This window comes from Hordeum vulgare, chromosome 5H (genome assembly GCF_904849725.1).
Source record: "Hordeum vulgare subsp. vulgare chromosome 5H, MorexV3_pseudomolecules_assembly, whole genome shotgun sequence".
NCBI lineage: Eukaryota > Viridiplantae > Streptophyta > Magnoliopsida > Poales > Poaceae > Hordeum > Hordeum vulgare.
Genome location: NC_058522.1, coordinates 408,239,705 through 408,311,793, shown reverse-complemented (window position 1 = coordinate 408,311,793; position 72,089 = coordinate 408,239,705).

The following is a 72,089-nucleotide window of genomic DNA, read 5'->3' as shown; positions in this document are numbered from 1 at the left end:
GATTGTCCTATAAGTAACTACTTGAATTCCCACCTAAGAACTCCCGAAATTTCTGGTCATGCAATCTGGTCCACGGATACAAGGAGTAATATATCACTCAACTCCTATACTGATCCGTCCAGTGTATCACATCCGTCAACACATAACCATAATCTCGGAAACTCATCTATCTCAGACACTCGCAATCACAATGATACTAAGTATGGCGATACATCCGTAACTCTCTGCACCAGTACTGGGGAAGCCGGACTCCTCTCGCCACTACTAGTATTGAAGCAATTTCGAACATCCTTCATCCTGAGATACTAAGAAATCTGAATGATAACGTTGTGCTCAAGAATCCCCTAGAGCTCAACTCCCCGGAAGAAATCAAGTCAGACAGGAGGCACCAAGTCAGAACTCCATCACATCGACATCATATAGATTCCAAAAATATCCGTGTGATCCTAAATTTTTTTGAGTGAGAAGAGGAGTAGAATTAAATTATTACGTCAAGATTCCTCACGAGAGCATAGAAGAGGAGAAACAGAATCCTACTCTCCAATTTATAACTAGACTCAAAACAATTTTTCACTAGACTCGACTCGGCCCAGTTCGATCAATCAAGGGGGCTCCTAGGTCGATACTGCTCTGATACCAACTTGTAATGCCCAAGATGCGATCCTATCCTTATTTTGGCGCGAGGGCCTCGACAGGGATGGAAGCGCATCTCGTTGTTTTGCAAGAATGGATATCATTACAAGTACATGTACTGAAAAGATGAGATATATGGAATTGTCTTACACTCGCCACAAGCTACATCAGAGTCACCTCGGTACAATACATAAACATCACGAAGAATAGCAGGGTCCGACTACGGACGAAAATAAACGAGAAAAGAACGACGTCCATCCTTGCTATCCCATGCTGCAGGATTGGAACCCATCCTAGATCGAAGAAGAAGAAGAAGAAACTCCAAATGAACAATCAACGCGCTCGCGTCTTAATATCCTTTACCTGTACGTGCAACTGGTGTTGTAGTAATCTGTGAGCCACAGGGGACTCAACAATCTCATTTCCAAAGATATCAAGACTAGCAAAGCTTAATAGGTGAGGTATGGTTAAGTGGTGAGGCTACAACAAGCGACTAAGCAATATATGAGGTGGCTAACTTACGAGTACAAGAGTAAAGAGGGGGATGATCTACGCATAGCGGACGTGAACTATTGATGATCAAAAGAATGATCCTGAACACCTACTTACGTCATATATAACCCCACGGTGTCCTCGATCGGAGAAGGAACTCACGAAAGAGACAGTCACGGTTACGCACTCAGTTGGCATATTTTAATTAAATTAACTTCAAGTTATCTAGAACCAGTGTTAAACAAAGTTTCCACGTTGCCACATAACCACGGGCATGACTTTCCGAAAGATTTAACCCTGCAGGGGTGCTCCAACTAGTCCATCACAAATTACCACAAGTCGCATGGAAATCCTCGATCACGAAACTCGCGATCTCGTCGGATTCCTTAGTGGAAAACCTCAACTCTAAGATTACCCAAAGCTTCACCGGAATCCCGATGCATAAGATATTTCGTAAAAGGTAAAACTAATCCAACAAGGCCGCCCACGTGTCGACGAACCCGATAGGAGCCGCTTATCTCGTTCTCAGGACACGACAAACGGGTCACACTAGGAGAAACCAAACCTCAGGTTGCCCCGCGGTGGCCCCGTAGTCTTCCTGTTTGGACCAACACTCATACAGAGCACTGGCCCGGGGGTTGATTCGATATCCTCGGGGTCCGGAAAGTCCCTATGCAATTTTATTAGGTTGTTAGGCAAATGTAAAACCAAAGTTGGGCCTTGCCAGACCAGTTTTAATCTAAGACGAATTATCAAGGGGGTCCCGACAACAAACCCGATAACACCGGTAGCCGAAACTAAGGTGGCAAAGGTGGAACAAAACACCAGGCTAGAAAGGCCGATCCTTCCACCTTTTTCCAAGTATATAGGTGCATTAAATTAAATAGCAATTAATATGGTGATATAACAAGGAACCCATGTTATCACATGGAAGCAACTGCACCTGCAACTAGCAAGGCTAACACATGGTTAAGCAAGCGGTAACACAGCCAATCAGTGGTTTTCTAGGTTGTGAACATGTTGAAGGTTTTCATGGCAATGTTGAGAGGCTGATATTTAACAGGTGGTAGGCAGCGAGACATAGCGACAGAAACGATAATACTAGCATGGCAATGATAGTAATGGTATCTGGGGAAATGGTCATCTTGCCTGAGATCCCGCTGGGAAGAAGAACGACTCCGTGAAGCAGACGAACCGATGTAGTCGAACAGGTCCTCACTTTCCGACACGCTTGCGAAACTCTATCGAGACGAAGGAAACCGGAGACAAGCATCAACACCGATATTCAACACGGCACATGCACGACAAGATGCAACACATATGATGCATGATCAGTTTCAAATATGCACGGCATGGCATGTCAATTCACAACACTCAAACACTACACATTAAGTGAAGTTCAATATGCAACGAGTTGCATATTGACGAAACTCCACATACGAATTATTTAGTTCTATCCCGATTAGCTACACGGCAATATTAATTGTGGTTAAACATGGCAAGAGGTGAAGCATGATTAATCTACCTATCTAGGCATTTTAAATGAGGTCGGAAACGACTTATAGCATCTCCGAACCGACCTCATACATTAATTTATAATTCTGTCCAGATCTGAATTAACACGTTTAAATGTTTTTAAAAATAAAAATAAATAGGTTCACGTGATTCTACGCGTTGTTCCAATCAATTTACAGATAGAGAACATCTCCAACGGAGCTAGGGTTCAAAAGATACGAACACCGCAAGATGTGATGGCATGAATGCAAAATGTGTGCAACGACAGTGACAAGCATTTCAAAACATATAACCAGCAAGATAATATGAAACTACACGAGATTCCAAGCAAGTTTCATATAGGACATGAACAAAACGGAGCAACGGTTCAACAACTACAAGCTACACAAGAAATAGTCATAATCTACCAAAATCAGCCACATAGCATTTTCTACACCCTCGAACAACAAGCTACACAAATCCAAAATGCTCAAACAAGGCATGAGACAGTATAGGGCAAGATGCACTACAACATACTACTAATAACATCTAGCATGGAAGTATGGATCACTAGGAAAACAACTCACAAAATGGCATCTCACGCACAGTTTCAGACTTAGTGAAAATATCAGTTTATGACACTGCATTTTTCGATCTGAAGGAATATTGACACCAGCAAAACTATATGCTACAGGGAACCAAATGGCATGAAAATTCACAGCATGCTAGAGAATCTTAAGGTCTACAACCAACTCCATTGCACCACCCTCAAAAGAGTTATAGATCACCAGATAAACTCATGGCAAGACAGCAACAAAATATAACAGATTTTAGACTTAGAAATATTTCAACATCTCCAAATCAGCACTATTTTCTAGCATGTTGAGAGCAAGCAAACAACACCTACATATGGATTTCTATTGCAACCTAAATTGCTAGAGGTTAGCCTACACATCCAAGGACATATATCTAGTTGATAACTCATTCATATCATGCATGGATTAACTCCCACAAAATAAACAAAAGGGCAACATGGTAAAATAGCACGCACACTAACTTGCTCAAAAACTAAAAATAAATGCAAAGTTAAACTCTATGGTTTTTTCTACCCCGAAAACATATATCACATGAGGGGTTGCAAAATAAAAATAACGCCACACATATATGCGAGAATATGTCCTAAACATGACATGGCAAACTAGCAATGAAACCTACATGCAAAAATACAAGCCACTACTCTAAAATACATGGCAAAAGGTCCCTAAAATCATGAGCATTTCATCTACGGGGTTTGAGCAATCCGGACACGCATGAAAATAGCTACGAAATAATTAACATATTAGGACAGCACGCAACTCTAGATAAACAACGGGTCAAACCACTCCAAACATGCATGCAAGTTGCAAAATATTAATCTACGCGGAAAACTACACAAGTTACATATTTAAATCATTCCGATCCAACGCACGGAATAAAAGTTAAGGGCGTTTTATTATTTAGCAAATTTCCTGAAATAATAAATCCGGATAAATCTGATATAATACTACCGGGCCGGAATCCCTAACTGGGCCGAAACAGCAGCGAGCGTTGGGTCACCTGATGGGCCAAGGCCCGGCATGGGGCGTGCTTGTTGGGCCTACGCGCCCGCGGCCCACGACGACGCGGTCAACGCGGCGCGGCCGCCAGATCGGATCGGGGCATGCGGGGCCTGGAGGAGGCCTTGGGGCCGGGACGCCTGGTGGTCCACGCACACGACGGCGCGGTCAACGGGGTCGCTCCTCGATGTGGATCCCGACCTGGACCGGATTGGGCGAGACGGCGGCGCCCCTGCAGCGATGGCGGGCAGCGGCCGGGTCCGGGGCTGCGAGGGAGGCCGAGGGGCGGCGATCGGCGGAGCTGGCGGCGACGGGGAACTGGGAGCACGCAGGCGAGGTGGCGGCGCGGGGAGAGGCAGCGGCGAGCTACAGGCGGTGGGGCGCCGACGCCAGAGAGGCGGCAGGGCAGCCGACAGGCTGGGAGGCACTGGATCCGGCCGGACCTTGCCGATTCCGGGCCGGACGGCGGCGGCGCGACGAAGGGCAGCTCGGGCTGCTCGGGAGGCGTGGCAGGCTGCCATGGGATGGGAGCTCGAGGCTCTCCCGCGAGCACAGCCTAGCGGCGACTGGATCTAGGCCCGACGGGCCTCGGATGCACTCGGGCGAGCCCGCGGCAGCTGGGGAAGAGAGAGGAGGGAGGTTGGCTGCGCTAGGGTTTGAGGGGCAGCGCGGAAAACGAGGGAGAGAGGGGGTTTGTGTCCAGATTAGGAAGGGGGAGCTGTTTAAATAGGGAAGGGGGCTAGGTTTACCTGTTTTTCGCCCCGGTTTCAGCCGTGTGATCCGAATCGAACGGTCTCGCACGCGGGGACGACTAAGTGGTTGTGTAGAGTGGCTAGGCGGAGGTGAGAGGGAAAAAGGGCGACCCAGCAACGAGATTTAAAACACCGAAACACATCCGACGAATAACCGAAGATGGTGCCGCTACGGTCGACCGTTCGGGTACCAGACGGACTCCGATTGTGACTAAAATTGGCAGGCGGCCTACCTACAACTAAATAAGACCGCACGCCAAGTTTCAACCCAATCAGAGAAAGTCTTAAACACACTTTTAAAAACAAGGATTTGACGATGCCGCGGGCGCGTGCGTGTGTGGTCGGGCTCAAGACGGTCATCGATGAACACGGGAAGAACCGACAACTAAATAACGGATGCAGGTTTGAAAACTGGCGACAATGGGATGCCGATGCAATGCAGATTATGCAAATGATGCGATGATGATGCGACAAATAAAATAAACACACGGCAACCACGGAGTAAAGGGGAATCTTCTGGAACGTTGGTCTTGGGCTGTCACATTCCAGCAGTGTACGACCACTGGCCAGACGCTCAGGCCCAGGTGGACAGGTTCCGGGGCGCTAGCCACAAAGTGTTCGACAGCAGAGCTGAAGCGGAAATGAGTTACTTGAGGTGGATGCTACGGCAAGAGACAGAGCGAAACCGGTGCCTCAAGAAGTACTACATAGTCGCGCTCTTGCTCATGCGGATCGCCCTTCTCTTCTACATGATGGTTTAGATAGGGATGATAAAACTTGTGGGTGTGCCAAGACTTGTGTGTATCGCTATTTTCGAGATTTGATGATATTTGTGTTGGATAATGATGATGATGATGATGGTATAAATGAAGAGACTACTTTATGTGTATGATGTGATGAAAATTATGCATGTTTATTATGATATGATGAAACCACTCTATAGAGCATGCACAAATATGTAGGGGGGACATAAATACGACATGAATTAAATATTGAAGCAGGAATATTAGCAGTAGGGCTGGAATATTAGCAGTAGCGCTGGCTTAGCAGTAGCGCTTTATTTATTCCAGCGCTACTGCTAACGTGTATACCAGTAGCGCTTTTATTTTTGGCGCTACTGCTAATAGATTAGTTGTAGCGCGATTGCAGTAGTACCGACATAAGCGCTACTGGTAAGGGAAAAACCAGCGCTACTACTAGCATTTCTCCTACTAGTGATAAAATGTAATTTTTCTGGGTGTATGACCTATATTTTTGTTTTCTTAAGTCAAATTTTATGTAGTAAATCAACATGAATGTAACTATTTGTATTTCAAGTGTAATTTATTTATATAATGATTGTAAGATTACCTCGAATGAAGAATAACTTATTCTACATCCTCAATGATGAGTAGACTTAAAAATATCATATTTTGGAAATATAAACGAAAATAATAAGTTTAAAACATAAACAAACTAAAATGAAGAAGGAAAGAAGCGAACGAAGCGACAACTCCTCCCCGGGCTGCTCATTATAGTGTACCCTTGAGCCGACATATCAATACGTGTCACTAGGATTGGGACAAAGCCGTGCCTTCAAATTTCATCACGCTTTTGCCAGGACTTGATACTCGAGCTAGTCAGAAAATGTGCTCCTATTTTTAACAGGTTTAACTTGTGTCACAAAATAAACTAAATGGTTTATACCTCCTCACCAAAATCAACTCTAGCTTAGTTAATTCTCAATCCCTAATGCGTTTTTAACGAAGAGCGGAAGGAAAGTATTATGAGAGTCTCTCAGTCAGATACAAGGTGTCACAAGTCTTGTTGAATTAAATATTCTGGTATTTGTAAGAATTATGGTGATAGAGGTGGACATGTAGTTGTGTGGCGAATTAAAAGGTCCAAAACTAAAGTTGTAAATAAATGACATAAAAGTAAAGAACATAAAATGAACCATGATTTTTTTCCTTTAATAGAGAATTTTGGCACAAAATAGATTTACTTTTTGGTCAATCATAAATATGCTAGTGAAAAGACAACATGTAGTTACCTATTCATGTGATTCTTCTCATTGTATTCTATGTTTGGTAGCCAAGTTACTCTTGAATATTGCTACCCCTCTATGAGTTGTTGGATTTTTGTGCAGAGAAAGGTGATGTAGCACAGTAGCATAAGTACTTCCCTTAGTTAAGAACCAAGGTCTATCAAATTAGTAGGAGGCAACACACGTACAACGTTAGCAGCACCTACACAATTGCTTGTAGCCCACAATGGTAAAGGGACCATCACCTCCCTTGTTCTTTCGAGCTCCTCTGAATTTTTGTCCAAATTCGTTAGGGCTGCACAATCTCTGATATTCCGTGAGACTCGTAGATCGGATCACACTGGTTATTTATTGGGTTCTTATTGACTTAATTCTGTATAATCCCTCTGAAGGAATAGTCAAAATGATGCCCGAGAAGGTGGAAAAAACGAAAACACATTTGTTGTCTGCAAAATTCTACAGGTCGCGCAGAGGTTATGTTGATGTTGAGCCCTCGCCCTTCATGGTTAATCCTCCATGGACCTGGTTGAAATTGAAGGTTATGTTGATGAAGCATTCCATCTTAACATAGTAGATATGCACACCATCCCCTACCACGCCAACCGATGGAGCTGAAATCTGTCAAGTCTCTGCATAGGGTTCCTCATGGGGTGCAACATGCATGTAGGATGAGATTGAGGTACACGTGAGACAAGGGTCTACCAGGTTCAACACTCGTGGTAAAGTAATATCCTACATGCTCCTTGCATTGTGTTGTATCGGTATGGCCTGTATGAGGTGTACATGTGGTGGATTTGTTTCAGAGATATTGGAGAGATTCAATCCCCGTTGGTTACTGAGCTAGGAGGACCCTACCTACCGCGGCTTCCGAAGCATGTTCACATGATGCACGCTTTGGGCCTACTGCACCGAGTGTATGTTCATGGTGGGACGTGATGGCATTCCCCGTTGTCAAGTTTGTAGGTGTGGGTGATGGTTTTAGGTTGTTTTATGTATCTTCTTGTCACACCTTTGTGGAATAATAATTTAATAAAGATGAATGTGTGGATCTTGTAGATGCTCATATCGTACGCACATACACTCATCCATATGAAGGCACACACACACCCTATCCTTATGAGAACCTCCAATAGACTGGGCTGACACATCATCTTGAGATTAACGAAGTCACCACAAACGCATTCATAGTTGACGGAAATGTTTTCACTCACTGAAGGCACATCACGAGAAGGCAAGAAATAAATCTAGGAAGACACGAGCAACAATGAGTATATGACTTCAACTATGTTGGGGTGTGGATACTGCTATTCTACTAACCACTAAATGTAGGATTCAAAGTATGTCTAGAGGGGGTGGTTAGATTACTTGACCAAACAAAGTTGGGCCTTTTCCCAATTTTAGTTGTGTGCAGGTTTTAGCAATAATAGAAAATCAAGCACACCCTACACATGCAATTCCAAGAGTATAGCAACAGAAAGTAAATACATGCACATGTAAGTAGAGGGTAGGGATAGGAAGATCAAACGCAAAGATGACAAAGTGATTTTTGGCGTGGTTTCGATAGGTGGTGCTATCATACGTCCTCGTTGAGGGAGACTTGAACCCACGGAGGGTAATGGCCGTGAGAGTCCACGGAGGGCCCCACCCACAAAGGGTCCACGAAGAAGCAACCTTTTCTATGCCATCATGGCTTACGTCCATGAAGGACTAGCCTCACTCGGGGTAGATCTTCATGAAGTAGGCAATCTCCTTGCTCTTACAAACTTCTTGGTTCAACTCCACACGAAGTCGGAGGCTGCCAAGCAACACTTAACCAATCTAGGGGACACCACTCTCCAAAAGGTAATAGATGTGGTAGTATGACGAACTCCTTGCTCATGCACTTCAAAAGATAGTCTCCTCAACGCTCAATCACTCTCTCACAGATTTGGCTTGCGTAGAAGAGATTGATGGGGTGGAAAACAACTTGGGGAGGCTAGAAATCAAGATTCATATGGTAGGAGTGGAATATGCTGATCTCAATACATGAGTAGGTAGCTCTCACTTAGAAAATGTATGTGCAAGTGTTGGTTCGTTCTGAGTGCTTCCTTTACGAATGAGAGGTAGGTGGAGGAGTATATATAGGCATCTCCAAAAATCCAACCGTTACAACATTATTGCCCTACTTGGTGGAACCAAAGTAAAAAATCGGTTGCACCGACTAGTGCAAAATGTGGCAACTTTTGGCGTTCCGTGAGACCGATATATAAATCTCGGTGGGTCCAATTTTGGCTGGACTAGGGAGTTACCCAAACTCAATGGCACCAATTTGCAAAACTCGTAGATTCCGATTTTAGCAACTGGCTAACCAAGGAGTTGGTCACTGTTTTTTGTTCACGCCGAAATCAAACTTGGTGGTACCAAGAAGGTTTGGGTTGGCTCTGGATTATGTCTAGGGTAAAACTTGGTAGAGCAGATATGGATTATTTCATGAGTATTTTTGGTGGCTAACTCTAAGCACTTGAGCAATGAGATCATCGTAGATACCTCATCTCCTTTTAATAGTATTGGCTTTCCTATGGACCCAATTGTGATTTCTCAGATAAAAGAAAAATCTAGAGTCTTGAAGCTTGTTTCCAATAGATGTTCCTTGCATTTAGGGGATCTCCTCACAATCCTTAGCCAATCCATTCATTGAACTTTTCCTGAAATATACTTGGTATAATCATTTGTCCAATGAAATATATGTTGTTATTAATCACCAAAACCACACTGGGAGAAGTTGTGCTTTCAATCTCCCCCTTTTTGGTAATTGACGAAAACATATAGATCAAAACTTCGACATAAAATATAATCAATGAATAACATTGTCGCTTTGAGAAGTATCTGATAAGCAAGATCTCACCCTAAATTTGTGCATTATTTTAAATTTGCGTTTGAATGCAAATGCACAATCGATTAGAATCATGGGTCACTCTTCCATGTCACATACATCTTGGTGGTGTGCATAAATGATAGGAATGGATTACAATGCACATAACACCAATAATGAGTGAATGATCATCACATAGATATCTCAAAGATAGGAAATAGTAGCATCAAACATAAAGCGTATTATCAATCATAACAATGTTAAGCCATCCATACGGTAAAGAAGATGTTTTCAAAAATGAGAAGAGCAACAAAAAGAAACACACACTCTCTCAAATCCCTATGATCTATAACACTTCTCCCCCTTTGGCAACAAGTTACCAAAAAGCTCGAAGGTATAGATCTAAGCGTCACTCTGGGCATGGTCTCTTCATGTAGTTGTGGAAGGAGTCGAAAGAACAACGTCTGCGAATGCTTCAACTAATGTCCTTTGAGGTGGTGGTGTAGACACTAGAGGTGTAGGAGCTAATGGAGATGATGAAGATGGTCTCGTCTCTTCAACTGGCATAATAGAACATCTAGCATGTATCGTGAACTGAGTTTGATTCTGGAGAGGAGGACTGTCATCATCATCACTGGAGATGGGTAGGGGCACTACATCCACTTCTTGCTTCAACTGGTTGATCGTGGTGGTCAGCTAAGTTACCTTGATATCCAGGTCATGAAATTTTGTTTCCACTATCCTCTCAAGGCTCTTATGGTTCTGAAGGATGTCACTGATGTTCTTCTCCATCCCTTGGATGGTGCTTATGAGATATGCCATCTGATTACTCTTCTTCTTGGGAACTGGAGCACTAGTGGCTCTGGCTGCCTATGAGTGGGCCTGAGCCTCAGTCTCATCCTATGTTGTAGCTGAAGTGGGATGACTTGGTTCCATCACCACAAAATTATCCTTAGATTCTGGCTTGAGTGGCAGGTGTTGATGATCCAATATGTAAATGCTCTTTCCGACCTTGGAGTTGATGAACACCTGAATATATGGAGCATATCCACATGACCTCTTTTGGTCAGTAGCAGTCCTCTTGATTGTCTCTACAATCACATCAATCACCCTGACCGTGGTGTGGGTGTCTACATGATGCAACATGTTGATGGAATACCCCCTGATCATCTTGCCATCACCTGATTTGGGTATCAAGGTGTACCTCATAATGGTGTTGGTGGTGGGTAGCTCAGCTTGCAAGAAGTAGAAAAATCCAAGCTTGTGGGACTTCAGATATTCCTTGGGAACTGGGTTATACATGTTGGGGCATGGAGTTGTGGTTCATCTTGGCATCAGCATAAACATCCAGATCTCCATCCTACACATCTCGGACTCCTAAGATGGTAGGCCACTCATCAACAGAAGATTGGTACCTGGTGCCCTCAGTCATCCATACAAATTTCCCATCTGGATAGAAATGAGCTATAGAGTAAAACTACATGATCATCTCATTATTCCAAGCTGTCATCTCTCTGCCAACAAAGTTCTCAAGTTCTATGGCCCTGAAGTTCTCTTTCACATGAGTAAAGTAATTTTCATTCTTCTTGATGTAGTTTGAGTCAAAAAATTACATGTCACTAACTGGTGGACTCTTGTCTAAGAAGACAGTCTCATAGAAATCTTGTTGCTTCTTAGTGTGGAAGCGAGCATCAACAACAGTTCTTCTTCTGATAGCAAACGGATCAGTAGCTCTCCACTTTCTGATCCCTTTATCCTTTCTCTTCTTCTTGTTCTCAGCTATAGGATGATCATCATTGTGCTCTAGCAAATGAGGTCTTAGCTTCCTCAAAACAGGAATCTCATCTTCTTCTGTAGCAGCTTCCCTAGAGGTTGTTCCTTTGTTCTTCTCAGCTACTGCGATATATCTGGTGGTCTTCTTGGGCTTGGTGGTAGCTGGCTTCTTGACCTTGGGAGCTGAAGGTTTAGCCATAGATGCAGGCTTGCTTGGCATAACATCTTTCATAAATTTCCATTATTTGGAAGGAGGTGGATTTGCAGCAGGGACCTCCTCTTCCTCTTCCTCCTCATCAAGATATTCTAGAGAGGAGGGGTGCACAATAGCTTTTACAAACCTTAATCTCTACCTCTTCTTCCCGGAATTCTTAGCGAAAGGTTGCTTGGAATAAGTGGGTTCTCAATACTCTTGGCTATCTATGGAGCTCTCATTGCATATGAACTAGCATACTCCTTTCTGACAGTCTTCCTCTTGGAAGAAGCATCATTTCGGATGAAATCTTCATCCTCTTCATCAAAGTTCAACTTCCTCCTGGTCCTGGTGGTTGCCTTGGGCAGGCCATGTGAACTGGGGGTGCCTGGGTCTGAAAAACTAGCCTTTGGACTAGTTCCAGCATCAAGATCAACACTTGGTTCTCTTAAAGCATTCTCACTCTCATCTGATCGTGCCATTGCTGAAAACAGACCTTGTGAATAGATATAGAAGAGTGAAAAAGATAAGCATCACAAAACACATCTATTTTGCAAAAAAAATGAACTCAAAATCTTAGTTTTAGATTTCTGTTGTATGGGTTCCGGTTCCAGTGAGTTTTAGTCTTCGGAGGCTCCGAGACTGACATTCTCCTTAATAGAGACTTGGTCACCATTTTCGGTTTCATCGAGAGTGTTCTTAGAAACCCTAAACCTGTGTTGGTGACACCGATTCGTTTCCACTCGGTGACTTCGAGACGCAAAGGCGGAACCCTAAACCTAAAGTTTATCACTCGCCTATTCTAATGGAATTTTATTGTGGATAGATGCATTGCAATGAGTGTCATGAAAATGAACATGATCTAATGCGCAAGAATCGGAGCTTGGAGCGCAAGAGGGACCGAGTTCTTACCCTAATGCGGTGAAGAACTCGCTATGGCGATGATGACGGGGCAGATTTTCATCGATGATGACAGACTCTGTCGGCAAGTGATGGGGTTGCCTACAAAGGGTAGGGCCTTGGACCTGCTATCGAGGGCTCACCTAGGGCCCCACATAGTCATTAAAGTCCCACGGCTACCTATGTAGTTGAAGTCTCACTCGGATGTACAAAGTCACTCAAACAACCTTCGGTTAGTTGGATACGTACCAGCACTCGGACTAAGGCGAGGCATGGACGAGGAAGGACTGCAAGATCGAAGGGACTTAACCTCTCACATAAAGCGTTGTGAAGTCTTACGTTACCAGTAAAGCCGCTTTTAGATATGCAATTTTAGGTACTTCCGTAGTTATTATCATTTACAACCCTTCAATTGGATGCCGCGGGTGGAGGCACACTCTATATAAGCCTGCCTCGAGCACCCACACAGGGGTTAAGCATCATGTGTATTCACCCCCCATAAGCAACACTAAGCTTCTAGGCCCGAGATGTAGGATCTTTACCACTTTAGAGTGGGGCCTGAACATGTCCATCCGAGTGTTACAACTACACTACAGCCAGGCTCTGCCCCTCCATTCGTACCCGTGTACTATTGTTAGGCTTGTCCCTTTGAGAGTTGGCCCCCACCTTGGGTCTGCACGTCTAGCAAATTCCAACGCAGTTGGAGTTTCAATCCTTCTTGTCATCATGATGACACTCGGTGGCGAGATTCTTTTCGGTTCCCTCATCTACACCGTCACTGATTAAACATGGTTGTAGGATGCGCCATTGGATACTGGTGCGTTGCCCACCCACGGTGCAGCGCACTTCAGCATGGTGACGCACGGAGTCCTTATCCAGCAACCATTGATGTCGTACCTCTTGGCACACCCTCATCCTGCTACGGTTCCTCGCAAGCGCTGTGGGAGCTCACGGCTGCAGTGCTGGATCAAGCATGTTGTGCTCTTCAAGCCACTACGGGATAGGTGGCCATGGTCGACTCAGACGAGCCCACCCTTAGCATGTTCCTTTCCTCATGCGATGAAACTTTTGATGAATCAAATTGCAATAGCAGCCAAGATGCTGCAGAGAACCTGATGACCGATAAGATCAGGGGAGGAGCTCCTGGTTTATCTGTGGGTAACTCCCACAGGCATGACGGGGGCGGACGCCCCAACGTCGACTCCGACCTGTGTGTCCTCCAAGTGCTCACTAAAGAGCAACAGGAGGAGCTCATACAGAGGAATGATACGTCCCAAACGTTTCTATATTTTTTGCTTGTTCCATGATCTTTTGGGTGATATTGTTATATGTTTTGCTACACTTTTATATCTTTTCACACATATTTAGACTAACCTACTAACTTAGTGCACCCAGTGCCAGTTTCTGTCTGCTAATGTCTTTTTGCAGGGGCTTTTAAACAATTTTCCGGAGCCCCAAAAATCCCATGAAAAATATATAAAAATCAGCGTGACGGAAGCTTCCAGATCACCGAAGATGGGCCAGAGGGGTGCCAGGGGGTGCCCAGGCGGCCACCCTGCGCGGCCTGGCCCCTAGCCACGCCCACAGGCCGCCTAGGTGGGCCCCACCTCTTCTAACGCCCTCCTTTGGCATATATTTACTCCTCCGCAAGGAAACCCTTCCATCACATCCAGAATCGCGAATTTGTCCATCGCTCGGCCGCTGCAGCGGTTCCGAGATCGGGAGCTTCAGGAGACCTATTCCCGGCACCCTTTCGGAGGGAGGATTGAACTCCGGGAGCTTCTCCACTGCCATGGACGCTTCCCGGTTGTTCCATGAGTAGTCCTCCTTGGACCATGAGATCATGACCAATAGCTATGTGATGTCTTCTCTCCAATCTTGTGCTTCAATGATTAGCCCTTGTGAGCTGCCCTACATGATCAAGGCATCTATGTAATTTTCCTGCTATTGCTATGCTCGATTTGTTGGAATCCGATGGATTATGAGATTATGTTCATATTGTTATGAGTTATATTTTTGATTATCCTTTTATATTATGTTCTTTAGTGATTCATGCATGTTCTCTGTTGCTTTCTATTGCTTTGGCGAGTAGTAGATTGTAACCCCAAGAGGGAGCGTTATGCATGATTGTGGGTTCATGCCCCCTGATGTCTAGCTTGAGTGACAGAAACATGAGACTAGGGGATGTGCTATTGCCACCAGGGAGAAAACAATGTTGCTTGTGACCACGGTTGGAAGGATTGTTTACCTTACGCATAGTTCGTTAATGCAGTTGTCCGTTGCTTTGAGTTTACACTTTGGGTGGGTCTTGCAACTTAATACCAGCAAGATGTTCTAGATAGATATCTCAAGGTGGATGATTAGTAAGTAGATGCTGATGAATAAACGGTTTACTTGCCTTGGTGTACTGCCCATTACTATTGAGCCTCTAACTTTCAAGTAGCATAATTAGCATTGCGGTGCGTTTATAATTCTGTCAATTGCCCAGCTGTAATTTGTTACCCAAGCATAGTTGTTTATCGTCTTTTGGGAGAGAGACATCACTAGTGAACATCACCTGACTCCGGTCCATATCACCACCATTGCATAAAACTCCACCATTTACTGCTTTCATTTACTTTTCCGTTGCAATCACTATCACTATTCTCGCTTGTGTTTTGATCCTTTGCAAACTACAAGGCCGGAGAGATTGACAACCTCTCTGTACTCGTTGAGAGAAAAGTTATTTGTGTGTGTGCAGGTCCATGTCTTCTGCTTGCGCCAGGGCAGGGGAAACCTACTTGTTGATCCTTGGAGTCCTCCTGGTTTGATAACCTTACAATCTCCGTGTAAGAGAAAACTTGCTGTTGACTACATCTCAACCTTCCACTTGGGGTAACCAATGAGCAGCGAGAAGAATATTCATCATCTCGTCATCAAGCAAGTTTTCTGGCGCCGTTGCCGGGGACTCCAGTCTTCAATATAGGGGAGCTGCACGCTATCTTTTACCTTTGTTTTTAGTCTTGTTAGTTTGCTTTCTAGTTTTCTCTTTAGAGTCTTATACCAAAAACCACAAAAAAATTAGTTGCTTTGTTATTGCTTGTTTCTGCTGCTATGGGTTCCATTGAAAACACCAAGTTGTGTGACTTCACTAGTCACGACAACAATGACTTTATCTGCACTCCTATTGCTGCTCCCGCCATTGGGGCTACCTCCTATGAGATTAAACCTGCTTTATTGAACCTTGTTATGAAAGATCAATTCTCCAGTGCTGGAGATGATGCTGCTTTGCACTTGAACAATTTTGTTGAGCTGTGTGATATGCAAAAATATAAATAAGTACATGGTGATATTGTTAAACTTAAGCTTTTTTCCTTTCTCCTTGAGAGGAGGGGCTAAAGTGTGGCTTCAATCTTTGCCTAGGAATAACATAGATTCTTAGAACAAGTGCAAAGATTCTTTTATTGGGAAGTATTACCCGCCTGCTAAGATTATCCAGTTAATAAGTAACAATATGAATTTTAGGCAATTGTATAATGAACACGTTGCTCAAGCTTGGGAACGAATGAAATCTCTTGTTAAGAATTGCCCTTCACATGGTTTGACTACTTGGATGGTTATCCAAACTTCCTATGCAGAATTGAACTTCACCTCGCAGAATCTGTTAGACTCGGCCCTGGGAGGAAACTTTATGTCAACTACACTTGGTGCTGCCACAAAGCTATTGGATGATATGATGATAAATTATTCTCAGTGGCACACCAAGAGAGCTCCAACAGGTAGGAAGGTAAACTCTATTGAGGAGATCTCCTCCCTTAAGGATAAGGTTGACATGATCATGACTTTATTTACGAAGCAAGCTCCTATTGATCCTCATGATATTCCTTTATATTCCTTGGTTCCTCAAGAAAGAGAGCAAATTGATGTTAATTTGATTTCTAGGAACAACTTTAATAACAATGTTTATAGGAGTAATTTTCGTAGCAATCCTATACCGTTCCCATCCAACAACTATGGGAGCAACAACAAGTATCCTAGAACCAAAATTCCACTTCTGAATTAGAGAGCATGCTTAAAGACTTTATCACTTCTCAAAAAGCCTTCAACAAGAGTGTAGAAGAGAAATTAGAAAAATTAGATAGTCTCTCTTTGAAGGTAGACGACATAGCTCATGATGTAGAGATGCTTAAAATTAGAACTTCCCCCTTGAGGAAAGGAACACCACACCCATGAATGCTATCCAAGTTCAAATTAATGAGAACATAAGAATGCTAGCCAAACTTAAAGAGAGATGGGCTAGAGAAAAAGAACAGGAAGATAGGATTAAAAGCCTCCCTACACACTACCATTGCTACTATACAAGTTGTTCAGGATCTCAAAACTTTTAGCACCCATCACACTCCTAGTTCAAATGGACCTATTAAAGGTGATGCTAATACCTCAACTATAGGACAAGAAGGTCCTTTGAATTTAGAGACTACCAAAAGAATGAGCTTAGATGACATTACTACCACTTTAATTAATGGAAGTAACCTTGATTTTGACAATTGTAGTCTTTCCGAAGTTATCACCTTTTTGCAAGGAATGACTAAAGACCCCCACACTAGTACACTCAATATTTCCTTCACCGAGCATATTACCAATGCTCTTATCAAAGCTAGGGAGGAGAAGCTCTAGCTAGAGACTTCTATTCCTAGAAAACTAGAAGATGGTTGGGATCCTATGGTCAAGATTAAATTGAATAATATCTCTTGTTTTGCTCTATGTGATGTTGGAGCTAGTGCCTCCGTTATGCCCAAAAGAATGTATATTCATCATCTCATCATCAAGGAACGAGCACACCCTTCTCACCCCCATCACGGGGAATACCCCCAGCGGAGATGGCACTGGAGAACGCACATGAAGCCACTCTCGATGAACGTGAACTTCTCGAGTGACTCCAGAAGACACTCGACGATCGTGTGGAGAGAGATCAGCCAAGCTCCACTCGTAACCACACGCAGTTGTTCCCTAATGACCATTAGCGTAACATCCAGGTGATGCGTACACCGCTGTAGAACCTGGCCGCAACCACTTGATACGTTCCAAACGTATCTATAATTTCTGTTTGTTCCATGATCTTTTGGGTGACATTGTTATATGTTTTGCTACACTTTCATACCTTTTTACGCATATTTGGACTAACCTACTGACTCCATAAGAGAAGACCTTCCCTTGCAATGGCACCAGAAGAATGCTGCTAGCACTCTCCGGCAATCGAAACTAGAAGAATGTTGTTGACGGCCCACCAGCGCGTGGGATTGTAGCAGTTTTCGAGGGTAGAGTATTCAACCCAAATTTGTTGGTACGCCTATAGGAGGTGAGAGGATACTCTCAAGTATTAGCAGCTGAATATGTCAGATTCAACCACACCTGAAAGATTAGTATCTGCAAGCAAAGTAGTATGATAACAATGGTGTCAGAAACGATCTGTTGACACGGCACACTATTTCTAACGATTGTATCAATGGCGCCAAGTTGCCGCGTTGACAGAAATTGTCAGTTCCCGTCAACGTCCAGCGAATCAAAATTTTAGCAGGTAGCAGCAGTTTAACGAGCAATAGCAGCGGCAAGGAACATCAGTAGTGACAGCAGTAGCAAGTAGCAACAGTAGCAAACGATAGTAGTAGCAACAGTAGCAGCAGAGCAAGACAAGTAACAGCAGCAGATTAAGACAAGTAACAACATCAGTAGGACAAACTCGTAGGCAATGGGTTGGTGATTTGTTTGGATGATATTCATCATGCAACAGTTATAACACGGAGAGATATGTGGCTAGCTCCCGTTCGTCAATGTGATGTAGGCATGCATTCCGTGTGTCGTCATACGTGCTTAGGGAAAAGAACTTGCATGACATCTATTGTCCATCCCTCCCATGGCAGCGGGGTCCAAAAGGAAACTACATGATATTAAGGTTCTCCTTTTAATAAAGAACCGGACCAATGCATTAGCACTTGGTGAACACATGAACTCCTCAAACTATGGTCGTCACCGGGAGTGGTTCCGGTTATTTTCACTCCGGGGTTGTCGGATCATAACACATAGTAGGTAACTACAACTTGCAAGATCGGATCTAAAACACACATGTATTGGTGACAACATAATAATTTCAGATCTGAAATCATGGCACTCGGGCCCTAGTGACAAGCATTAAGCATGGCAAAGTAGTAGCAACATCAATCTCAGAACATAGTGGATACTAGGGATCAATCCCCATCAAAACTAACTCGATTACATGATAGATCTCATCCCACTCATCACCGCCCAGCGAGCCTATGAATAGATTACTCACGAACGACGAAGAGCTTCATGGAATTGGAGAGGGAAGAAGGTTGATGATGACGATGGCGACGATTTCCCCTCTCCGGAGCCCAAAACGGACTCCAGATCTGCCCTCCAGATGAAGAACAGGTTGTGGCGGCGCCTCCGTATCACAAACGCGACGAAATCTTATCTTTTTATTTTTTCTGGGATGAAAGTGAACTTATAGAGCTGAGGTTGGGGGCGGCAGAGCTACATGGGCCCCACAAGCTTGCCCACCGCCACCAGGGGGGTGGCGGTGGCAGGGCTTGTGGCCCACTGGCCCACCCCATCACGAGGATCTTTGCGCAGGTATTTTTCATATTTTCCAAAAATGTTCCCCGTATTTTTTCAAGACGTTCTGAGAACTTTGATTTCTACACAAAAATAACACCAAGGCAATTCTGTTGAAAACAGCGTCAGTCCAGGTTAGTTCCATTCAAACCATGCAAATTAGAGTCCAAAACAAGGGCAAAAGAGTTTGGAAAAGTAGATACGATGGAGACGTATCACCTACTAACTCAGTGCACCCAGTGCAAGTTTCTGTCTACTGATGCCTTCTTTGCACAGACTTTTACCCCAATTTACCGAGTCCCAAAATCCCGGGAACGATATATAAAAATCAGCATGACGGAAGCTTCGAGAGCACCAAAGGTGGGCCAAAGGGGATCCAGGCGTCGCCCAGGCGGCCTCCCTATGCGGCCTACCCCCTGGCCGCGCCCACAGGCCACATGGGTGGGGCCCACCTCCTCTGGTGCTCTACCTTGGCTCCTATTTTTACCTCCGTGGAGGAAATGCTGATTCCGGAACCCTTTTCTCCAGAAGCAATTTCGATCTCCGCCGCCATCGCCAACAAGTTTCGGGGGACCAGAATTCCTGTGTCGGCACCGTGCCGGGACGGGGAAGTGCCCCCGGATTCATATCCATCGACGTTGCTTCCTCCCTCCATGAAGCGGGAGTAGTTCCTCCTCGGGGCTGAGGTCTTCTACAATAGCTATGTGGTTAATTCTCTCTCCCATGATGTGATCTTGATTGTGATCCCGTGATGTTAATCTAGGGTGACCTCATGATGTTCCCCTTCTTCTATGTATTGGATTGATACCATCTCCCCAATACACAATTAATCTATAGTGTTCAGGTTGTTTATGATAGTCCTACTCCCACTATTACCAATGAGAAAGATTATGCTTATGTGGAGAGTAAGAGTACCTTTTTCATGTGGATCATGGTAACAATGCTTTATGTGATACTTATATTGTTGAGTTTATTCATGATCCCACTGAAAATTATTATGAGAAGAGAACATATGCTTATAGATATTTCAATAATATCAAGTTCCCTCTCTTTATGTTGAAGGTTTTGAAGCTGCACTAGTTTTGCCTTCCTATGCTTATTGCTTTGTGCTTCAATGAATTACTCTATTGCAATATTACTATGCATAGGAAGCATGTTAGACTTAAATATGTTTTATATTTGCTTCTTGATGCTCTCTTTTGTTCTAAAACTCTTATTCCTACGAGAGCATCATTAAAATCTTAAGCCTATCTTTATGGCTATAAAGAAAGAGCTCTTGGGAGACACCCCTTGTTATATTTACTTTGAGTTTTTTTACTTTCAATTTTTAGTGGTCTTTCTGTGTGTTACTACTGTAGCAACATGATTGTCTCTTTATTTTTAAGCTTAGTGCCAAGTTTTAGCCTCCGATTGCAAGAAGGTTCAAAAGTTGTGACATGCCGTCCAGAAACAGATTCTGTCTGCTTGACGGAAAACTTCACCAAAAATCACCAGATCATCTTTTTTATCTGAATGTTTTTTTACAGGATTCTCTATATAATTGTTTTTCTCGCATCTGTTATGAGTTTTTTTATTTGAGTTGCATAAGTAGCCCGAAAAAATTATTTTATACCTGTTGTTCTGTTTTTCACAGATTCTGCCATGTTTTGGGTTTTCATCATTTCGCAAATCTTAAGCTGGCTTTCCTTTGCAAAAACCTTTTTTCAATCATGAGAAACAGTATCTTTTCATCAAAATCTTTATTTTCAGTAGGTAATGAATTATTTTATCATGGGTACTAACCACTCTAATCAGCTTATGATGAGTTTCGTATGAAGGGAGTTTTCAAGTATGCGATGGAAGATGATGAAAGAAGATCCAGGAGTGCCAAGCGCTCAAGCTTGGGGATGCTCCCATGCACCCAGAAGAAATATTCAAGGAGACTCAAGCGTCTAAGCTTGGTGATGCCCCCGTGCATCCCCTTCTCTATCAACAATCATCAGTTCGTCCATCTCCATGCTATATTTTTATCACTTCATATGTTATGTGCTATACTTGGAGCGTCCCGCCCTGTACTTTTTAGTTTGTTTTAATTTTGCTTGATGTTCATAACAAGTTGGAACCTAGCCATCTTTGTTTGGGAGAGAAACACGCTTCACTCCATCCTAGAACAGAACATAGGTTTTCATGCTTATCTTTTTGTGTGTTCTTTATCTTTTCATAGCTGTTGTCATGCTTAGCTCTTAGTTTTCATACTTTATCTTTTAAGATCTTTTATTTAGGTTGCTTTTGGAAATCTCTTGAGTTATCATGCTTATCTTGTTTAGAGAGTTGGCTTGTTGAACTGAGATGTGTGTCTTGCATGAGTAGGTAACTGAGGTTGCTATTTAAGTATAGTAGTAACTTGCAATAGTTTTGAGATATTGATTTGAGTAATGTTTGGACTATTGGTGCCAAAATCTTGAGCCTATTAGTGATAGGTGTTGTATTTTGGGAAATCCGTGTTTTTTCAAAACTAAAAAAATTAGTTGAGAACTCTAGCTACTAGATGGATCGCTAACCTCTGGAGGGGTTGGGATATATAGAGTACCCTCACGTTATCATGGGTCCACGATGCGCAAGGATAACCAAACCCCCAAACACTCCTCCTCGGGGTACTTGTCTCTTTGTGAATATCCTAACTAGATAGAGAGTTGCAGATAATAAGTGCATGAGTTCTTTGGACTAATGCGAGTATTCGATTGTTAGCAGTTCCACCATCCATATTTTGCTAGTCTCTTCGGTACCGTGCATTGCCCTTTCTCATCTTGAGAGTTGGTGCAAACTTCGCAGGTGCATCCAAACCCTTGGCATGATACGCTTTGCCATCATAAGCCTCATTATATCCTTCCTCAAAACATCCACCATACCTTCCTATTAAGGCATTTCCATAGCCTTTCCGAGATACATTGCCATGCAACATCCACCATCTCATGACTTGATATTCATGTCATACATGATTTTGCTTGATTGAGGAGTCACATGCTAGTTGGGCTTTGCCCTTATCATTGCTACATGACGTGCTAGTATGATGGCATATCCTGCTACACTGGCAGAGGCATACATTTGCATATATCATGATAGTTCTCATTTATATTTATCTTGAGTACTTCTTATAAAGTGTGAAGATATTCTTTTTATTCTTGTAAAATATAGAGTGTTGCCCTTAAGTGAGGAAAATATCCCAAATAGGACAAATTAAAAGATCCCAAAGAGGACACATGAAAAGATCCCAAAGAGGACAAATGAGAGATAAATAGAAAGAGCCAAAGAGGTCACAAAAAATAAAAAAGAAAAAAAGAAAAAATAAAAAAAAGAGAGAGAAGTGGGCAACACTATTATTCGTTTTGAAAGATCCACACCCGTACTCCATTGTTACATTTCTACTCCATAGAGATTATCATTCATGCATAACTATGTGGGGAACCTTACACTATAGAACTTGGCTTGTATATTCCAATGATTAGCCTCCTCAAATGAGCTCTAAGTCTTCATGAGAAAGAAAGTTGGATTCACCCCCACTAGTTCCATTGGAGAGCTTACTTTAGCTCATATGTGCATCTGTTGCATGGCAATCCCTACTCCTCACATCATATCTATCATTTGGCTTTCTCTCGCCTATTGTTTGGGATATTACCTGCGGTATGACCCGCCCTATTGGGCCAGGTTAGGAAAGCGGCGACTCATACATTCGTGACCAATGTAAGCCTTGGTTTGGGCCTGAGGCGTGTTGAGAGATCTTTGTGAGAAGGCCGCCAGACCCCATGAGCTGGATGGCGGTTTAAGATTAACGAAGAAGATAAGTCGCCAAGGAGTTTCCTTGGCTTGGTGAACACGACGACTTAGAGATAAGGAAGTCCATGATTTGTAACGTGTCCAGGAATGTGTAAACCCTAGGCCTCGACCTGTATATAAAGGCGAGTCTCTGGGCAGATAGATCAAGTTAGAAATCATCGAGAGCTAGGTCAGGCGAGTTACGCCCTCCTTGTAATCGAATCCACCATCAATATACACAAAGAAGGACGTAGGCTTTTACATTCACATGAGGGGGCGAACCTGGGTAAATATGAGACTCGCTTCCGCTCACCCCCTTTGAGTCGCCACCAAGGTGCGATGGCTCCTTCACTAAGTCCTTCCACGAGGACATCAGTCGTGACAAAACCACGACAGTTGGCGCCCATTGTGGGGCCTGTGCACGGTGGAGTTGAGTACTCAAAGGGAGCCCTTCCAGGGTCAGGAAGCTATGCGGTCGGCATCATGACAAAAAGCCACCATGGAAAATACTACATCGACAACTCGCAGTGGGGGCTTCAGGCCGATTCAATCGAATCTGGATACATGGTCCCCTTCGGCAAGATCTACATCTTCATCGGCAAGATTGGGGTGCCCGTATCTCAGCCGGACACCTTGACCGACATCGTCGAGCCGACCCGGTACGCCCATCCCACCAAACATCAGGTCTGGGGATCCCACGTTCTCATTGGTTTTACGGAGGGAACCGACCTACCGGACGGGCCGGTAATCCAGGAGATCACCTTTGTCAACTCGGATGACGATTCATCCATGGGCGACACAGATTCAATTTACCCTGTCTACGAGGGACAACTCGGAGGGTTACCGCAACCGGCAAACTCCTAGGACTTTGTGGGACTGCATCGACAAGTCATCATTTACATGGCGGGGGCAGCACCGCCTCAACCAAACCCGGCGGGTAACAATGAAACTGGCGGGTCGTCAAAGGCTCTAGCTCAAGCCATGGCAGATCTGGCGGCAGAGATAGCCAAGCTCATGGCGATCGGTGTGACGACATAGAACTAGGAAACAATCAACGTCGAACTGGCGAAACTAAGGGAGGAGATGGCCAGGATTCAACGGGACGTAGAAGCGGAAGCCGCCAGGATGGCAACACAACAGGCCCAGATCACCACAGAGACAGAGCGTTTGAATACTGAAGGCTGGCGGCTTGAGCGACAACAATGTGCCTCCAATGTGATCCACCAGAGGAGATATCACGAACGCCTTCTGGCCGATCTAAACCCGACTCGCCTCTTCGACAGCCCACATACCCTCGGGATGGAGCCCAATCGACCTTGTCAGGCCGCTCCGGGAGCGATCCGGCTCGTCCACCACTTAACCCGCAACCGCCTCAGTCAATAGAGGCTCGTGCGCCCCATTTCCAAACACCACAGGGTCACTTCTCGAACCCCGTGGATAACGTGTTGGTGGCAACCCGCCACCTGGAGTCTCTCCCAATTTACGGAAACTCCCCGACTGAAGTGGATGCGAGAAATGCCATCGAGATGTTGAAAACGACGGTGCTACAACATGCGCAATATTTACATAGCCGCGATCGGTTACACTCCACGCCACAGGCGAGTCACACCAAGAGTCGCCATGATGACCTGCCTGCGGTGACCAGCGAGCAACGACGCTTGCCGCAGACCAATCCGCCCGAGATGCCCGATACACGGGCTCAAGATCTTATTGATGCGGCATGAGCTGCCTGCTTGATGGAAACGGGTGCTGCGGCGGGTCAAGGCTATCCGGCTTACACCCAGCCTCCTGCCATGTTGACCGAGGCAGGCGGCAAACACGTCGGTGTGCCATGTCTAACGCCCGCCCTCCGCAATGAGCGTATGCCAAAAGATTTCAAAGGACCAAGAAAGGTGCCCAATTACACACCAGATCTCGAGCCACGGTCGTTGATCGAAATTTACGAGCTTGCAATGGATATGCTCGATGTCAATGAGGCGGTATGTGCTAAGTACTTCACCATGATGCTCGAAGGAACGGCGCGCACGTGGTTGAAAAACCTACCGCCCAATTCCATCAACACCTGGGCAGAGTTGAAGGAGCACTTCGTAAATTTTTTCCGAGGAACATGTAAGCGTCCGATGACCATTGTTGACCTACAACACTGCGTCCAACGCCTAGATGAGTCGACTCATCACTGGACACGGCGAGTTGCAGAAGTTATCCATTCATCAGATGGTATCTCGGCGGCTCAGGCCGTGCTAATTCTGGAGAAGAATTGTCATTACAAGCCTTTGGTGTTGAAGCTTGGGCGAATCAAGCGTAAGGTGCAAGACATGGGCGAGCTGATGGACACCCTGACCAGGTATGCTGAGTCGGACGACTCTAAAGATCCCCGGGAATATGACGACAAAGTTAGCACTGCCAGGAGGGGCGAGTCATCAAAGGGCCACTCCCAGTTCCAAGGGCGGGGCAAACCACAACCATGCGGGACAAAGTAAAAGGAGACAGTAGGAAGGCATCACGGACTTCATCACTAACACAAACGTTGGCAGCGGGAACCAATGCTAGAAGAAAAGGGGCTTCAGCAGGAAGAAGCCACACAACTATCACGAGATGCTTAAAGGCCCCTGCCCGCAGCATGCCACCGCCGAAGGACCTCTACCCACTCTTGGGAAGATTGCTATGTGATGCAGGAATTCCGAACTGAGGCGCTCAAAAAAGGTCAAGGAGGTAACCAAGGTGGACATCAGGAATAGTTCGGCATGCTCGGGTCACACCGAAGCCCGTTTGGTGGGTTCCCTAACCCGGGCCTGCAGGGCGGGTCACAGTCTAATGCTGGGAAGTACCAGGTGCACAATAATCATCGGTACAATACACAGGGCGTGTTTTAGCAGCCGCCCCGCAAGGTGATCCCCAGCGGCAGGATGACAACGGCGGTTTTCAGAATAATCCCAAGCAGTTGAACAACGGGCAATATCACGTGTTCACCACCAGCACTTGCAAACGGGACCAAAAGGTGAAACACAAAGCTTTTAGTGTGGCTGAGCCGACGCTCCCTAGGTACCTCAATTGGTCTGAACAACCCATTATCTAGAGTAGGGAGGATCACCCGCCTCAGTTTGATAATCCCGGCGACTTGGCTTTGGTCGTGGCTCCCCAGGTCGGAGGTTACACCCTTTCCAAAGTCCTTACGGATGGCGGCAGTAGCATTAATATCTTGTATTTCGATACCTTTCGGTGGATGAATTTCTCAGAAAAAGACTTGATGCCATCTTCCACGGTCTTCCATGACATTATTCCGGGTAAGTTGGCATACCATGTTGGGCTAATCAAACTTAACGTAGCTTTCGGCACGGAGTCTAATTACAGGAGAGAGTCCCTCATGTTTGAGGTGGTCAAGATCAAGAGCCCTTACCACAAGCTGTTCGGAAGACCGGCTTACGCTCGGTTCATGGCCCATCCATGTTACGTTTACCTCAAGCTCAAAATGCCTGGCCCTAAGGGGACTATTACAATCGATGGGGACAGAAAGATAGCCCAAGAATGCGAGGAAGGAGACGCGGCTTATGCCAAGTTGGCATGCGCGGCTGAGGAGCTCAAGTTTCACCAAGCCAATGTTGACCCGACAAATATGACACCACTCAAGAGACACACAATTGACTCAGAGCCGCCCCTCAAGTTTAAACCGACGGATGACACGAAGGTGATAGACTTCACGCGTGGCGACTCAACCAAACAGTTCACCATTGGGACATGTCTGGATCCCAAATAGGAAAGCACGCTCATCGAATTCATCCATCAGAATCGGGACATCTTCGCATGGAAACCTTTAGACATGCGAGGTGTGCCGAGAGAATTCGCTGAGCACCATCTTAATATTGACCCTAAAATAAAGCCGGTTCGGCAGTATCTTCGCCGGTTTAATGAAGAATGGCGTAAGGCAATTGGGGAGGAAGTCGCCCGGCTTTTGGCCGCTGGGTTCATCATTGAGGTTTTCCATCCTGAATGGTTGGCTAACCCGGTCTTGGTGCTAAAGAAGAATGGCACTTTCAGTATGTGCATCAACTACACCGACCTCAACAAGGCCTGCCCAAAGGATCCTTTCGCCCTTCCCCGCATTGATCAAATCATTGACTCGACGACGGGCTGCGAGCGGTTGTGTTTTCTGGATGCTTAGTCAAGATACCACTAGATCAAGATGGTTGTGGCGGGCCAGGAGAAAACGTCCTTCATAACCCCCTTTGGAGCCTTTTGTTACGTGTCTATGTCGTTCGGGCTCAAGAGCGCAGGTGCAACTTATCAACGTTGCATCCAGAATTGACTGCACAGCCAGATCGGATGCAATGTTCACGCCTACGTTGACGATATCGTGGTCAGATCCCAGAAGAAGGAATCACTTTTGCAGGACCTCAGGGGGACTTTTGACAATTTGCGTGTGTACCAGATGAAACTTAACCCTACCACATGTGTTTTTGGTGTTCCCGCAGGAAAGTTATTGGGTTTTCTGGTGTCAGAACGAGGCATCGAAGCTAACCCGGATAAAATTGAAGCGATCACTTCGCTAGGCAAGCCGGCCAATATCAATCAAGTTCAGCGCATGGCGAGTCGCATTGCGGCTCTAAGTCGTTTCATAAGTCGCCTTGGGGAGAAAGCCATCCCTCTTTATCAGCTGCTAAAGAAAACTGTTCACTTTGTTTGGACGGATGAAGCCAACAAAGCCTTCGAAGCCCTTAAGCAACAATTAGCTAAGCCGCCTGTATTGGCTGCTCCAACTGACAAAGAGCCCATGCTCTTGTACATCCCGAACAATTCTAAAGCGGTAAGCGTGGCAATGGTCATCGAGCGCAAAGAAGAAGGGAAATAATACCCGGTTCAACGACTAGTCTACTTTATTAGCGAAGTCCTAACCCTCTCCAAACAGCGCTATCCACATTGGCAGAAGCTGGTCTTTGGGGTGTTTATGGCGAGTCGGAAGTTGAAACACTACTTTCAAGAGCATCCTATCACGGTGGTTAGTTCTGCCCCCCTCGGTGATATTATATAGAATCGAGAGGCGACTGGACGGATTGCTAAGTGGGCCATTGAGCTAGGACCTCATCATGTGCGATATACCCCTCGCACAACCATTAAGTCTCAAGCACTAGTGGATTTCATCAACGATTGGACTGAGTTGCATATTCCAGAAGACAGACCTGATCACACATATTGGACCATCCATTTTGACGGGTCTAGGCAGCTAGAAGGCTCGGGGGCTGGCATGGTGTTGACTTCGCCTCAGGGTGACAAGTTTTGCTATGTCCTCCGACTCATGTTCCCATGTACCAACAATGCGGCGGAGTATGAAGCTCTGCTCCATGGATTGCGAATCACCAAAGAGATGAACCTCAGCCGAGTCAGATGTTTGGGCGACTCAGGTCTAGTAGCACAACAAGTTTCTGGCACATGGGATTCCAGAGATCCCTTGATGGCGGCTTATAGGCGAGCCGTGTCGGACGTGGCGGGTCATTTTCATGGCTATCAGGTGGATCACATTGATTGTCGACTTAATGAGGCAATGGATGCTCTTTCATGACTCGGTTCACAGCACCAGCCGGTTCCCCCTAATGTCTTTTTGGATGTATTGCATAACCCATCAGTAAGGCTGCCTTCAGAGGAAGACTTGGCGGTTCCTGATCCTGAGTCTCAACTTGTGGTGGCTCTCCGTGCTACCCCGGATTCAGAAATCCCCTACATGGCATATCTGGCATGAGGCGAGTTACCTACTCATGAGTTGTTGGCCTGACAAATCGTCCGTCCATGCAAGTCCATGGTCATACATAAAGGCGAGTTACACAAGCGAAGCACTTCCGGAGTGTTTCAAAGGTGTGTCTCCTCTGAGGAAGGGTGTGTGATGACCCACAAGTATAAGGGATCTATCGTAGTTCTTTCTGTAAGTAAGAGTGTTGAACCCAACGAGGAGCAGAAGGATCTGACAAGTGGTTTTCAGCAAGGTATTCTCTGCAAGCACTGAAATTGTCGGTAACAGATAGTTGTGCAGTAAGATGATTCAGAGCAAGTAGCAAGTAACAAAAGTAACAACGGTGCAGCAAAGTGGCCCAATCCCTTTTGTAGCAAGGGACAAGCCTGGACAAACTCTTATAGGAGGTAAAGCGCTCCCGAGGACACATGGGAATTTCTGTCAAGCTAGTTTTCATCATGTTCATATGATTCGTGTTCGCTACTTTGATAGTTTGATATGTGGGTGGACCGGCGCTTGGGTACTGCCCTTAATTGGACAAGCATCTGATACGTCTCCGTCATATCTACTTTTCCAAACTCTTTTGCCCTTGTTTTGGACTCTAATTTGCATGATTTGAATGGAACTAACCCGGACTAACGCTGTTTTCAGCAGAATTGCCATGGTGTTGATTTTGCATAGAAATAAAAGTTCTCGGAATGACCTGAAAATTTACAAAGAATTTTTGTGGAATATATGAAAAATACTGGCGCAAGAATCAAGGGAGGAAGTGGAGCGTGGAGCCCACAAGCCCACCAGGCGCGGGCCCCCCTGGCCGCGCCTTGCAGGCTTGTGGGGCCCACAAAGCTCCACCGCGTGCAATCTCAGCTCTATTTAGTCCCTTACGTCCGAAAAAAGTCAAGGAGAAGAGTTCATCGCGTTTTACGTTATGGAGGCGCCGCCACCTCCTGTTCTTCCTCTGGAGGGCAGATCTGGAGTCCGTTCTGGGCTCCGGAGAGGGGAGATCGTCGCCATCATCATCACCAACCTTCCTCCATCGCAAATTCCATGATGCTCTTCACCGTTCGTGAGTAATCTCATCGTAGGCTTGCTGGACGGTGATGGGTTGGATGAGATCTATCATGTAATCGAGTCAGTTTTGATGGGGATTGATCCCTAGTATCCACTATGTTCTGAGATTGATGTTGCTACTACTTTGCCATGCTTAATGCTTGTCAATAGGGCCCGAGTGCCATGATTTCAGATCTGAACCTATTATGTTGTCGTCAATATATGTGTGTTCTTGATCCTATCTTGCAAGTTGTAGTCACCTACTATGTGTTATGACCCGGCAACTCCGGAGTGACAATAGCCGGAACCACTCCCGGATATGACCATATTACGAGGAGTTCTTGTATTCACCAAGTGTTAATCCGTTGGTCCGGTTCTTTATTAATAGGAGAACCTTAATATCCCGTAGTTTCCATTAGGACCCCGCTGCCACGGGAGGGATGGAAAATATATTTCATGCAAGTTCTTTTCCCTAACCACGTATGACTATATACGGAATACATGCCTACATTACATTGACGAACTGGAGCTACTTACTTATCTCTCCGTGTTATAACTGTTGCATGATGAATAGCATTCAGCATAATCATCCATCATCGATCCAATGCCTACAAGTCTTTTCCTACTGGTCCTTGCTACGTTACTTTGCTGCTACTGCTATCACTGCTCCTACTATTACTCTGTTGCTACTGATGTTACTTTGCTGCTACTGCTGTCACTTTGCTACTACTAGTTACCGTTGCTACTGTTTCTATCATACTACCTTGCTAGTGATACTTTGCTGCAGATACTAAATCTTTCAGGTGTGGTTGAATTGAGAACTCAACTGCTAACACTTGAGAATATTCTTTGGCTTCCCCTTGAGTCCAATCAATAAATTTGGGTTGAATACTCTACCCTCGAAAACTGTTGCGATCCCCTATACTTGTGGGTTATCAAGACTATTTTCTAGCGCCGTTGCGGGGGAAGCACATCATATTCTTTGGGTCACTTGGGATTTACGTCTGCTGATCACTATGAGGAATCTGAAAGATCCAAGAACTAAAGTCTTGCCCTCAACTACGAGGACAGGTAAGGAACTGCCATCTAGCTCTGCACTTGATTCACCTTCAGTTATGAGTAAGTTTGCGACACCACTTCCTGCTAGAAATCTTGATATGTCTCCTGTGCTTGATGATGCTACTTCTGCTGCCCATGATGCTTATGATGATGCTATGCTTGATACTGCTTTGCCACTAGGTGCATTCCTTGATGCACAAATTGCTAGAGTTGTTGCTAGATGTGATGATACTTCTGAAACTGCTGATACTATTGAAGTAGAACCTGCTATTTTGCCTCTTAGAAATAGCTCTCCTAGATATGAATTGCCTGATATACCTGAGAGTTATGTTATGGAGGGAGAGATAGCCGAGGACTTTCTTGCTTGTAAGGATAGCTATGATGTTGAGAAATTACTGCGCAAGTGGAAAGAAAACTCTTTGAACGCTAGGATGAAATACGACCCGAAGTTTGCTACTTCGCCTATCTTTGTGACCGATAAGGATTATGAATTCTCTGTTGACCCTGAGTTAATCACTCTGGTCGAATCTGATCCTTTTCACGATTATGAGTCTGAAACGGTTGTAGAACATCTTACCAAACTGCACGATATAGCCACCCTATTCACGAGTGAGGAAAAGATTCGCCACTACTATATCCTCAAGCTGTTTCCTTTCTCGCTAAAGGATGATGCTAAGACCTGGTTCACTTCTCTTGCTCCTGGTTGTGTGTGTAGCCCCCAGGATATGATCTACTACTTCTCTGAGAAATATTTCCCTGCCCATAAGAAGCAAGCTGCCTTGCAGGTAATATACAACTTTGCGCAAGTTGAAGAAGAGAGTCTCCCACAAGCTTGGGGGAGGCTCATCCAGCTACTGAATGCTTTGCCTGATCACCCTCTTGAGAAGAATGAAATACTTGATATCTTCTATAAGGGACTTACCGATGCTTCTAGAGACCACTTAGATAGTTGTGCTGGTTGTGTTTTTAGGGAACAAACTGTAGAACAAGCTGAGATCCTACTGAATAATATCTTGTGCAATGAGAATGCTTGGACTATTCCCGAATGACCTCCGAAGACAACTCCCAAGAAAAGAGGTATCCTATTCCTCAGTCGTGAAGATATGCAAGAAGCTAAGAAGTCTATTCAATGAGAGTGATATTCCTTTTGATAAACCTGCTAGCTTATGCCTGGATGAATTTGATAACTTCGTTGCCAAACAATAGAGTTTCAATGATTATGTTAGCACACAATTGGAACAGAATGCTCGTATGCTTAGTCATTTAAGTGTTTGTGTGGACAGAAATGTCAATGATCTTAAGCTTCTGAGTAAACATGCCTCTATGGTTACTACTCAAGTAGAACAAGTACTTAAGGCTCAGAATGACTTGCTCAATGAGTTGACTGACAATTCTATTAGAGTCGTCACTAGAGGCGGTAGAATGACCCAGGAACCTTTGTATCATGAGGGTCATCCTAAGAGAATTGAACAAGATTCTCAAGGAGTTAGCATTGATGCACCTAGTCATCCTAGGAAGAAGAAGAAAGATGATAGGAACCTACACGCTAGCAACCCTGTTGCTGCTACACCCGAGACTCCAAACGATGTCTCTGTCTCTGATGCTGAAACACAATCTGGTGATGAACATGAGCCTAATGATAATATCGATAGTGATGTTCATGTTGATGCTCAACTTAGCAATGATAAGGATGTGGAGATTGAACCTGTTGATCTTGATAACCCACGGCCTAAGAATAAGAGATACGATAAGAACGACTTCGCTGCTATGAAGCATGGTAAAGAAAGGGAACCATGGGTTCAGAAACCTATGCCCTTTCCTCCCAAAACATCCAAGAAAAAGGATGATGATGATTTTGAGCGATTTGTTGAAATGATTAGACCTGTCTTTCTGCAAATGCGTTTGACAGATATGCTGAAAATGTCTCTGTATGCTAAGTACATGAAAGATATTGTGACTAGTAAGAGGAGGATACCTGAGGTTGAGATTTCCACCATGCTTGCTAATTATACCTTCAAGGGTGGAACTCCTAAGAAACTAGGTGATCCCGGAGTGCCCACTATACCTTGCTCCATTAAACTAAACTACGTTAGAACTGCTTTATGCGACCTTGGAGCCGGTGTTAGTGTTATGCCTCTCTCTCTTTATCGTAGACTTGAACTGGATAAGTTGACACCCACTGAAATCTCTCTACAAATGGCCGACAAATCAACTGCTTTCCCTATCGGCATTTGCGAGGTTGTGCCTGTTGTGGTTGCTAACGTCACTATCTTAATAGACTTTGTTATTCTGGATATTCCCGAGGATGATGCCATGGCGGTCATCCTTGGAAGACTCATTCTAAACACTGCAGGGGCTGTTATTGATTGCAACAAAGGCAATGCCACTTTCCATGTCAACGGTAATGAGCATACGGTGCACTTTCAGAAGAAACAATATCGAGTACATTGCATCAATGCTATAGAAAAAACTTCGTCGATTCTTATTGGGAGCTTTGAATGCCCTATACCTCCTGTTAAGATCAAGTATGATTTGCTTGTTGGGGAGATGCACATCCCCATTGAGGTTACCTAGTGACTATTCAAAAATTCTCCATTTCCTTTTGCGATTCGAAAAAGTTTTTCAAGGAGACATGGTCAACCTCATTGACGGATTTGTTTCGATGACCATGAGATGGATGAATCGAGGAGTCACAAATCTCTGTTCCAAGCTTTCATCTTTGGTTGCTTAGAAGAAAAATGATAGATTTAGTTTAGTTTTCCTTGTTTTCTGCTTTTAGCGTCCCGTAGAAAAGTACCCCGAAAATAAAAGTTCTCCGAACGTCTTGAAAATCAAGTATGATTTTTTCTAGATTTTTTGAAAAATACTGAGACGGAGAGCTAGTCAGGGGACCCAGGCTTGTGTGGCCCACGTGCACCCCCTCCACTCATTCTAGCTCCCATCTGGTTCTCCTACCTCCAGAAAAATTCGTTTCGTAGTTCAAACCCGTGTTCTTGCTCTTCTTGGTGGGATTTTCGATCTCCTTGTCCAAAGCACCATTCACCAAGCTATTTTGGGGAAATTGCTCCTTGGTAAGTGACTCCTCCATTGGTCCAATTAGTTTTTGCTCTAGTGCCTTATACTTCGCGTATTTCTGCTGCCTTGGTGACCATGTTCTTGAGCTTTGCATGCTAATTTTAGCTGGTCCCAAGTAGTTTTGATGCGTAATATGGCCTCTAGGCACTTGTGGGAGTAGTTGCTACGAGTTTCATTGGGCCTTGTTCACTTTTCCTTAGAGTCACTAAAAATTTCAGAAAAGGAAGATGTTCAGGAGAAACTATCATGGTGGTTCCTCAAGCAAGAGAGGTCCCCGTCTCACGATTCGGGAGCCCGATCCTTACCAACAGAGGAACACACAAGTACAACCATGTGAATGGCCTTCTTATGAATTCATGATTGAGGCAGGTTTCAGAGACGAGTTTGATACACTTGTTCACAATGTCGGACTCGAAGAATTCATCTCTGATAAATGTGTTCAGTATGTCACTCTCACTGCCTCTTTTGTTCGTAGATTCAAATTTTCAGCTAGCCGTGACACATCCATACTGTTTGATCTCTATGACAAATCGTATACCATGGATTTAGAGGATTTCAATAGAATTTGCAAGATACCTGTTTGGGGTAGTCTCAATGATCCTCCTAAATCTTTGGTTAGAGATTTTTTTCTCTGTTATAACTGTCGGAGAAACTAGAGATATTTCACAGGCTACCATGGGGAGCATTCATTTTCCTGCCTTGCATTACTTTGCCCTCTTCATAGGCAGATGCATTAATGACAAGATTGAGCATTGTCACCTCTGCGCACCCGACCTTAGTATTCTTAAGGGCGCAGTTACGGGTGATAGAAGTTTCAACATGGGAGCTATAATAGCAAGGAGGCTGAATAATAATGCTAATGAAGGGGATTTCTTTGGTGGGATCTATGCCACTCGCATAGCAAATTTTCTTGGAGTACCCATCTACGAAGGAGATCCCCCGCTCCATACAGCTTTCCTTGATCGCACTGCTTTGACATGCTATCAGTTCCTTGAGAGGGATGATGAATCCCTCCTATACCATTTAATATTTAACCGGCAGCGTGTTTTCCATAGTACCCTTCCTGCTCCTGCCTTCTTTGAGTTTCAGGTATAACGTAGATATTACATAACTGGAGGAGAGGCGGAGGAGTATGAGAGGGAGGCAAAGGCTGCTCGTCTCCGTGAGGCAGCTATTCAGGCAGCGGCTGCAGCGCTCCCGTACAACCCCCATTATGATTTTTGGTATCGCCCGGACCATCCTTTGGAATAGACCAACTTAGCCCAAAAGCCTAAGCTTGGGGGAGTACGTGTTTCTCACCGACTTTATATTCTTGCTCACACTTTCACTTTGTTAGTCGGTGTTCACACTTTGCCACTGTATCATCCATGCTAGTTTATTTTCTTTTTCTCGCTTTCTTTTCGGGTGTTTATCTAGTTTGAGAAAACCTCAAAAAGATTTTCTTGTTCTTATTTTGCTTGTTGGGAGCTTTCCCATGTAAATAGTAGCTCTCGCATGGTTACAATGTTTAGTGGCTCTTGCATGCATATCTGTTTATCTGTCAAAGAGCCATATTACTTTGTCTTATCCTTTGTGTTTGCTTGCAGATTCCAGCTTAGTCCAATGCACGAGCACTCTTATTACTGTTCACATCATTCGGTCGTGCAAGTGAAAGGCAATAATGACGTTATATGATGAAGTGACTGAGCCTGGAAAAGCTGGTATGAACTCGATCTATTTTGTTTTTGTAAATATGACTAGCTCATTGTTCCTGATTCAGCTTTGTTGTGAGAGAAACATGTTTGCAATGAAAACTTAGAGATCATAGTTTCTGATGCCATGCTTAATTAGCTAGGAGCTTATAATGGTTTGTCTTGGATGCCAACATGAATTTTTAGATGACTATGATGTAGTATGATAGGATGGTATCCTCCTTTGAATGATTCAAGTGGCTTAACTTGGCGCATGTTCACGCATGTAGTTGAAACAAAATCAACATAGCCTCTATGATATTCATATTCATGGTGATCTATGTCCTACTCATGCTTGCACTCATTGTGTGTTAATCTCAATGCATTTTGATGACTGTTGTCGCTCTCTAGTTGGTCGCTTCCCAGTCTTTTGCTAGCCTTCACTTGTACTAAGTGGGAATACTGCTTGTGCATCCACTTCCAGAAACCCAAAGTTGTTCCATGTGAGTCCACCATACCTACCTATATGCGGTATCTACCTTCCGTTCCAAGTAAATTTGCATGTGCCACTCTCTAAACCTTTAAGAAATAATCTGTTTTGCATGCCTGAACCGCTCATGTGGTGACAAGGGGCGATCAGTATCTTCCATGCTAGGCGTGTTATCCTCGATATGTGTTTATTCACTATCACTCACGAGAAAGGGGCCAATAATTGGAATGCCCAGTTCCATGCTCAAATCGGAAAGATAATTGCAAACAAAAATCCCACTGGATTGTTGTTGGTATGGACGGCACCCGAGTATTCGGCTAGTCGTGGAGTGTGATTGATCGGTGGTGGGGGAGTCAAAACTTTACTTTTCTGTTTGGGAACCGCCTATAGCATGTGTAGCGTGGAAGATGGTGAAAACTCTTAGTCATTGCATTGACAATGAAAGCATGCCACCCAAAATTATTATCTCTGTTTTCAAAGCTTGAGCTCTGGCACATCTGTAAATCAATGCTTCCCTCTGCGAAGGGCCTGTCTATTTATGTTCCTGTTGAGTCGTCCTCTTCTTATAAAAGCACCAATTAGAGAGCACCTCTGTCATTTTATGCTTTGGTTTTAACTGTGATTGAGTATGAATGTGACTGGATCTTCTTTGCCATGAATTACAATGTTTAGTCAGCCCTTGGTCTTTCAAGGTGCTCTGCATTTATGTTTTGCGGTCTCTGAAAGAGCTAGCGAGATACCATCTGTTCGTACTGCTTCATGATTGTTTTGATTGAAGTGTTTACGTTTGAAACTTATCATTATTTGCTCGCTAGTTGATTATGACATTGATATGAGTTTACTGTGATACCTAGATGTCATTTTCTTATGTGGTTAGCTTGTGATCTTGCTGAAATTCTGGATATGAGTCAGACATAGTTGCAGCAACAAGATCAAACAGAGTTCGTAAAGGTTTTTCTTTTGTCTCTTTCAGTTTGTCAACTGAATTGCTTGAGGACAAGCAAGGTTTTAAGCTTGGGGGAGTTGATACGTCTCCGTCGTATCTACTTTTCCAAACTCTTTTGCCCTTGTTTTGGACTCTAATTTGCATGATTTGAATGGAACTAACCCGGACTAACGCTGTTTTCAGCAGAATTGCCATGGTGTTGTTTTTGCGCAAAAATAAAAGTTCTCGGAATGATATGAAAATTTACGAAGAATTTTTGTGGAATATATGAAAAATACTGGCGCAAGAATCAACGGAGGAAGTGGAGCATGGAGCGCACAAGCCCACCAGGCGCGGGCCCCCCTGGCCGCGCCTAGCAGGCTTGTGGGGCCCACGAAGCTCCACTGTCTCCAATATCAGCTCTACTTAGTGCCTTTCTTCCGGAAAAAAAATTAAGGAGAAGAGTTCATCGCGTTTTACGATACGGAGGCGCCGCCACCTCCTGTTCTTCCTCTGGAGGGCAGATCTGGAGTCCGTTCTGGGCTCCGGAGAGGGGAGATCGTCGCCATCATCATCACTAACCTTCCTCCATCGCAAATTCCATGATGCTCTTCACCGTTCGTGAGTAATCTCATCGTAGGCTTGCTGGACGGTGATGGGTTGGATGAGATCTATCATGTAATCGAGTTAGTTTTGACGGGGATTGATCCCTAGTATCCACTATGTTCTGAGATTGATGTTGCTACTACTTTGCCATGCTTAATGCTTGTCACTAGGGCCCGAGTGCCATGATTTCAGATCTGAACCTATTATGTTGTCGTCAATATATGTGTGTTCTTGATCCTATCTTGCAAGTTGTAGTCACCTACTATGTGTTATGACCCGGCAACCCCGGAGTGACAATAGCCGGAACCACTCCCGGAGATGACCATAGTATGAGGAGTTCATGTATTCACCAAGTGTTAATGCATTGGTCCGATTCTTTATTAAAAGGAGAACCTTAATATCCCGTAGTTTCCATTAGGACCCCGCTGCCACGGGAGGGATGGACAATAGATGTCATGCAAGTTCTTTTCCCTAAGCACGTATGACTACATACGAAATACATGCCTACATTACATTGACGAACTGGAGCTAGTTACTTATCTCTGCATGTTATAACTGTTGCATGATGAATAACATCCGGCATAATCATCCATCCCTGATCCAATGCCTACGAGTGTTTTCATACTGGTCCTTGCTATGTTACTTTGATGGTACTGCCGTCACTGCTGCTACGGTTACTCTGTTGCTACTGTTGTTACTTTGCTGCTACTGCTGTCACTTTGCTACTACTGGTTACTGTTGCTACTGTTGCTATCATACTACCTTGCTACTGATACTTGGCTGCATATACTAAATCTTTCAGGTGTGGTTGAATTGACAACTCAACTGCTAATACTTGAGAATATTCTTTGGCTTCCCCTTGAGTCGAATCAATAAATTTGGGTTTAATACTCTACCCTCGAAAACTGTTGCGATCCCCTATACTTGTTGGTTATCAGCATCCCACTTATGATTAACCACTCTCGCAAGAATCCGCAACTACGAAAGAAGAATTAAGACAAAGTCTAACCATAGCATTAAACTAGTGGATCCAAATCAGCCCCTTACGAAGCAACGCATAAACTAGGGTTTAAGCTTCTGTCACTCTAGCAACCCATCATCTACTTACTACTTCCCAATATCTTCCTCTAGGCCCAAATAATGGTGAAGTGTTATGTAGTCGACGTTCACATAACACCACTAGAGGAAAAACAACATACAACACATCAAAATATCGAACGAATACCAAATTCACATGACTACTTATAGCATGACTTATCCCATGTCCTCAGGAACAAAAGTAACTACTCACAAAGCATAATTATGTTGATGACCAGAGAGGTATTGAATAGCATCAAGGATCTGAACATATAATCTTCCACCGAGTAATCCAACTAGCATCAACTACAAAGAGTAATTAACACTACTAGCAACCTTACAAGTACCAATCGGAGTCGCGAGACGGAGATTGGTTACAAGAGATGAACTAGGGTTTGGAGATGAGATAGTGCTGGTGAAGATGTTGATGGTTATGAGTCCCCTCCGATGATAGGAGTGTTGGTGATGACGAAGGTGACGATTTCCCCCTCCGGGAGGGAAGTTTCCCCGGCAGGACGACCCTTCGGAGCTCTAGATTGGTTCTGCTCAAGTTCCGCCTCGTGGCGGCGGTGATTCCTCCCGAAAGCCTCCTCCTTATTTTTTCTCGAACGAAACCCTCCTTATAGAAAAAGAGGGGGGCCAGAGGGCTAGCAGGGAGCCCACAAGCCCCCTAGGCGCGGCCAGGGGGGAGGCCACGCCTAGAAGGCTTGTGGCCTCGTGCTCGCTCCCCTCTGGTACTTCTTCGGGCTAGTATTTTTTATAAATTCCAAAATAAATCATCGTTGATTTTCACGACATTTGGAGTTGCGCAGAATATGTATCTCAAACTTGCTCCTTTTTCAGGCCAGAATTCCACCTGCCGGCGTTCTCCCTCTTCATGTAAACCTTGCAAAATAAGAGAGAAAAGGCATGAGTATTGTACCGTGAAGTGTAATAACAGCCCAAAAAGCTATAAATATCAATGTGAAAGAATGATGCAAAATGAACGTATCAACTCCCCCAAGCTTAGACCTAGCTTGTCCTCAAACGAAAGCCGAGATCAATAAATATGCCCACATGTTTACAGAGAGAGGTGTCGACAAAACAAGATACGGACATGCAGGCATCATGATCATAATTAGAACAGCAATATCATCTTATAATCTCTTATGCTAAAGTGATAATTCCTTCACAAAGTAAACTATGGATCAAGAACCTAATCGAGAATTAACAACTGATAGCCTTTAGTCATTGAAGCAATTGCAATTTATCATAACATCGGAAAGAGTCAAGTAAGAGCTTGTAAATAAAATCCACATACTCAATCATCCTTTCATCTTCTACAATAGCTACAACTCACATGGTACTCATGAGATCAAAGTTCCAGTTGGACACAGTGAAAGATAGGGGCTTATAATTTTGCCTCCCAACTACTTACCTCAAGGGTAATGTCAACAATAAGAATTCATGAATACTTACTTCCAAGTTGTCATATGAATATAAATCTTTCCCTAGCATATGACGTTAGCCAAGATAAAGGCAAAATAAGGAATTGGTGTAGATCACCATGACTCTTTCAAGGGCAAAAAGTAAAGGTACAAGATATGCCCTTCGCAGAGGGAAGTAGAGGTTGTCATGCGGTTTTGAAGTTTGGATGTGCGTCCTCTTAGTGTGAAGGAATGTCACTTTATATTGCCTCCTGTGATAAAGAACTCTATTATGCAGTCTGTCGCTTTTATGTCTTCCTCATCACAGGTTCGTACAAAGCTTACTTTACACACACTAATAGATCATACATATTTAGAGAGCAATTTTTATTGCTTGCACTGATGACAACTTACTTGAGGGATCTTATTCAATCCATAGGTAGGTATGGTGGACTCTCATGGCAAAACTGGGGTTGAAGGTTTGTGGATGCACAAGTAGCATCTCTACTTAGTGCGGAAGTTTTGGCTGATATGAGGTGTAAGCAATAATCAAATGCTAAGGGATCTCTAGTCATATAATCACTGTTCGGAACCAAGCAAGCATAATTCATTATGTTGTCTTCCTTGTCCAACATCTACTTCTAAGCATGTAATAGTTTAGTGAGTGTTCACAATCATAGATGGTGTCAAAGATGATATATTTATATGTGAACCTCTCCCTCTTTATCACTTCCTATTAATTGCAACAATGACCAAGGTCTACGTTTGTTTACCCTCAACAAGTTTCAATCAACATTCTTTTTATATGTGAAGCCATCACTTCCCACAAGATCATTACATGATCTTTCATGCTTTTGTTCTTTTATCATTCTCTTGATTATGGAATGAGGCAAGGCCCTAAACTAAAACACTCTTTATTATATGGCTCACGAGCTCTAATACATCGGAGGTGACACAAAGCAAAACTGAAGCCTAAAACACTAAGAACTTTATTCTACTAGAGAAAGATAAAACCAAAAATGATCGAACTAAGAAAAGGTAAAGGCAAAAGATGTGATGGTGATACGATACCGGGGCAACTCCCCCAAGCTTGGCACAAGCCAAGGGGATTACCCATACCCATGCTTAGTTGTCTTCGTTTGGAGGTGATGGTGGTGGAGTTGTTGCAACATGGGTTTGATCCTCCTTCTTCCAAGGCATAGGTGCTCCATCATTGAAAGATGACCGAGTCTCCAGAATCCTCAAATCTGCAGCCAACCGTATTGATTTAAATCTATACTCATACTCACGGTTTTGGTTCTGCAGGTCATATATCTGGGCTTGGAGGTGATCAATTCTGTCATAGAGCCTCGAGAGGTGCTTCCCGATGTCATTGGCATCGATCTTGTGCTTGTTGGTGAACTCCGTGATCATCATGTGGTTGGCGTTGAGTCCACGCTCCACCATCCCTTGGCACTTGAAGACTTGTTGCTCCATTGCTTCGAGCCTCGCCTCCATGCTTCCGGTCTTCTTGGGCCCCTCAATATCACGGATGTGCAGCATCCCCTCACGCATCTCGATAGATTGAGGGTGTTGCAGCACTCCCGCAAGGTAAGGATTGATGACCTTCTCGAAGACCTTGTCCTTCGGAGCTTTTGGGGACGCCATAGCGATCTAGATCTGCAGCAGAAACAGGCTCAAAACGAAAACAGAGGAAAATTGTGTGATATGAGGGTTAGACCTTTCGGCAGAATATATAATGATTTTTTTCTGACCAGAAGGAGTACTCCGCAAGAAAACGGAGTTCGGCAGGCACATGAGGTGGTCACAAGCCCCCCAGGCGCGGCCAGGGGGTGGCCCGCGCCTGGCAGTTTTGTCACCTCCTCGTGCGCTTTCCGGACTACTTTAAAATTTTCTATTTTTCTAAAAATTCCAAAACGGAGAAAATTTCCTACTCGAAAAGTTTTGGAGTCTGTTTACTTACGAATCAGATACCTCTTTGTTTTCGGAGTCTGAAACAGGGTGATAAATATCCCTTATGTACTCCTCCGAAGTTATGGTATTGATAATATTGCTTTCAACATTTGTGGGACTACGTGAGATATAATGCTTGATTCTCTGCCCATTTACCACTCTCAGAAAATTACCTTCCGTGTTGTTGATCTTGATAGCACCGGAACGATATACTTCCTCAACAATGTAGGGACCTTCCCATTTAGAGAGAAGCTTGCGTGCAAAAAATCTTAAACGAGAATTATATAGCAAGACATAATCACCTACATTGAACTCACGTTTTTGTATCCTTTTATCATGCCACCTCTTAACCTTTTCTTTGAACAACTTGGAATTTTCATATGCCTGAGCTCTCCATTCATCAAGCGAGCTAATATGAAATAACCTCTTCTCACCAGCAAGTTTGAAATCAAAGTTGAGCTCTTTGATTGCCCAATAAGCCTTATGCTCTAGCTCAAGAGGTAAATAACATGCTTTACCGTAAACCATTTTGTACGAAGACATGCCCATGGGATTCTTATAGGCAGTTATATAAGACCACAGTGCATCGTCAAGCTTCTTAGACCAATTCTTTCTAGACCTATTGACAGTCTTTTGCAGAATTAGTTTAATCTCTCTATTGCTTAGCTCTACTTGACCACTGGACTGAGGATGATAGGGAGATGCAATTCTATGCTTGACATCATACTTTGCAAGCATTTTACGGAAAGCACCATGAATGAAATGTGAACCACCATCAGTCATTAGATATCTAGGGACTCCAAATCTAGGGAAAATAACTTCTTTAAGCATCCTGATAGAGGTGTTGTGATCAGCACTACTAGTTGGGAGAGCTTCTACCCACTTAGTAACATAATCAACATCAACTAGGATATGAGTATACCCGTTGGATTTTGGAAAAGCTCCCATATAATCAAAGCCCCAAACATCAAATGGTTCAATGACAAGTGAATAACTCATAGGCATTTCCTGACGTTTAGTGATATTACCTATTATTTGACATTCATCACAAGACAAGACAAACTTACGGGCATCCTTGAAGAGAGTGGGCCAATAGAAACCTGATTGCAATACCTTGTGTGCAGTTCTATCTCCCGCATGGTGTCCTCCGTAAGCCTCGGAGTGACACTTCTGTAGGATCTGTCCCTGTTCATTTTTAGGTACACAACGTCTAATAACACCATCTACTCCTTCCTTATAAAGGTGAGGATCATCCCAAAAGTAATATCTCAAATCAAAGAAGAATTTCTTCTTTTGCTGGTATGTGAAACTAGGTGGTATATATTTGGCAACGATATAGTTTGCATAATCAGCATACCACGGTGTACTACGGGAAGTTTTGATGACCTTCAATTGCTCATCAGGAAAGCTATCATCAATAGGTTGTGGGACATCAAGAACATTCTCCAACCTAGACAAGTTATCTGCTACGGGGTTCTCAGCACCCTTCCTGTTGACAACATGCAAATCAAATTCTTGTAGCAAGAGAGCCCATCTGATAAGTCTAGGTTTAGCGTCTATCTTTTCCATGAGGTACTTAATAGCAGCGTGAACAGTGTGAATAGTGACTTTGGAATCAACTATGTAAGATCTGAACTTTTCACATGCAAACACGACTGCTAAAAATTCCTTTTTAGTAGTAGCATAGTTTCTTTGGGCACTATCTAGAGTTTTACTAGCATAGTGAATAACATTCAACTTCTTATCAACTCTTTGTCCTAGAACAACGCCAACAGCATAATCACTAGCATCACACATAATTTCAAAAGGTAAGTTCCAATCAGGTGATTGAACAATAGGCGCAGTTATCAAGGCCTTCTTAAGTATTTCAAAGGCTTCCTCGCAATCATCGTGAAAAACAAAAGGAATGTCCTTTTGGAAGAGATTGGTAAGAGGCCTAGAAATCTTAGAAAAGTCCTTAATGAACCTTCTATAGAAACCAGCATGACCAATGAAACTTCTTATACCTTTGATATCTGTAGGGCATGGCATTTTCTCGATCGCATCAACCTTAGCCTTATCGACTTCAATACCTCTTTCAGAAATTTTATGTCCTAAGACGATGCCTTCATTAACCATAAAGTGGCACTTCTCCCAATTCAAGACAAGATTGGTATCTTTACATCTCTGCAAGACTCGATCAAGGTTGCTGAGTAAATCATCAATAGAAGACCCGTAAAGGGATAAGTCATCCATGAAAACCTCAACAATCTTTTCACAAAAGTTAGAGAATATAGCCATCATACATCTTTGAAAGGTGGAAGGTGCATTACATAAGCCAAAAGGCATATGTCTGTAAGCAAAGGTACCGAAAGGGCAAGTGAAAGTGGTTTTCTCGTGATGAGATCGTGCAATAGGTATTTGGGAGAAACCAGAATAACCATCTAGAAAGCAGAAGTGTGTGTGTTTGGACAGTCTTTCTAGCATTTGGTCGATAAAAGGCAAAGGGTAATGATCTTTGCTAGTGGCTTTATTCAATTTCCTAAAATCGATCACCATCCTATAGCTAGTAATAATCCTCTGTTGGATCAATTCATCCTTATCATTAGGGACAACGGTAATACCTCCCTTCTTAGGGACGCAATGCACCGGACTCACCCAATCACTATGAGCAACAGGAATGATAATAGCTGCTTCCACGAGCTTTAGTATTTCTTTTATTACTACCTCTTTCATCTTAGGATTTAATCTCCGTTGATGATCGGCAACTGGTTTGGAATCAGGATCGGTTTTAACCTTGTGTTGGCATAGAGTGGGACTAATGCCCTTAAGATCATCAAGAGTATATCCAATAGCAACACGGTGCTTCCTCAGAGTTTTTAGTAACTTCTTTTCTTCATGCTCTGAGAGGCTAGCACTAATAATGACAGGATATATCACTTTTTCATCGAGATAAGCATACTTAAGAGTATCAGGCAACTGTTTAAGCTCGAACACAGGATCACCCTTTGGTGGGGGTGGATCTCCAAGTAGTTCAACAGGCAAATTATTCTTAAGGATAGGATATTTTTCAAAGACAACTCTATCTATCTCATCCCTTTCATCCATATGCATATCATTTTCATGCTCAAGCAAGTATTGCTCTAAGGGATCAGTAGGAGGCACAGCAATAGAGGCTAGGGCAATAATTTCATCCTTACTAGGAAAATCTTTTTCATGAGGTTGTCTACCAAACTTGGAGAAATTAAACTCATGTGACACACCTTCAAAGCCAACAGTGACAGTTTGCTTCTCACAGTCAATATGAGCATTGACAGTATTGAGAAAAGGTCTGCCAAATATGATGGGACAAAAGCTATCTTGTGTGGTAGCAAGAACGAGAAAATCAGCAGGATACTTCGTTTTACCACACAAGACTTCAACATCTCTAACAATTCCCACATGGCAGATAGTATCTGTATGGGCAAGCTGAATAGTGACATCAATGGGTTCTATCTCGACAGGTGCAATCTCGTTTTTAATTTCATCATATAAGGATTGAGGTATTGCACTAACACTAGCACCCACGTCACATAAGTCATGATAACAATGGTCTCCTATCTTAACAAAAACAACAGGCGTGCCAACAACAGGCCTATGTTTGTCTCTAGCATGTGGTTTAGCAATTCTAGCAGCATCTTCACAGAAGTGAATATCATGGCCAACAACACTGTCGGACAGGAGATCTTTGATAATAGCAATGCTAGGTTCAACTCTAATTTTCTCACGGGGTGTAGATGATCTAATGTAGCCCCTACATATCACAGTTGAAGCTTTAGAATGATCATTTATCCTAACAGGTGTTGGAAATATGCCTTAGAGGCAATAATAAATTAGTTATTATTATATTTCTTAGTCCATGATAATCGTTTATTATCCATGGTATAATTGTATTGATTGGAAACACAATACTTGTGTGGATACATAGACAAAACACTGTCCCTAGTAAGCCTCTAGTTGACTAGCTCGTTGATCAAAGATGGTCAAGGTTTCCTGGCCATAGGCAAGTGTTGTTACTTGATAACGGGATAACATCATTAGGAGAATCATGTGATGGAATAGACCCAAAACTAATAGACGTAGCATGTTGATCGTGTCATTTTGTTGCTACTGTTTTCTGCGTGTCAAGTATTTGTTCCTATGACCATGAGATCATATAATTCACTGACACCGGAGAAATGCTTTGTGTGTATCAAACGTTGCAACATAACTGGGTGACTATAAAGATGCTCTACAGGTATCTCCGAAGGTGTTCGTTGAGTTAGTATGGATCGAGACTGGGATTTGTCACTCCATGTGACGGAGAGGTATCTCGGGGCCCACTCGGTAATACAACATCACACACAAGCCTTGCAAGCAATGTGACTTAGTGTAAGTTGCGGGATCTTGTATTACGGAACGAGTAAAGAGACTTGCCGGTAAACGAGATTGAAATAGGTATGTGAATACTGACGATCGAATCTCGGGCAAGTAACATACCGAAGGACAAAGGGAATGACATACAGGATTATATGAATCCTTGGCACTGAGGTCCAAACGATAAGATCTTCGTAGAATATGTGGGATCCAATATGGGCATCCAGGTCCCGCTATTGGATATTGACCGAGGAGTCACTCGGTCATGTCTACATAGTTCTCGAACCCGCAGGGTCTGCACACTTAAGGTTCGACGTTGTTTTATGCGTATTTGAGTTATATGGTTGGTTACCAAATGTTGTTCGGAATCCCGGATGAGATCACGGATGTCACGAGGGTTTCCGGAATGGTCCGGAAACGAAGATTGATATATAGGATGACCTCATTTGATTACCGGAAGGTTTTTGGAGTTACCGGGAATGTACCGGGAATGACGAATGGGTTCCGGGTGTTCACCGGGGGGGGGGGCAACCCACCCCGGGGAAGCCCATAGGCCTTGGGGGTGGCGCACCAGCCCTTGGTGGGCTGGTGGGACAGCCCAAGAAGGCCCTATGCGCCAAGGATAGAAAATAAAAGAGAAAACAAAAAAAAGAGGTGGGAAAGGAGAGAAGGATTCCACCTTCCAATCCTAGTTGGACTAGGATTGGAGGAGGACTCCTCCTCCCTTGGTGGCGCAGCCCTTGGGGCCCCTTGAGCCTCAAGGCAAGCCTCCCCTCCCCTCCTCCTATATATATGGAGCTATTAGGGCTGATTTGAGAAAACTTTTGCCACGGCAGCCCGACCACATACCTCCACGGTTTTACCTCTAGATCGCGTTTCTGCGGAGCTCGGGCGGAGCCCTGCTGAGATTAGATCACCACCAACCTCCGGAGCATCGTCACGCTGCCGGAGAACTCATCTACCTCTCCGTCTCTCTTGCTGGATCAAGAAGGCCGAGATCATCGTCGAGCTGTACGTGTGCTGAACGCGGAGGTGCCGTCCGTTCGGCACTAGATCGGAGCGGATCGTGGGACATATCGCGGGACGGTTCGTGGGACGGTTCGCGGGGCGGATCGAGGGACGTGAGGACGTTGCACTACATCAACCGCGTTCACTAACGCTTCTGCTGTGCGATCTACAAGGGTACGTAGATCGGAAATCCCCTCTCGTAGATGGACATCACCATGATAGGACTTCGTGCGCGTAGGAAATTTTTTGTTTCCCATGCGACGTTCCCAACAGTGGCATCATGAGCTAGGTTCATGCGTAGATGTCTTCTCGAGTAGAACACAAAAGTTTTTGTGGGCGGTGATGTGCGTTTTGCTGCCCTCCTTAGTCTTTTCTTATTTCCGCGACATTGTTGGATCGAAGCGGCTCGGACCGACATTACTCGTACGGTTACGAGAGACTGGTTTCATCGCTACGAGTAACTCCGTTGCTCAAAGATGACTGGCGGGTGTCGGTTTCTCCAACTTTAGTTGAATCGGATTTGACCGAGGAGGTCCTTGGATGAGGTTAAATAGCAATTCATACATCTCCGTTGTGGTGTTTGCGTAAGTAAGATGCGATCCTACTAGATACCCATGGTCACCACGTAAAACATGCAACAACAATTAGAGGACGTCTAACTTGTTTTTGCAGGGTATGCTTGTGATGTGATATGGCCAACGATGTGATGTGATATATTGCATGTATGAGATGATCATGTTGTAATAGTTAATATCGACTTGCACGTCGATGGTATGGCAACCGGCAGGAGCCATAGGGTTGTCTTTAAACTAACATTTGTGCTTGCAGATGCGTTTACTATACTGCTAGGACGTAGCTTTAGTAGTAATAGCATGAGTAGCACGACAACCCCGATGGCGACACGTTGATGGAGATCATGGTGTGACGCCGGTGACAAGAAGATCGTGCCGGTGCTTTGGTGATGGAGATCAAGAAGCACATGATGATGGCCATATCATGTCACTTATGAATTGCATGTGAAGTTAATCCTTTATGCACCTTATCTTGCTTAGAACGACGGTAGCACTATGAGGTGATCTCTCACTAAAATTTCAAGACGAAATTGTGTTCTCCCCGACTGTGCACCGTTGCGACAGTACTTCGTTTCGAGACACCACGTGATGATCGGTTGTGATAGACTCAACGTTCACATACAACGGGTGCAAAACAGTTGCACACGCGGAACACTCGGGTTAAGCTTGACGAGCCTAGCATGTGCAGACATGTCCTCGGAACACATGAGACCGAAAGGTCGAGCATGAATCGTATAGTTGATATGATTAGCATAGAGATGCTTACCACTGAAACTATTCTCGACTCAGGAGATGATCGGACTTGAGATAGTGGATTTGGATCATGTACCACTCAAATGACTAGAGAGATGTACTTTTTGAGTGGGAGTTCTTAAGTAATATGATTAATTGAACTAATTGTTATGAACATAGTCTAATGGTCTTTGCGAATTACGATGTAGCTTGCACTATAGATCTACTATTTTTATATATTCCTAGAGAAAATTTAGTTGAAAGTTGATAGTAGCAAACTTTGCACAGGATTGTCCTCGTTGCTGCGCAGAAGGGTTATGTCCTTAATGCACCACTCGGTGTGTTGCACCTCGAGCATCGTCTGTGGATGCTGTGAACATCCGACATACACGTTTCTGATGACTACACGATAGTTCAGTACAAAATACTTAATGGCTTAGAAGCAAGGCGTCGAAGACGTTTTGAAACGTCAGGGAACATAAGAGATGTTCTAAAGAGATGAAATTGTGATTTCATGCTTGTGCCCTTGTTAAGAGGTACGAGACCTCTGACAAGATTCTTTGTCCACAAAGTAAGGGAGAAAAGCTCAATCGTTGAGCGTGTGCTCAGATTATCTGAGTACGACAATCGCTTGAATCAAGTGGGAGTTAATCTTCCAGATGAGATAGTGATGGTTCTCCAAAGTCACTGCCACCAAGCTGTGAGAGCTTTGTGATGAACTATAACATATCAAGGATAGATACAATGATCCTTGAGCAATTCGCGATGTTTGACACTGCAAAAGTAGAAATCAAGAAGGAGCATCAATAGTTGATGGTTAGTAAAACCACTAAGTTTCAAGAAAGGCAAGGGCTAGAAGGGATACTTCGTGAAACGGCAAAACAATTGCTGCATAATGAAGAGACCCAAGATTAAACCCAAACCCGAGACTAAGTGCTTCTGTAATGAGGGGAACACTCACTGAGGCGGAGCAACTCTAGATACTTGGTAGATAAGAAGGCTGACAAAAGTCGAAAGAAGTATATTTGATATACATGATGTTGATGTGTACTTTACTGGTACTCCTAGTAGCACGAGGGTATTGGATACCGGTTCGGTTGCTAAGTGATTAGTAACACGAAATTAAAGCTACGGCATAAACGGAGACTAGCTAAAGGCGAGGTGACGATACGTGTTGGAAGTGTTTCCAAGGTTGATATGATCAAACGTCGCACGCTCCCTCTACCATCGGGATTGGTGTTAAACCTAAATAATTGTTATTTGATGCTTGCGTTAAGCATGAACATGATTGGATCGTGTTTATTGCAATAAGATTATTCATTTAAAGAGAATAATGGTTACTCTATTTGCTTGAATAATCACCTTCAATGGTTTATTGAATCTCGATTGTAGTGTTACACATGTTCATGATATTGGTGCCAAAAGATACGAGGTAATGATGATAGTACCACTTACTTGTGGCACTGCCGCTTGAGTCATGTTGGTATAAATTGCATGAAGAGGCTCCATGCTGATGGACCTTTATACTCACTTGATTTTGAATCACTAGTGACATGCAAATCACACCACATGAGCAAGGCCTTGTTTTCATTGAGATGAAACAAGATAGTAACTTGTTGGAAGTGATACATTTTGATGTATGCAGTCCAATGGGTGCTGAGGCACGCAGTGGATGTCATTATGTTCTTACTTCAATGACGATTTGAGTAGATACAAGAGTATTTACTTAATGAATCACACGTCTGAAATATTGAAAAGTTCAATTCTGTTTCGGAGTGAAGTTCGTCGTAACAAGAGGATAAACTGTCTACGATATGATCATAGAAATGAATATCTGAGTTACGAGTTTTGGTACGCAGTTAAGGCAATTTGGAAATTGTTTTGCAGTTCATGCAACCTGGAACATCATAGTGTGATGATGTGTCTGAACGTCATAGCCACGCACTATTTGGTATGGTGCATGCTATGATGTCTCTTATCGAATTACCACTATCGTTTATGGGTTATGCATTAGAGACAACCGCATTCACTTTAAATAGGGCACCGCGTATTTCCGTTGAGATGACACAGTATAGACTGAGGTTTAGAGAAATCTAAACTGTCGTTTCTTGAAAGTTTGGGGCTTCGACACTTATGTCAAAAAGTTTCAGTCTGATAAGCTCGAAGCCAAAGCGGATAAATACATCTTCATAGGATATCCAAAATAGTTGGGTACATCTCCTATCTCAGATCCGAAAGCAAAGTGTTTGTTTCTAGAAACGGATCCTTTCTCGAGGAAAGGTTTCTATCGAAAGAATTGTTTGGGAGGGTGGTAGAACTTGATAAAGTTATTGAACCATCACTTCAACCAGTGTGTAGCAGGGCGCATGAAGTTGTTCCTGTGGCGCCTACACCAATTGAAGTGAAAGCTGATGATGGTGATCATTGAGCATCGAATCAAGTTACTACAAATCTCGTAGGTTGACAAGGTCTTGTACTACTGCAGAGTGGTACGGTAACCCTGTCTTGGAGGTCATGTTGTTGAGCAACAATGAACCTACGAGTTATGGAGAAAGCAATGGTGGGCCCGGATTCCGACAAATGGCTGGAGGCCATGAAATCCGAGAGAGGATCCATGTATGAAAACAAAGTGTAGACTCTGGAAGAACTACTTGATGGTCATAGGACTATTGAGTAAAGATGGATCTTTAAAAGGAAGACAGACGATGATGGTGATAAGTCACTATTAAGAAAAGCTCGACTTGTCGCAAAGATGTTTCCGACAAGATCAAATAGTTGAGTATGATGAGACTTTCTTACTCGTAGCGATGCTAAAAGTCTGTTAGAATTATGTTAGTAGTTGCTGCATTATTTACGAAATATTGCACATAGGATGTCAAAACATTGTTTCCTCGACGGTTTCCTTGAGCAAACATTGTATGTGATACAACCAGGAGGTTTTGTCGATCCTAAAGATACTAGCAAGTATGCAAGCTCCAGCGATCCTTCAATGGACTGGTGCAAGCCTCTCGGAGTTGGAATATACACTTTGATGAGATGATCAAAGATTTTGGGTTTGTACAAGGTTTATGAGAAACTTGTATTTCCAAAGAAGTGAGTGGGAGCACTATAGAATTTCTGATAAGTATATGTGGTTGACATATTGTGGATCAGAAGTAATGTAGAATTTCTGTAAAGCATACAAGGTTGTTTGAAAGGAGTTTTCAAAGGAATACCTGGATTGCGCTACTTGAACGTTTACCATCAAAGATCTATGAAGATAGGTCGAAAGTGCTTAATAGAACTTTCAACAAGATGCATGCCTTGACAAGTTTTTGAAGGAGTTCAAAATAGATCAGCAAAGAAGGAGTTCTTGGTTGCGTTGTGAGGTGTGAATTTGAGTAAGACTCAAAACCCGACCCCGGCAGAATAAAGAGAATAGACGAATGTCGTCTTCTATGCCTTGGCCGTAGAATCTGAATTATGCCATGCTGGGTACCGCACCTGATGAGTGCCTTGACTCAAAGTCTGTTGAGAGGTACAGAGAGTGATCCATGATTGAATCACTAGCAACGGTCAAAATTTATCCTTAGTAACTGATGGACTAAGGAATTTTTCTCGATTATGGAGGTGGTTAAAGAGTTCGTCGTAAAGGGTTACGTCGATGCAAGCTTTGACACTAATCCGAATAACTATGAGTAGTGAAACGGATTCGTATAGTAGAGTAGATATTTGGAGTATTTCCGAATAGCACATAGTAGCAGCATCTATAAGATGACATAAAGATTTGTAAAGAACACACGGATGTGAAAGTTTCAGAACCATTGACTAAAACCTCTCTCACGAGCAAAACGTGATCAGACCCCATAACTATATGGGTGTTGGATTCGTTGGAATCACATGGTGATGTGAACTAGATTATTGACTCTAGTGCAAGTGGGAGACTGTTGGAAATATGCCCTAGAGGCAATAATAAATTAGTTATTATATTTCTTTGTTCATGATAATCGTTTATTATCCATGCTATAATTGTATTGATTGGAAACACAGTGCATGTGTGGATACATAGACAAAACACTGTCCCTAGTAAGCCTCTAGTTGACTAGCTCGTTGATCAAAGATGGTCAAGGTTTCCTGACCATAGGCAAGTGTTGTCACTTGATAACGGGATCACATCATTAGGAGAATCATGTGATGGACTAGACCCAAACTAATAGACGTAGCATGTTGATCGTGTCATTTTGTTGCTACTGTTTTCTGCGTGTCAAGTATTTGTTCCTATGACCATGAGATCATATAACTCACTGACACCGGAGGAATGCTTTGTGTGTATCAAACGTCGCAACGTAACTGGGTGACTATAAATATGCTCTACAGGTATCTCCGAAGGTGTTCGTTGAGTTAGTATGGATCGAGACTGGGATTTGTCACTCTGTGTGACGGAGAGGTATCTCGGGGCCCACTCGGTAATACAACAACACAAACAAGCCTTGCAAGCAATGTGACTTAGTGTAAGTTGCGGGATCTTGTATTACTGAACGAGTAAAGAGACTTGCCGGTAAACGAGATTGAAATAGGTATGCGAATACTAACGATCGAATCTCGGGCAAGTAACATACCGAAGGACAAAGGGAATGACATACGGGATTATATGAATCCTTGGCACCGAGGTTCAAACGATAAGATATTCGTAGAATATGTGGGATCCAATATGGGCATCCAGGTCCCTCTATTGGATATTGACCGAGGAGTCACTCGGGTCATGTCTACATAGTTCTCGAACCCGCAGGGTCTGCACACTTAAGGTTCGACGTTGTTTTATTCGTATTTGAGTTATATGGTTGGTTACCGAATGTTGTTCGGAATCCTGGATGAGATCACGAACGTCACGAGGGTTTCCGGAATGGTCCGGAAACAAAGATTGATATATAGGATGACCTCATTTGATTACCAGAAGGTTTTCGGAGTTACCGGGAATGACGAATGGGTTCTGGGTGTTCACCGGGGGGGGGGGAACCCACCCCGGGGAAGCCCATAGGCCTTGGGGGTGGCGCACCAGCCCTTGGTGGGCTGGTGGGACAGCCCAAGAAGGCCCTATGCGCCAAGGATAGAAAATCATAGAGAAAAGAAAAAAAAGAGGTGGGAAAGGAGAGAAGGACTCCACCTTCCAATCCTAGTTGGACTAGGATTGGAGGAGGACTCCTCCTCCCTTGGTGACGCAGCCCTTGGGGCCCCTTGAGCCTCAAGGCAAGCCTCCCCTCCCCTCCTCCTATATATATGGAGCTATTAGGGCTGATTTGAGAAAACTTTTGCCACGGCAGCCCGACCACATACCTCCACGGTTTTACCTCTAGATCGCGTTTCTGCGGAGCTCGGGCGGAGCCCTGCTGAGATTAGATCACCACCAACCTCCGGAGCGTCGTCACGCTGCCGGAGAACTCATCTACCTCTCCGTCTCTCTTGCTGGATCAAGAAGGCCGAGATCATCATCGAGCTGTACGTGTGCTGAACGCGGAGGTGCCGTCCGTTCGGCACTAGATCGGAGCGGATCGTGGGACGGATCGCGGGACGGTTCGTGGGACGGTTTGCGGGGCGAATCGAGGGATGTGAGGACGTTCCACTACATCAACCGCGTTCACTAACGCTTCTGCTGTGCGATCTACAAGGGTACGTAGATCGGAAATCCCCTCTCGTAGATGGACATCACCATGATAGGACTTCGTGCGCGTAGGAATTTTTTTGTTTCCCATGCGACGTTCCCAACAACTGGGAAAGGTGGTTTCTCAATGTAAGCACTTGGAACAATAGGATCATTATAGGCAATGACTTTCTCTTCAACTGGATTGGGTTTAACTACATTGACTTCTAAGGGAGGATGATATTTGAACCACTTCTCTTTGGGGAGATCAATATGAGCAGCAAATGATTCACACAATGAAGCTACTATCTCAGAGTCAAGTCCATACTTAGAGCTAAAATCACAAAAAGTATTTGTTTCAACAAAGGATTTAACGCAATCAAACTTGAAATTCATACCTGACTCCTTACCTTCATCAAGCTCCCAATATTCAGAGTTGTGTTTAATTCTTTCAAATAAATTCCATTAGAAGTCAATATCTCTCTTCATAAAAGAACCGGTCCAAGAAGTGTCAAGCATGGTGCGATCATCATGAGAAAGCCGAGCATAGAAGTTCCGAATGATAATTTCTCTCGAGAGCTCAAGGTGAGGCAGGAATATAACATTGATTTAAGCCTCCCCAAGGTTGAGCGATGCTTTCTCTGTCACGAGGCCAAAAAATATAAATATACTTCCGATCACGATGTACTAGATGCATAGGATAAAACTTTTGATGAAATTCCAATTTCAACCGGTTGTAGTTCCATGATCCAGTACCATCACATAGCCTATACCATGTCAATGCTTTATCCCTCAAAGATAAGGGGAAGACCTTCTTCTTGACCTCATCTTCGGGCAAACCTGCAAGCTTAAATAAACCACAAACTTCATCTACATAGATTAGATGCAAGTCGGAATGTGATGTTCCATCTCGTGTAAAAGGATTAGCCAGCAGTTGCTCAAGCATACCCGAAGGAAATTCATAGCAAATATTTTCAGTAGGTGGAGCAGGTTGAGGAGCAACTCCTTGTGCTTCCGTTCGAGGTGAATATACCCCGAACAAGCTCCTCAAAAGATTAGTTTCCATAGTGTCAAGTGACAATAAATTTCAGCGCACTATATAAATGTTTCCTTACCAAAGGCGCTTCACTCCCTGGCAACGACGCCAGAAAAGAGACTTGATGACCCACAAGTATAGGGGATCTGTCATAGTCCTTTCGATAAGTAAGAGTGTCGAACCCAACGAGGAGCAGAAGGATCTCACAAGTGGTTTTCAGCAAGGTATTCTCTGCAAGGACTGAAATTGTCGGTAACAAATAGTTGTGCGGTAAGATGATTCATAGCAAGTAGCAAGTAACAAAAGTAACAACGGTGCAACAAAGTGGCCCAATCCCTTTTGTAGCAAGGGACAAGCCTGGAAAAACTCTTATAGGAGGTAAAGCGCTCCCGAGGACACATGGGAATTTCTGTCAAGCTTGTTTTCATCATGTTCATATGATTCGCGTTCTCTACTTTGATAGTTTGATATGTGGGTGGGCCGGCGCTTGGGTACTGCCCTTACTTGGACAAGCATCCCACTTATGATTAACCCCTCTCGCAACAATCCGCAACTACGAAAGAAGAATTAAGACAAAGTCTAACCATAGCATTAAACTAGTGGATCCAAATCAGCCCCTTACGAAGCAACGCATAAACTAGGGTTTAAGCTTCTGTCACTCTAGCAACCCATCATCTACTTACTACTTCCCAATGCCTTCCTCTAGGCCCAAATAATGGTGAAGTGTTATGTAGTCGACATTCACATAACACCACTAGAGGAAAAACAACATACAACGCATCAAAATATCGAACGAATACCAAATTCACATGACTACTTATAGCATGACTTATCGCATGTCCTCAGGAATAAATTAACTACTCACAAAACATAATTATGTTCATGACCAGAGAGGTATTGAATAGCATCAAGGATCTGAACATATAATCTTGCACCGAGTAATCCAACTAGCATCAACTACGAAGAGTAATTAACACTACTAGCAACCTTACAAGTACCAATCGGAGTCACGAGACGGAGATCGGTTACAAGAGATGAACTAGGGTTTGGAGATGAGATGGTGCTGGTGAAGATGTTGATGGTTATGAGTACCCTCCGATGAGAGGAGTGTTGGTGATGACGATGGCGACGATTTTCCCCTCTGGGAGGGAAGTTTCCCCGGCACGACGACCCTGCCGGAGCTCTAGATTAGTTCTGCTCAAGTTCGGCCTCGTGGCGGCGGCGATTCCTCCCGAAAGCCTCCTCCTGATTTTTTCTGGAACGAAACCCTCCTTATAGCAAAAGAGGGGGGGGGGAGGGCCAGCAGGGAGCCCACAAGCCCCCTAGGCGCGGCCAAGTGGGAGGCCGCGCCTAGCAGACTTGTGGCCTCCTGCTGGCTCCCCTCTCATACTTCTTTGGCCCATTATTTTTTATAAATTCCAAAATAAATCCTCGTTGATTTTCACGGCTTTTGGAGTTGCGCAAAATAGGTATCTCAAACTTGCTCCTTTTTCAGGCCAGAATTCCAACTGCCGACATTCTCACTCTTCATGTAAACCTTGCAAAATAAGAGAGAAAAGGCATGAGTATTGTACCGTGAAGTGTAATAACAGCCCAAAAAGCGATAAATATCAACATGAAAGCATGATGCAAAATGGACGTATCAGTTTGCAATTCTTAACGAGATTCATGCAGGCGACTGTGGTCATCACGTCGGGTCACGCTCTCTGGTATCCAAAGCCTTTAAGCATTGGTTTTACTAGTTGACAGCTCATGCGGATGCTGAGGATATAGTTCGCCGATGTGATGGTTGCCAAAACTTTGGGCGTCATATGCATGTGCCGGCTCAGGAATTATGGATGATCTCAATCACATGGCCATTTGCGGTCCGGGGACTGGACATGGTTGGTACTTTCAAAATGTCGTCCAATAAAAAGGCTCACCTGTTGATGGCGGTTGACAAGTTTACCAAGTGGGTTGGAGCAGAGCTGGTTAGTAGCTGTGATGCAGACACGGCCGTCAAGTTCCTGAAGAAGTTGATTTTCTGCTTCGGGTATCCTCATAGTATCATTACCGATAAGGATACTAACTTATCAAAGGGCGCCATGCAAGAGTTTTGTGCAAGGGAGCACATCCGGCTTGACATTTCTGTAGTTGCACACCCTCAGTCTAATGAACAGGCAGAAAGGGCGAATCAAACAATATTCCCAGGAATCAAGCCCCGGCTTATGGTACCTCAGAAACGTACCCCGAGATGTTGGATTGAAGAACTGCCTTCAGTTTTATGGAGTATCAGAACCACCCCAAATTGATATACTGGTTTTACGCCCTTTTTCTTGGTCTACGGGGCAGAGGCAATATTACCAAGTGACATCATACACGATTCACCACGAGTCGCCGCTTATGTGGAACAAGACAATGAATTAGCACGTCAAGATTCGTTGGACGCCTTGGAGGAGGAGCGTGATTTGGCCGCGTCACGATCGGCGATTTATCAACAAGACTTGCGACGCTATCACAGCCGCCGAGTCAAGAGCCGAGCTTTTCAAGAAGGCGACTTAGTGCTCCGGTTGATTCAAGATCATACTGGTATGCATAAGTTATCCCCTCCATGGGAAGGACCATTTATCATCAGCAAGAATCTCCATAGCAGTTCATATTACTTGGTGGATCTTCGCCCGGTTAGGCCAACAACAGAGGTTGAGACAACTTGCCCATGGAACATCGCCCACTTGCGGCCATACTATACTTAGAGCCACTAGCTCCTTACTTATGTTTACAATTTTGAATTTGTAATCCTTTATTTTATTTATAAAGCAATAAAGCCGGCGCCCATGAACTTCGAGGTCCTGGCGAGAGTCGACACATGGAAAATAGACAAACCATGGGTTCACTGAAGCTTGACTTGCGCCTGATCAGCCGATCTAAACAACTAAAGGCTGTTGCAAAAGCCTTCTTGGGGTAGCACTAGAGTTTTGCAAACTCGTCCTTTCCCGTCGTAACTCATCGAGCCGTCGAACTTTATGACTATCTTTGTGGCATCTCCCAAAGGTTTCATAAAATTTCTATAACCCGTCGCGACTCACTGAGCCGGCCTATTGTTTATAACCCGCCGTGCCTCACTGAATGGGCTTGTTGTTTTCTCTGATAAACAGGGCAAAGGACATTTTTTGTCAAGATATAACAAAGCATTTGGGAAAGGAGATTCATATTAATGAAAGCTGAAATTTCCAAACACAAATCGCAAGGTATGGTTATCATATTGTTTTCCTGAATCCTAAGACTATTACATGGCTCACCAGGCCATACCAGGCATCATATCCCGGTCAGAAAGGGATCATAATATTTTTGGATAATCGATTTCATGATAAGTCAGTTCAAGCCGCCTCCGGGTCACCCTACTTTGAGATTTCGCCGTCTTTGATCTGTAAGTCCCCTAGTTTACAATTGCAATTGGTCAAGGCGACAAACTCGTCTTCTCAAGATGGTGGACAGATCAACGTCAATGTCAAAGGGATTCATACGGCATCGTGGAGTCCGGCTGGTAACTTCATAAGAAGGAGGAGTCACCTTTTTGTTGCTTTCATCATAAGCCGCCTGGTATTTGCCTAAGTCCAGGCTGGCTGCTAGTTGAGTCGCCGCGGAGCTAGACTCTTTCACACAATGATGGTAGTCCTCCTCGGTGAACTCAGACGCATCATCTTTTAACTCTGGAAAGCCAGCAACTAATTCCTCTGGCTTAAGTTTGGGAGCATAGGCCGGACACCGGCTTAGGGTGGTCCGTGCTCCTTTATGGGCGGCTGGCCTTTTTAATTCTTCTACCTGAGACGGCAATGTTTACAGGCAACCCAGGATGTGCTTGATGGATTTTATGGGCTCCCTGTTGCCCATCACGGCCTTCATAGTCATCATGCCTCCCATGTATAACTGCTTAGTGAAACTATAAATCGTCTTCAGCTTGAGAATGCAGTCATTCTACAGGGTGGCTGCTCGCGGACCTACGAATGACAAAACAAGATAATTAGCATTTGTAATATGCTTTGCAGCACTTTTCAGAAGAAGGGAATTGAACCTTACCAAATATAGCTTGGGTCATGTTGGCGATATGATGCTTTAAGCCGGAGAGTTCCTGAAGAGCGGCTTTTAGTTTTTATTCAACTTGTTCCGCCCGTTTCAAGATGGCCGCTTGTTCAGCATGGGCCTTATCTTCAAACTTTTTATGACCAGCTTTCGTCTTCTCCATGTCAGCAAGGGCCAGACGAAATTTTTCTTTATAGTTAGCCCGAGCATCCTGCTGTTCGGCTAAGCTTTCTTTTAAACCGGCCAAGGTTGAATCCGCCCGAGTCAAGGAATCCTGCAAACAAAAATTAGGGAAGCAAGTGTCAAGACCATTGCAAGCAACATCCCTGACACTTGGGGGTTAATGTATGACTTAACTCTTTTCAAGTCATACCTTTATTTAAAGACCCGACTCATCTTTCAATAGATGACCCGGCCCTTGGGGGCTACAGGTTGAAGAAATTTTATATTCAAAGACCCGGCTCATCTTTCAAAAGATGATCCGGCCCTTGGGGGCTACAGGTTGAAGAAATTTTATATTCAAAGACCCGGCTCATCTTCCAAAAGATGACCCGACCCTTTGGGGCTATAGGTTGAAGAATTTTTATATTCAAAAGACCCGGCTCATCTTTCAAAAGATGACCCGACCCTTGGGGGCTACAGGTTGAAGAAATTTTACAAGTCCCGGCTCATCTTTCTAAAAGATGACCAGGCCCTTGGGGGCTACACATTGCTGAATGATGCGGAAGTCCGATTCATCATGGATGACCCGCCCTTTCAAGGGCTAATGGGAGGATATATTAACAAAGATAAAGATGTCATACCTCATGTTTGACTAGCATCAAGTTGGCTAGGATTTTCTCCATCTCGCGGCTTGCTTCCAGGCGGCTTACAAAGCCGGAATATAATTCTTCAAACTCCAATTTTTCATAATGAGGAAGTTTCAGCTTGGTGACATCCTTCTCTGAAAATGCTTGGGCATCTTTTGGTGTATGTCTGGTAAGCACCGCGGTTGCAGGCTTAGAAAAACCAGTACCGGTAACAATGACTGCATCTGGATCTTCAGGCATCTTAGCAGGACTGGGCGGGTTGATGTTTTCAATCACCTGTTTTTGAGGGCTTGAAGGCTCAACCCGGATATCAGGAATATCATCAAAAGTATCGCCCTGGATGTCAACTGGGTATTCTGGAGCTTCTGGGATGGATGCATCTTTACCAGACATTTCATCCACTTTGGGAGCTGAAGATGAGTCGCCCGTCTTCCTCTTCTTTGCCTACGCTCTCAGAAACGAAGATACCAATGTTGGAACAAAGACATTGATGATTGGAAGAACATGTTAGTAAAGAAACTTACCCCTGAACACGAATCATTGGGGGGAGAGTCGACATTGCTGAGTCGCTGAACAAAGAAGGTGAGACCTGATGGACAAGAATTTAATGATTGAATAAGTTGTGAGAATATTTTACACAAGAAGGAAAGAATGCTCGCGGAAACATACCTCATTTTGCCGTTTTTGACCAGTTGTTCTTTCGGGTAAGCTGGACACTAGGTCTCCAGAATGGCTTCGAGTATGGCGTTTAGGTGTGTAACTTGCCTTCTTCAAAAGGAAATTGGGGTCCAGATGAGCATCCGGGTGAGACATGGGAACTTTCTTACAAATTCTCTTGGCCGGCTTGGGAGGAGAAGAAGTTGAGTCGGAAGAAACAGAAATTACCTCGACATCTTCATCCTGGCTCTCATAGTCATCATCCTATCAACAAAAGGCAGTAAAGCATAAGTACAAGTCAAAATGAAGCAATAAAGACGAGGAATTTTACCTCTGACTCCTCCTCAATAGCACGAGACTCGCCAACGACACATGACTCTTTGGCTGCAGCTTTGCCTTTGCTCTTCTTCTTCTTCGTCTTCGTCTTGGACGGAGGCTTGGTTGTATTCTTGACGATAGTCTTGGTTCTCCGGGTCCAGAACGCCGAATCCCTATGATTAAACATGATGAAAGGCTTGGGACCAGAAATATAGATGAGTATATGAAAGAGTTACATTTTGAAGACGGGTTGTTTACCTTTGGAGCCGGGTTGGTGATGCAGAAGGGTTTGAGCCCAATTTGGGAGCAATTTTCAATAGGCTCGCCACATAGCGTCTTTATGATATTGACGATGTCTTCTTCCGAGAGCCTCACATTGTAAAAGCATTGGGGGTGGTTCAAGTCGCCATCATACTCACACATCAAACCATTTCGACGGCTTAATGGCAGAATCCTTCATTCCACCCAACAGCGGGTCAAGTCGATGCCGGTAAGACTGTTGGTGGTAAGAGCCCTCAGCTTTCCAAAGATGGGAACGAATGTAGCTTCTTCTTCTTCAGTCAACTTTTCAAGAAACTCGAAGTCCATAGGTAGGCGATCTTCCCTCAAGCCTGGCAGAGGGTTTTCGTTGGGTGGAGAAGTGTCACAGTAGTAGAACCAGGACTTTGCCCAGCCTTTGGGATGACTAGGCAAAGTGACAGTCAGAAACCCGCATTCACGACGCCGCTGAATATTGACTCCCCCCAGCTCTAAGCTAGGTCCATGGGCAAATTATGTTTGGCGGTTCAGATGGAAAAAATTCCGGAACAATAGCACTGTGGGCTCGATTTGCAAATAAGCTTCACAGAAAACTTGATACTGGCAAAGATTACTGATGGAATTTGGTCCCAAGTCTTGAGGATGAAGGTGGAAGAAATGAAGGGCGTCTCTAAAAAACTTTGATCCGGGCGGCTTGAAACCTCGCTCCAAGTGATCAGCAAACACGACTACCTCCCCTTCGGGGGGTTGGGGAATTGTTTCCCCGAAGGCAGTCCGCCACACAATAACTTCCTTGGGATCTAGATTACTTGTTTTTACAAAATTGTCAAGATAGGCATCATTGACCTCTGTTGGAAGCTAGTTGCATTTCGAGATAGTACCCGTAACTACAAAAGGAAAGAGTAGGGAGGGTTGTCAGGAAATGCAGAATGGCGACTTGCCCGCTAAATAATCTAAGGTGTATCTACAGGGGTATTACAACTCGCCAGCCAAAATGATATACGGTGTATCTACAGGGATATTCTAACTCGCCATGGAAAAAGGAGACGAGTTATGGTTCTTAAAAGGGTTTCCTTAGGGATATTCCTGATCGGAGGACAAACATGTTTCTAATGACAAGCAATAATTTACGGATCTACGGGCGTTTTCCAATGGAGAAAATAACGCCGGCCGAAGGATCGAATGCCACATAACGCAAAACAACACTATGAAAAATGGTGCGTAGATCTATGAACTACAGATTGATAGGGAACTTAACAAGAACTACTGTGACAATCATTTCGCATGTGGGTCTACAATACCACATCCAGATGGGCTAAGAAGCAAGGGGAAGCGGTGTTCATGGAGTTCTGATGCTGACCTAAGAAGTGCGAACGTTTGGATCTACCCCTAACGGGAGAAGGAGATTTACCTGAAGGAACAAGAAGATGCCCGGCGGGGATTGAAGAAGTCCCGCGACGGTGGTCGCGCCCTCGACTGACTCGAGAAGCTGCTCGACGAGACGACCTGCGACGGGGCTTCAGCGGTGACGAGATGGTCGGGGTGTGGCTGGAGAAGACGATGCGACCGAAAGGAGGAAGTGGGGGTAGGTGGCGTCGCCTTACCACTCCCCCGTGGCTATTTAAAGGCCCAAGGCAAGACAAAAAATGGCAATCATGGGAATCGAGGCGACAGATTGAAAATCGGAGATGATGGCACCTAAATTTTCAGGATGACAGGATAAGGACGAAAAAGGATCCGTTGGGAAGTGATGTCCCAAGAATTCCTGGAATAGTGGAGGAGGTGATGTCATCAACAAATGATCTAGCGACTTGTCACTCGCTGGAGGAAAGATGAAGGTGAGATGAGTCACCGAAGATAAAAGAGAAGATTTGTTGGCGCGAATAATTCAAGTCAAACTGGGGCCTAATGTTGGGGATATTACCTGCGGTATGACTCGCCCTATTAGGCCGGGTCAGGAGAGCGGCGACTCATACATACGTGACCAATGTAAGCCTCGGTTTGGGCCTGAGGCGTGTTGAGAGATCTTTGTGAGAAGGCCTCCAGAGCCCATGAGCTGGATGGAGGTTTAAGATTAACAAAGAAGATCAGTCACCAAGGAGTTTCCTTGGCTTGGTGAAAACGACGACTTAGATATAAGGAAGGCCACGATTTGTAACGTGGCCGGGACTTTGTAAACCCTAGTCCTCGACCTATATATAAAAGCAAGTCTCTGGGGCACATAGATCAAGTTAGAAATTATCGAGAGCTAGGTCAGGCGAGTAACGCCCTCCTTGTAATCGAATCCACCATCAATATACACAAAGCAGGGCGTAGGCTTTTACCTCCACACGAGGGGGCGAACCTGGGTAAATCTGAGTCTCGCTTCCGCTCACCCCCTTTGAGTCGCCACCAAGGTGCGATGGCTCCTTCACTAAGTCCTTTCACGAGGACATCTGTCGTGACAAAACCACGGCACCTATGGTTGTCCTCATTGATGTGAGCCTTTCACACCCTTTTTGTCTTCCTTCCCCATCATTATTCTCTTTGCCATCCTAAGTGCCAACATATCTTGCTTGCGCTCATTCATTGCATGAGTGCTCAAAGTCGATAGGGAGAGGATCATTTTGACTTGTGCATGACTAGTTGTCTGGGATGAGTCAAAATAAGATTGCGAAGGAGACCAAGTGTGAAATTTTAGTAGGTTGAGTTCTCAATTAAAATAATATTTATGCTCCAAACCCATCTCCCACTTCTTGCATGCAAACACCATTTGGAGACATTCGAGTCACGGACAGCGTGAGCTTTTGCACCTTTATGTTCTTACTTTGCTAATTTCAATACTAAATATAGACTCTTGCTTGTTATTGTCTTGACTTGAATTGCATATCTTACTTGCTTTACTTTGAAGTTCTTATATGTGTGTTAGCATGTCACCACAAAAATTATTTGTGTTATCATTTACCTACTCGAGGACGAGTAGGAATTAAGCTTGGGGATGTTGATACGTTCCAAACGTATCTATAATTTTTGTTTTGTTCCATGATCTTTTGGGTGACATTGTTATATGTTTTTCTACACTTTCATACCTTCTTACACATATTTGGACTAACCTACTAACTCAGTGCACCCACTGCCAGTTTCTGTTTACTGATGTCTTTTTTGCAGGGACTTTTACCACAATTTACCGAGTCCCAAAAATCCCGAAACAAATATATAAAAATCAGCGTCACGGAAGCTTCGAGAGCACCAAAGGTGGGCCAGAGGGGAACCAGGCTTCGCCCATGCGGCCTCCCAGCGCGGCCTACCCCTGGCCGCGCCCACAAGCCGCCTGGGTGGGTCCCACCTCCTCTGGTGCCCTACCTTGGCTCCTATTTTTACCCCCGTGGAGGAAACGCTGATTCCGGAACCCTTTTCTCCAGAAGCAATTCCGTTCTGTGCCGCCATCGCCAACAAGTTTCGGGGGACCAGAATTCATGTGTGGGCACCCTGCCGGGACGGGGAAATGCCCCCGGATTCATCTCCATCGACGTTGCTTCCTCCCTCCATGAAGCGCGAGTAGTTCCTCCTCGGGGCTGAGGTCTTCTACAATAGCTATGTGGTTAATTCTCTCTCCCATGATGTGATCTTGATTGTGATCATAGGCTATGTTAATCTAGGGTGATCCCATGATGTTTCCCCTTCTTCTAAGTATTGGATTGATGTACTCACGTGATCGTATCTAGTATAATCCCCGAGACCATGGTGACAGTGGTCTATTGGACATGGATTAGAAGAATATTTTCATGAGTGATTTCCTCTTTTGTGGATTGATTGATGATTGAGAGTCTCTTGGTGCTTGTCTTTGACTATCCTTGAGATATGTTGTGGTGATTGTGGTACTCTCTTTGGATGGCCGCGGTGACGTTGGGAAATCCATGGAGAGAACTACGAACTCTGAGGTGTGCTTTTGTAGCCCTACATAATTCTCGTCCTCTCTTGATCACAAAGGAATGACCTCCGAGTACGTCTCCATTGCATGTTTTAATGGAAATATCATGTGATTAGACTATGTTAATGTTGTTGGGAGTTTCCACTAGTGAAAGCATGAAGCCTAGGCCCTATTGCTCACCATTGTTACACCGTTTATGCTTATTTTTGTCACTTGCTACCTTGCTGCCATTTTTATTTCATATTTACAATACCTTGTTTTACCATCCATATCACTTGCCTTTTAACATCTCTTCGCCGAACTAGTGCACCTATACAACTGACAATTGTATTAGGTGTGTTGGGGACACAAGAGACTTCTTGTATCTTAATTGCAAGGTTGCTTGAGAGAGACCATCTTCAACCTCTACTTCCCTGAGTTCGATAAACCTTAGGTCATCCACTTGAGGGAAATTGTTGCTGTCCTACAAACCTCTGCGCTTGGAGGCATAACATAGTCTACAAGAATATAAGCATGCGTAGACATCACCACTCTAATCGGTGAATCTATTCAGCCGAGTGACTCTACGGTCGGGGAGGGCATTCAGTAGATCCACGCTCTGTTGAAGACCACCTTACAGCAAAGCTATGTGGTGTCCCCATCGCAACTTTGTATTTACAGCAAGTCCATCCGGGCAGACACGAGGCAGTCGGCTCATAGCCCTCATGCACCTGGAAGGCACCGAAAAACCCCTCCTCCTCTGAGAGGCCAATAGGGGGATCGGAGGCACGACGATCTGCTTCGTACTCGGACACCTCCTCTAACGAGTGTTTCACTTGGACACCGATCCTACGACCGTAGGTCGACCCTAATAGGCACAGGGGCTACAGGGACGATGGCTATCATGCTCCCCCGTTCAATGTGAGGTCTATCATCACCCAGGGCATGGTTGATCGGGCACGAGCTGGATGAGGCGTCTCCGGCCTCGAGTGCTTCGGCACACACATCAGCGAGTTGGAAATCCCCTCGAACTACACGTCAGGCATAGGGATCGACAAGTTCAATGGCGAATCCAAGCCCAAGACTTGGCTCGAGGATTATCGAGTGGTTGTCCAGATCGGCAGCGGCGGCGACTTCGTCGCAATGAAGTACCTACCCCTCATGATGGAGGAGTCGACGAGGGCATGGATCAATCAGTTGCCCGCCAGTAGTATCCTTGGTTGTGAGGACTTACCCCGAGTGTTTGTCAAAACATTCGAGGGCACTTACAAGCGCCCGGGCGGTTTGACACACCTGCAGGATTGCGTCCAGAAGAGCAATGAAACTCCCCACGAGTACATCTAGTGATGGACCATGCTTCACAACACCGTGGAAAACGTGACTGAGCACCAAGCCAGGCACTTGGTACATGGAGATCATCTTGAAGTTCAGTCGAACGGGGGATCTATCCCTCAATTGGGCCATGGAGATCACTGATTAGTATGTGAACGGCGAGAAAGAAGACCGCCTCTATAGAGGAAAGGGCCGAGTTAGCGATGCCCTTCACTCGGGGGGGGGGGGGGTAACGCGGGGAAGAAGCAGAAGCGGAAGCCCGACGCTTCAGGCAAGGACGAAGTTGCTGCTGTCCTCGGGCAAGGCCAAGGAAAGTCCGAGTAGAAGAAAAATAAGGTTTGGGCGGCCAAAAAGAAGTTTGAACCCAAGAGCGACCTCTTGGATCAGCCATGCCAAATCCATACCAGGACGGACGATGATGGTAATCCCATCTATCGCAAGCATTCCGCTCGAGATTGTCGACTGCTCCGATAGGAGATCAGTGGAGAGCCCTCCAGGGAAAAGGGCAACGACGAAGATTGAGAGGATTCCATTGGGTATCCGAATGTCGAAAGGTCGTCATGTTCTTCTCCAACATTGAGAGCAAGAGCCGACTGAAGGTCATAAATTGGGAGATTAACATGGCAGTTCCGACTATTACTGTCGTGGTTTTGCCACGACAGATGTCCTCGTGAAAGGACTTAGAGATGGAGCCATCGCACCTTGGTGGCGACTCGAAGGGGGTGAGCGAAAGCGAGACTCAGATTTACCCAGGTTCGTCCCCTCGTGAGGAGGTAAAAGCCTACCTCCTTCTTTGTGTGGATTAATGGTAGTTTCGATTACAAGGAGTGCGTAACTCTCCTGACCTAGCTCTCGATTCTCTCTAACTCGCCTGACCTCTCCCTGGGACTCGCCTTTATATATAGGTCGAGGCCATAGGGTTTACAAAGTCTTGTCATTCTACTCTTTGTAGCTTACCTTATCTCTAAGTCGCCGTGTCCCCCACGATCAGGAGCTTCCTTGATGTCCCATCATCTGCACGATCTCTTGAACCGCCCTTCAGCTCCTTGGCCATGGAACGCACAGCTAATGGTGAGTCGCCCCTTTGGTGACCCGGCCCATTAAGGGTGGGTTACCCATAGGTAATATCCCCAACATTAGGCCCCAGATTGTCCTGAATTCATTCATGTCGATAAACTCCCATCAACTTGGGGCGACTCTCCTCATTTCTAACCTTCGGCGAATGTTAAGTCGCCATCCATTGTACTTGATCTGAGTCGCCATGTAGTATTGAATGGTGTCACCTCGTCCCCTTAGTTCCAGGGATCCTAACACCATAACCGTCAACGGATCTTTTGTTCATAATTGCTTATCCAGAAAATCTAGGCGCCATCATCGCAATCTTTGACTTGTCGCCTCGATTTCCGCATCGACAACATCGATTTCCGTTCCTGCCCTTTAAATAACAAGGGAAATGGGGGGAAGGAAACCCCGTCACCAACCTCCATCTCTTCCTCATCTTCCTCGCGCACTTCGTCTCCGAGCACCAGCCCCCCGGCATCGTCTCCGGCTCCTGGAGCATCTTCATCGACCGCGACCTTCCAGGCGTCAAGGAACACAAAGCACCGAGCATTCGTCCCCAACACCGATCTCCTGTTCTCAGGTACACACCTTCCCACCATTTAGGGTTAGGCCGAGAACACCATGATTGTAGCCTCTTGAAAACTAGCTTCTACAATGCGATGAACACCTTTATCTGTTTTAGATCTATCTCATGCTCTCGTGATTGACCTTGGGCAATAGCAGGCTTCGGCCATTTAATCATGTCCTTTTGCCAACTTAAACCTACATACTGCAGACCCAACGCTGTCGCTGCGTTATGTGCATAGTTCAATATCATTATTCCAGGCAATATCCTTCGATTTCGACCTATTCATAGATCCACAATTTACTGCCCATCTTTAGAAACATGTTTGTTCATCTGTTGAGAATATCTCTAAGGAAGAAAACACCTCTGAGATTCACCATTTAGCTCCAGCCTTCATAGCGACTTAGTTTTATTACTATAGCTATAACACCTTCTCTTCCAGTCTGAAGGGCGAGTTAGAATACTTTTGAAGATATGCTCATAGATCGCCCAAATAACGGGCTACGACGTACGTCAACCATTTAGCAGGTTACCAAATCTTTTACGAACACCGTAGATCCACACCGGCGGGTTAGAAAATTTCCTAGTCTTTTACTCAGCCGCCTCGTTCCCCTCTCTTTTGTAGTCATGGCCACTATGAAGTGTGACTGGTTACCAACCAAAGGCGACGATGCCACGCTTGAGAAGTTTGTTAAGGCAGGTCTCCTAGATAGTAAGGAAATCATTGGTTGGAGAACTGCCCTGTGCGAGTTGACTCCCAACCCCGCTCCAGGAGAAGTGGTAATCTTTACCGATTACCTTGAGCGTGGTTTTAAACTTCCCGGGTCAAAGTTTTTCTGGGACGTCCTGCATTTCCTCAACATCCATCCTCAAGATCTGGGACCCAACTCCATCAGCAAACTATGCCAGTTCCAGGTCTTCTGCGAAGTATATTTGCAGAGAGAACCCGTGATCCCCTTATTCTGGAACTTTTTCCATCTAAACCGCTAGACCGAGTTTCCCAACGGTCCCAACCATGAGCTCGGAGGAGTCAACATCCAAATATGTCGCGAACGTGGATTCCCGATAGTTCTTTTGCCCAGCCATCCCAAAGGCTAGGCCAAGTCATGGTTCTACAGCCGAGACACTGCTCCACTAGGCGAGAACCCTCTCCCGGGCTTCAAAGCAGACCGCCTGCCCATGGAATTCAAATTTCCCGATAAGCTCACAGAAGAGGAAGAGTCGGAGTTTATCCCAATCTTCTCCAAGTTGAAATCTCTGAACAACAACGAGCTAATCGGGATCGACCTATTCCCCTGCTGGATAGAATGAAACAACCTTCCCCTGAGTTTCCGTGACGGGCTGATGTATGACTACGACGGTACAGTAGACCATCCACAGTGCGTCAGCCGCCACAGACTCTGAGAGAGCGAAATTGTCGGAGTCATCAAGAAACTAACCGGTGAGACTTTGGAAGAATGCGCCAAGATTGGTCTTAAAGCCTTCTGCCGCGCCAACCCGGTGCCACCAGTAAGAATCCAAGCCGCCCTTTGTCTAATTTATGCTTAACAATGTTCTTGGCTTAAGATTTGCCTCCATCCATCAGAAAACCGATGTATTTTGGCGAAGGGGCCCCAAAGCGGCCGCCCCGAAGTCCACCAAGCAGCCGCCAAAAAAGAAGAATACGGTGAGCAAAAAGAAAGCCGCGACAAAAGATTCATCTTTTGTTGGCGAGTCACAAGAAGACGAGGCGCACTCGGAGGTAAGGTTTCCCCTTACTCATCATCTATGTGTTCCGACTTACGTTTGTGTTCCGACTTACGTTTATACCACACATCCTTATGTGTAGGGCGAGGATCATGAGAGCAATAATGATGCAGTCGAGGTAATTTCCATTTCTTCCGACTCACCTTCTCCTTCCCCTAGACCAGCCAGGCGGATCTGTAGAAAAGTGCCCATGTCTCACCCACATGCTTATATGGACCCTGATTTCCTTTTGAAGAAAGCAAGATTTACCCACACGCGCAAGACCCGTAGTCGCTCTGGCGACTTAATCACTGGACTGCCTGAGAAGACAACCGGTCGGAAATGCACCAGCGAGGTACATTCTTGTTTTATCATACCCTTTGTCGTGTAGAATATGACTCGCCACTTTGTAAACTTCAAGCTTTTGTTCTGGCAAACTCCCCCCCGACATCTGGCGACTCGGCAATATCTGCTCTCCCGCCGATGATTCGTGTGCAAGGGTAAGTCTTCTTTGTTAATCCAGTTTTTTCTAAACAACGATATGTGCTTTTAATCTTGGTGCTTTTGTCGCAGGGCGCAAGCAAAGAGAAGAAAAACCGGTGACCCATCTTCTGCTCTCCAAACATCTGACATCTTAGGCACGAGCACCTCTGTTCGTGAGACTGAGAAGAGCAAACGGTGGCTCATGATATTCCTGCGGACGATATTCCCAAAGCCCAGGATGACCCGCCCGTCATTTTGAAGGAGACCGCTGCTACGACAACAGACAACAACGCTAGAAATTGGCACGTTGACGGAGACTGGGCTTGCGTTGGTTTTTCCCTTGAAGAGGAAAGGGTGATGCAACACAGGAGCAGTAAGTATTTCCCTCAGTTTGAGAACCAAGGTATCAATCTAGTAGGATAATCTCGTCAAGTCCAGAGTACCTGCGCAAATACAAAAGAGCTTGCACCCAACGATTTAAAGGGGTTGTCAATCCCTTCAAGATTGATTGCAAAGTGAGATCTGAAGGCGGAAAGTGCAACGAAGAAAAAGAGTAAGGCTGAAAATATGGTGTGGAGTAGACCCTGGGGCCATAGTGTTCACTAGAGGCTTCTCTCAAAATAGCAAGTATTACGGTGGGTGAACAAATTACTGTCGAGTAATTGATAGAACCGCGCAACGTCATGACGATACCTAAGGCAATGATCATACATATAGGCATCCCGTCCGAGACAAGTAGACCGATACTTTCTGCATCTACTACTATTACTCCACACATTGACCGCTATCCAGCATGCATCTAGTGTATTGAGTTCATGACGAACAAAGTAACGCCTTAAGAAAGATGACATGATGTAGAGGGATAATCTCAAACCAATGATAAAAACCCCATTTTTTTACCCTTGATGGCAACAACACGATGCGTGTCTTGCTACCCCTTCTATCACTGGGTGAGGTCACCGCACGGTATGAACCCAAACCAAGCACTTCTCCCATTGCAAGAATCATAGATCTAGTTGGCCAAACAAAACCCACAACTCGAAGAGAATTACAAGGATATGAAATCATGCATAAGAGAGATCAGAAGAAACTCAAATAAGATTCATAGATAATCTGATCATAAATCCACAATTCATCGGATCCAAAAGAAGATTATATTGGATAGACCTCCATGAAGATCCTGGAGAACTTTGTATTGAAGATCCAAGAGAGAGAAGAAGCCATCTAGCTACTAGCTATGGACCCGTAGGTCTATGGTGAACTACTCACGCATCATCGGAGAGGTCATGGTGTTGATGAAGAAGCCCTCCGTATCCGAATCCCCCCTCCGGCAGGGCACCAGAACGTGCCCCAGATGGGATCTTGCGGAGACAGAAGCTTGCGGCGGCGGAAAAGTACTTTCGATGATCTCCTGATTTTTCTGGGATTTTAGGGAATATATAGGTGGAAA